Source organism: Haliotis cracherodii, unplaced genomic scaffold (assembly GCF_022045235.1).
Source record: "Haliotis cracherodii isolate W230 unplaced genomic scaffold, xgHalCrac1.p SCAF_10, whole genome shotgun sequence".
In the NCBI taxonomy this organism is placed as follows: Eukaryota; Metazoa; Mollusca; class Gastropoda; order Lepetellida; family Haliotidae; genus Haliotis; species Haliotis cracherodii.
In genome coordinates this window covers 47,736,839-47,808,927 of record NW_027266265.1, presented here as the reverse complement: position 1 = coordinate 47,808,927, position 72,089 = coordinate 47,736,839, and the positions used below count along the sequence as shown (strand labels likewise).

Below are 72,089 nucleotides of genomic sequence, written 5' to 3'. Positions count from 1 at the left end.
GAGGTCATCTCAATTAGTTGTTGATAAAGTAGTTTTTCTTAGGTATTTTAAGATGTACTAATTAACGTGGATTTTCAGTCTTTGAATATCACCTTGAACAGTAGTTGAGGTACAGACTTCAGAGTTCAATACGTTATTAGATCCTGAAAAGTATCCGTCTGTAATCTCAGACCAAAAACATCGTAACATGATTATGAGACTAAAGGGTTGTTAACACTGAAGATAAAGGAAGGTACACGGGAAAATCACTACACAAGTCCTGTTTGTAAACTTGTTATGAGAGATCAGAGAATATTACATACCGAAAATGTACGTTCACTATCCAACGCTGAATAAGTTTCAAAAGCACGTGTCTGGAAATTGTGAAATATTGCAAAAGAAACAATGCAAATAAAAACGCAGATTTATTTGGTATATACATGTATATTTATGTATCATGTAGTCTTTATATAAAAAACCTTCAAACTCCGAGACAAAGCCAGCATTTTCAGATACTGCAGTAATCTAGACTTGCCAAACATTATAGACTTGCATGGGCTGTAGTTGATATATTTGTATCAGGGTCTGTAAGACAGACTAAGACAAAGCCAGCATTTTCAGAAGCTGTGTGTTCTATCGTTCTGAGTGTTCCCCATCAAAACTAAACATGAATGCACGAATATCGGAAAGGTTTAAAATTAGATACGAAAGAACACTGATTTACTAAGCAGTTTCCCTCTGGTTTCCCTCTCGTACCAAGTAATCCTTGGTTAAATACAATGTGAATACCCTTCAACTATCAACAAAACATGCGGTTCAGAGAAAGAAACATAATGTTTTGAGAAATGTCAATTCACAGGGATCAAATACACAGTGGTAACAATCAGAAATCAAAACCTATTTGAGACCTCAAGTAGAAGTGACCATTCAAAGAGGAGATCAAACGTCTTTTTTTCATTCCCCAACTTATATAAACTGTGATTTCATTCAAGCTGTGTGGTGATCAAAAGTAGGATTTTTGTGATGTTGCCTTGTTCAATCATCTATAAAATTCCTTTTTTATTGCTCGACTGTGAATAATCAGAGTAAATAATGCATGAAGCATTAACCCATTATTGAAGTGCTCCTGAATTTCAATAGAACACGACTAAGTTAGTTTATAAAGAGGACCCCCATGAACTACCAACAATGCAATTGACTACCGGTCAAGGAGACTTAGTGGACGGTAAAGCCTCGGACTACATTTGTATGGCCTCGCTGTGATTGACCGCTGGTCATTGTACTTGACCAATGACTATTAGAAATGCACTGGACACCGGTCTTGCGATGTGAAACAAGCGTTAAAATTAGCCAAGCGAGAATAGCAACAAAAAGAGTCACATGGAGTCGGATTGTGGTCACGTGATGGTTGTTAGTTTCACGGCGAGTCTCATGTATCTAGAGACATTGCATGTATGTTCTCTGATGTAATAGATAATGAGTGTGATGTTCTTTTTTCAGCTGAGGAATGTTTTAATCCATAGCTTAATATATAATTCCCTTCGCATGCATGTAAAGTTGTCGTCGAATTTGTTCTTGTCGTGTTTTTGTATTTCATTTGAGTGTGTGAAACATATGTTTTAGCAAAATGTGAACGTAGTTTCTACATAAATATTGTACATTAAACTTCGTTTATAACGAACTGACGGATGTAACGAAATTATTTTTTGGTCCCGGCCATCTGTGTATATATGCTTCTGTATATATGCTCATAACAAACTACGGTTATAACGAACTAAAGTTAGTGGTCTTATTGTGTTCGTTATAACCGTAGTTTACTGTTTATCATAATACAAACAATGGAAACAGATTCATTTTACAAAATTAACCTCGTTAAATCGAACTCGATATTTTGTTTCAGACGATGTCAGTTTGTGGTCAGGACAGTTTGTTTGGTTTATATTGTTTAACGCCGCACTCATTTTTATTCCAGCTATATGATGTTTGTAAATGATCGAGTCTGAACCAGACAATTCAGATGCTGATGACCACGATCATCAATCTAGGCAATTGGGATACGATGACACGCATCGACCAAGTAACCGAGCCTAACCACCCAATCCCGTTTGTCGCCTCTAAGGACAAGCACGGGTTGCTGCTGAAGCCCAGTTGAAACGCACATCTTCACGGGTCGGTCCCGACAGACCCCTCAGCACTACAGTCAAATATCGATATTTCGCATTACACGAAATACGGATAACTCGACATGCATGCAGGCATCCCCAGGAGTCGAGATCATTGGGCTTGACCTTTATTTCCCGAACGGAACCTTATCGAATGGCCCAGCTGCCTTTCCCTATAAATCTTCCGGGGATAGATTTGTTTGTTTGTTTGTTTGTTTGTTTGTTGTTTAACACCGCACTCAGCAATATTTCAGCTGTTTGGCGGCGGTCTGTAAATAATCGAGTCTAGACCAGACGATCCAGTGATTGACATAATGAGCATCAATCCACACATTTGGAATGCGATAACATGCATCAACCAAGTCAGCGAGCCTGACCTCCCGATCCTGTTAGTCGCCTCTTACGGCAAGCGGAAAAGAGGTGAGGCCGTTTTGTGAAATACACATGATATGGCAGACAGGAAGCAAGTCTGGTATGGGTGGTTTCTTGTGTAGATAGCGTCACGTCTGGTATGGAGAGTTTCCTGTTTACGGAGTGTCACACTGAGCTCATCATATCCTCAGAAAGAGATTCTTCTTTTCCAACGTCAACGCTGATCCCTCACAGTAAAAAGATTATTAAAACATATTACAGCATTCACCAAGTCACCATCCACTGAGCGAACCGAGATTTGACGTGACGTGATATGAAATGACATGATTGATGTAACATGACGTGACAAAGAGCGACGTGGAATGACGTGACGTTACAATATATAACGTAACATATACATATACTTATAAACAGTGTAAATATGAATCAACATTCCGAACATATTAGCGGGTAACAACCAGAATGGGCTTCACACATATGTGGGGTTTCGAACTCAGACCGTCTATGTGACATCACTATATCACTCCACTCCATTGCTCATTCCAAGTTTCATCAAATGTGATTTTCATCACGTTTCTCTGCTGTGTAGTGTTTTTAACATATTTAGAGAAAATTCTTTTATAATAATATGACGTATTATATGCCATCACATAAATATAGATCTGCAAGATATAAGAGACAATCATATGAATGCTTGTTCAAAAGGGACACAACAATATGCTAGTGTGTGGAAAGATTTTGTTGGAACGAAAAAATCTTTAAATTTTTTCATTTCAACTCTAATTATAAATTCGAAGTCTGGCTGCTCTACATGAAAAGTTTGTGGTTGTTCCCACTGACCAGACATCAATCGTTACATGTGAGCATCACTACATTGGTCGTTTGATCACAGAACTTGGTATAAGGGACATATCAAATAATGCCACATTTTAGGCCAGTATTTTAACTGAGGAAGAAATCTACCCACACCATACATCAGAACTGTCAACATTTGGCTTGACTCTAAAACCTGAAGACACGTCCATTTCCCTTTTGTAATGAATTCCGATACTCCATAAAATCCGTACAAAGAGAGAGATATTGCTGGGTCCAGCAAATGTACCACCAAATCCCTGTCTCAAAGATATACAGTGATCCTTAATACAATCAAGGAAAGGCTTTCTTTATATTCACAGAATGTATTTGAGACAAATGGAATTAATACCATGTGGATTCTCAAAACTTTCTTGACTTTTAACAATCTCACAAAAGAACTAAGCCCAATTGTGTCAAAACAGTTGACTTTTCAACTTTGCACACCACTATCCCACGTGACATTCCTTGATCCGTGGGGCTTTTGTTTCAAAACGTGGTTACCACAGATACAATTAAATATCTGTTTTCAGAGGTTCGGGGCAAATTGTCAAAAATGAAAGCAGTTACCATCTGACGTTTACTGAGAAAGATACTGAACTTCCTCAGTAATGAGATCTATATGATATTTGGGGGAAAGACATTTAAGCCAGAAGCAGGCATCCAAATGGGCACCAATACTTTTGTGCTCCTATTCTTTCTGATCTGGTTTGTGCATGCATATGAATCGGAATTTCTGCTCGGAAAAGTAAAAAAAGGTAATTTGGCCAAGAAGTTTAACTTAAGCTTCAGGTATATCGATGATCTGAAAGCGTCCAATTACCATCAAATAGCCAATTCCCTTCCACTAGTTTAGCCATCTGAACTGGAAACAAAGGAGACCAGTGTGACCCCTCATCTTTTCGTATTTACATATATGCATAAAGATTCAGAATGACAAAACACTCTCCACAAGACTTTATGACAAGAGGCAGTACTTAAAACTTCCAATAGTCAACTTCCGATATATGTCGAGCAATATTCCTGCAGCTCCAGCCTTTGGTGTCTACATTTCACAACTTTTGAGGTATAATCGAGCATGCTCTTTCTTCCAAGATTTCAAAGAGCGTCATACGACTCTAGCTCAGAAGTTGTTTGATCAAGGTTACAACATTCAAGGTTTCAGTAAAGCTTTCAAAACGTTTTATGGAAGACATGTGGAGGACATTTCCAAATTTGACACATCAGTGACAAAAGTGATGTCCGATGCAATTCTCTATTTTGACTGGTATCATGTGTTCCCATGTCTTTTCAGGTGAACATTTGACCTGCCTGTGCATGTGTTTGTGTAGGGTGTCACCGGTGGGGCAGGATACGCTTACCTTTTCGCGAACACCTGGTAACATCACTATTTGGTAGCGATTCATAAACACATGTTCATGTTTTAGCAGAGTTTTAGCAGAGATTCTTATGAATATGGAAAGGGTTTATTTTTCTCACGTGCCTCAGACATTCCATACAATGTATATGCTTCAGTGCACAAATAAATAATTAGGTACATATAGTTTACACGAAACTCTTCTTGTACAAATGTTGCTACAATCATTCATATAAACTGAAGATGAGTGACGTCACTCACGCGAGCTGAAACTGATATCTCGGCTAGTTATAAATCAAAGCAAATAATAAATTAAAAGATTATTCCTATGCCACATGAAGTTGTTATTTCCGAGATAACAAGGCCCGATGTGTAGGAGCTGAAAGAAATGGATTGTGACGAGACTAATCCGATGTCTTCCGAATGTCCTGACATTCGTAAGATTCTGTTAACAGAGCAGCGAACCAGAAAATGTGCCTAATATCCCAAGCAGTCTGGCGTTTATGGTTAATTTAACAAATTTTCGATTTTCGGCTGATTATGACCAAGAGAGCAACTGAACACAAAGCTCATTGACGGATCAAGAAAGAAGCTGATGCCCACTGTCCCGAAGTCGCTTGCTTATTGCAGCGTTTCTCATGTCAATCCATTAGAGTAAAAGAAAAATACGAAATATGCCGTCGACCCATCAGAGAATGCATAACTGCAGAAATTCTCAAAAGTTAATTTAGCTTTTGTTTGACATTAGTGACATTTGTGTAACCGGCGAAGACCCCGCGTGATGTGTTCGGTCAATCTTTATTACTCACAAAGTCATTTAAAGAAATTGTTTGTATGGAAGCTTCGTGAACAGGATTGGCTGAGAAACAGCCTTTCAATTCCTGTCTATTGGAACCATAGAAAAAGCCGGTTTCGCAGGCTCTTATCAATAACGGGGGTTGCGGGGACCGGCCCGGGCGTCTAAATTGGACCCCATGCTCTCCCTCTTACCTCGTGCATCGATTTTAATTAAGCTAAAATTTGACACACGTTTCGGAGGCCTCTTAGTAATAGACGGGGTAACTTTCTGATGTGGATCAAATTAGCGCGGCGACACAAATATGTCATCACTGAATTAGTGGCGCGAGCGCGGCACGTGAGCGCACGAGATCTTTATTTAGGGTCTTTTTAAACTTATTTTATTTCCTGCAGTAATTATAACGCAAGCCCCCAAAGCCGTCTGTTTCAATTTGGTAGGGAATATGGATATAGGCGTCACGCCAATCCCCCGACACTTACCTAATAAATCTAATTGTCAACTAAACGAGCGGAAAATGGTCCAAAAAATGGGTTTTAATTGATTCCCATAAGAAAGAGTTTAAATTTAATATTTACCAGCGAAGGTAGGGAGGCCCGAAGAGTAAAGTAGGGAGGATTTGATGGAGGGGTCCGGTCGGTTAGAGCCCCGGGGGTGGGTGTGCGTGAACTGGCTTACAAGTAGGGTTGGGTTAGAGATAAGTCGACGGCACTTGCCCTGCGTCAATATGCCACGAGAACGCTTATTAACCGTGTGGGTTTTTTTTAAATTTGAGTTTTAGCAGAGATCTCTTTGAAGGAAGTTAAAATAACGCTTTAAAAACTTGAAATAGACAGTTCAGACTTACTTCCTCTTCGGGAGATAAATTAGATTATAAAATGTAAATTGAATTTTGTGAATTAATGTGATTTTGCACGGATAAGGGGGGCACGAGAGAGCATCTTTCGTGAAAAATGTCTAACATTTTACTGATGTTTTCTCAAGTAATTGAAAACAATCAAGAATCCAATTTGGATTTAACAACATGCCAACATATATAATTGACAAAGTGTTAATTTTTCATTCCGTAGATAATTACATGGAACAGCGCACGTAAATTAAAGTCTATACTGACGTTATTTAAACCATTCACAGGATTTAACTACAGCTTACATTAGATTTCACTTCCGTTGTAACTTGTCACAGAAACTGAACCTACAGAACTGAAAATTTATGCTATATTCTGCTGAAGAATATCGGTCCTGATAAATATTTCAAAATATCTTGTATAATATTACTAAAATTGAAGATGTCATAAAAATGTTCTCCCTGTCTCTATCCGTTGATCTCTCCAAACCCTGTATTGTACATTTCATCGAATCACATTAAACCGTTGCATGGGAACAATAATTGTGAAATAAACAACCGTCATCACTTTCAAGGATTTAATGAATAGCGTTCATGACTGTGGTGTTTTATTGGCAGCTTTTAGCTAAAATGTACGACCGTACCCTATCATCCCTTTATATGTGTTCGAAATACTCACAGGTCAACACCATAAAAAGCCCACATTTCCCATAATGCTTTGCAAGCCATTAACTGTAAAATAAATAACCCAAAGGATATGGAAATAAAACCTTCCCCGAATAATCAACAAATATTTTTCTTTATACCCGACCAACACCATGTTTATTGCAATAATAACAAAATCACAAACATTTTGTCAAAACAGACTCCCATTATAAAAGTGTATATCCCACATTAAGAGTTATGGTCCGAAGCGCCGCTTAATACTAAACACTGTTAGAGCTTAGTGAACTATTAGCATGGTCACATCCATATTTTAGTTCATCTGCTGAATCTACAACTCCCAACAGGAGATCGGACCTGACCTGGCGTGTAGATCCGAGTGCCGTCTAGTTTCGCTAATCAGCTTTAATTGAAACGTGAAAACATTGATCGGAGTGCAATAATTATACTCATATTCGCCAATAAGGAACCGTCTTTATGAGACAGTAACACCGCAGCAACCATTCACTCGCATCCGCTTCGGCTGCGAATGAGCACAACCCATGCCTGGTCAGGATTGATCCCCAATCGTGGGTTTTTAGCGAAATGCGATAAATGCAATTATCTCTAATTGTACTGACTGTTCACAGTCATAATAAGATGAACAATTGGTACTTGCTCCCGCCTAATGCTTGATGGCGTCCCAATCTGAATACATGTCAAAAACTGCACTTCCTAAGGTCCCTTTTATGAAGCAACACACGATTGATAATGTACTTTTCGTGTTCGCCTTTCACAAAGAGAGTGTAACATTTCTACTCCGACAAATACATACTTCGGCTGACGGTTGAAAATCCCCCGTAGTGATCTTCAAATCGCAAGGATGCCATTCGCCCGATCCTTCCGCCATTGTTCCACAAAGGCTGTTCCGGGTTTTTAAATCTTTTTTTCCGAATTTAAAGTTTCACCGTGGGTATTTTTGAAGCAAATGTCACTCGTCCACGAGTAGCTTGTCCCGCGTGAAAGGAAGCCCCGAGTAGATTGATGACTTGTCGATCGCAATTTACATCAATAATGTGTGACTGGGTGTGCGTGAATACATGGATTCTGCATCTTAGATACAAATTTGGCGCCTGTACATCTAAAGAAAAATGTTTACTGTCGGATACGAACTATGAATGGCTTTGTATGAGGAAAAGTGGCGAAACCAAATATATAAATCAATTGATGAGCTTGTAGAGGTCTTAATAAACAGGCATAACTAAGCCGTATATTCGTGCCTACAAAACATCCCCGAGTGCATGCTGATTGGATCATTCGGTAAACCCCGGCTGATCATGTTAAACCTCGGCGGCTCGAAGATATGTCTCGGTTACGATGAGAGGAGATGACATTTCGTGCAATCAAAACCTCCTCCAGCACGAGTTATAGATTCCAGGTTGTCGATATCATGTGTAACATATATGGTACATTTTACATGCATTTTGGCTGCTATTGAAAATCTATACTGTGTTATGAAATCTATAAACGCCCGATTTGTAGAGTGACCCCTTATGATGTAGTTGTTTCTAATCGTCGCGGGTTGCTTGTTACTTCATCGTTAATTTCAATGCGTTCTAAATGTGAGCGTTGGTAAAAGCATGCCTTTGTTTTATAATTAATCATATATGTTTTGTTATAAATAGGGGAGTTAATTCCCAAATGACGTTACGACATATTGTACTTTATTTCTTTGATACTTCATGTGCATTAACACAGCTCATGACACTTAACTGGTATAAAAAGCAAAACAAACTTCAAAACGCCATTGGTTTCGTGTCAATACTGAAAAAACTGCTTTAGAAAAACTGCGGCACAAAAAACACGAACATGGATATTCGTTTTAGTACTGCTCAAATAGTAATGCATTTAAACAAAACCTATCAGTGAGCCTACATACAATTCTCTGGTTTGTGTCCACAATACGGGCCACAACCAAACGTTTACCCGCCCTAACCAAGCATAAACATCACTATTTTGTGTTCCGATGCAATGTTACAATCCATGACCGGGGACACCAGTACCCGTTTATCAGCCCTCATCAAGGCGAAGTACCACCGATTTTGATCAATGTAAATATAAGGACTGTTTCACATAGCCCGCTATCAATTTTACCTTTTAAGATGTAAAATAAGTTGGAATCCTTTGTTTAAATATTTCTCTGTTATCATATCTGTTGATCCCCGAAGGAAGGAGCCATTGTTGCTATCTTCATCTCGTTGCTACCGTGTGGATTTAGAAAAGTCCGTTATAATATATATTAATGCTCGTTTGCTGTTTTCAGTGTTTGCATGCACCGTGTCATTATCAAATAATATCCAACATTGAAATTATATATTTAACGATTTGTGCGGAACGTTCCCACTGACAACTACAACCCTCAACGGCTATGTCTCTCATGTAATGTTGTTTCTGATAATAGTTTAACCCCACGAGCGCGAGATGTTATTTCAACAAAATTCAACTTTTGAAAACATGAGTTACAAACCTTTTAGGTCGTGCTAATGCCAAGCGTTTACATTCTGCCTGTGGCCATGTCCATTGATGATGAAGTATTTGTCAATTACATGAAATGCGATCCCTTGCCAGGTCCGATGTAAATGTCATGCCTTGAACCACTTCCCTCTTATCATAACACATAAAATCACATTACACATCGATGCCGATCACTGATACCACTACCATGAATGTAATCTTGCTGATAATTATGTGCCGTGCTGCATCGCCGATCAAGTATCCAGTAATGTTGACAAGTGAAATGTACATGCTATGAACCGAGACACACGTGAAATACCTTCCATTACTTGTAAAACGACACTTGTTAATTTCGTGTAATTACAACATTGTCACGGAGAAGTAACTTCCATTTCGGTTCCTCAAATATTTTTCTAAACTTATCGGTTTTTCTGCACTGTGATATTTATTTTATTCTATGATCAGAGAAGCAAAAGATTGGTGTTTTATTCCGAAAATGGAATTTGTGATGCTTTTTTGAACAGGAATGACATGCAATTTCATCTCATTGAAATAATTCGTTTTTTATTACAAATACAAATTTTGGGAGATAAAGACTTGCATTTTGAATTAGATCTGGGTTTCGTTGCTATCTGGTTTAACAATCATGTCATTGTACAAGCCATTGGAACTATTCACCTTGTCAAAAACTTTGTTATATTTTTTATAATCCAATCAATTATTCTGAAGAATGATGCAATCACACTGTGATATCAGCCTGAAAGCTATTTAATCATAAAGTGATATTAACAATTAATAACAATCATACATGCAAATATCACATGACTGAGAATGGGATTTAGTGTCGTTGGGTTATTCTACCTTAGTTTTTTTAAAAGCTTTTAAAGGACGGTGACGAAAAATTACGCATTTTTAAAAAATATAATATTCATACAATTGTACAATTTAGATTCAGATCGACACAATCAAATGTTTGAGAGGTACAGTTATTCTTAAATCTCATCCTGCTCCATCCTAAGTGCTGAAAAAGCTTTTTTTGTATTCAGAGCTAGTTAATCCAATTAGGCTATCATGGAAGCACTTGTACTGATCCATCAAACAAATATTTGACAACGAAATGAACGCCGTTGCATTTAACGAGTGTTTCTATATTGAAACATATTCTACCCCTTCTCTTTTGAAACCACGCCTACACTACTAAAACAACTGTTTGAATAGTAAACCTTATTTTCACAAGCGTAACCAGACACCGCAAATTTATTTGATATGTAACAAGATATTTGATCACCTATTGTGATTAACCGTGCGTGTAAGCCGGGTGGCCGATATATGTAAACACACCCGCTCAACAGCGGTGTATGGATGTAAACATCACTTAATATCCTCAATAAACAAACGACCCTTGGGAAAATAGTACAATTTCGCAGTCGCGTCAAATCGTCAGTAAATCAGTCCGATCTCACGTGCAAGTCGCACCTAGGTGTTAATTTCATTTTACCGTTTAGTATCTCCTGTCATGTCGATAAACTCGTTTGCCTGACGGGTTGATGGTCGGGCGTGAAATACATTACAAGTTCGGGTTTGTAATAACATAGCGAGTGTGAAATAGACATGATGTGAAAGAGACATGATGAAAAGGACGGTCGATGACAACTCTCTAATTATCTCGTCAATACAGCAATTTGTTCCTGGTGTATTAATCAAATGTTTTAGTTGAGTGCTTGATTTATAAAAGAAGCAAAGGTGGCACGTGGATTGACCATGCTGCGGAGATCTACTCGAAGACGCGAAGACAGTGAAGACAATAACGATCTTCCTGCACCTCGCTGGTCTTAAAATTGAAACAAACAGACGCTGACACTTGCTAACACTATTTATAACTGATATTAATGCTCATATGTTTATAGTAAATACTAGTGTTGATATATGCGTATTTCAAACCATATGCGTAATAATGAAATAATATGTAAGTGTGATACGATACAAGAAGTACTTATATCACGTTACATGCCCTAACGTTGATTTAATAATTTCCGGACTAAATTATGTACATGCCTAATTAAGAATATTCCTGTTAGGTCTGTTTTATGTTATAAATCATTAAAAGATTAAATCAGTTTCAGATGACTGCGAAGTGGTGAAGCAGATTTCATTTCACTCATTGCGACAGGGTTAATTAATTATTTTTTTTATATAAAATAAACCCAGTGTATACATCGGTTTATAATTCTACGGAAAAACGTTAATTTCATACTGTACAAACAATGACGTGAGAAAGGGCCATTGAGATATAAAAGACCGACGAACCAACACCAAATATTTAGCTATAAATCAATCAACAATTCACGACACCGATTTAAGTCCAAAGTCCATATGATCAACATATTCAGATCAAGATCAAAGGTCTCGTTTATGCTGTTAAAGGCATACGATTCAGCCAGGTTCTCGCCAGACAGGAAAGTGCTTCATCTTCCTTTGATAACCACTACAAAATTCCAACGACACCCGCTGTGCCCCTTGAGGTACCCGTTCACGCCGTTACCTGAATGGATCCACAAACACGCCAACACCCCCACCACCACCCCCGGGGTAAAGTAAGGGCAGGGTGGCAGGTTTTCCCGTCAAGAGGTTAAAGGGGTCTCTATAATCAGTCTCTCGATAAGTGGACACACAAACCTATATATTGTCTCAGAGTATTTTTCAATGGGATTTTCAAGAGCCCGGGCCTAATGGTGTTGGAATTTGCACGTACACACATAATTATGTTGACATGTCTGTTAAATTGTTCTGTGTAGAACATGATGTAGTACATAGGGCAGAGGACGTTGTCGTCGGGGCTGTTGACGAGCATAAACAGCTGTACAACAGCCCTTTACTACTGGTTTTTGAAAACGATAACATATCCAAGCTTTTAGTATTATGCTTTCAAATGCCTTTATAAAAAAATAGTATATGCCTGAATGAATAAACCTGTTTGACAAAGCTTAAATTGTTAAATAAAATTCCGGACAAACGTGTGAGCGAGTATGGTTTTACACCGCTTTTAGCAATGTTCCAGCAATATTACGGCTGGGGACACCAGAAATGGGCTTCACACATTTCACCCATGTCGGGAATCGAACCCGGGTCTTCGGCGTGACGAGCGAACGCTTTAACCACTTGGCTACCCGACCGCCCCCCCCGGGCAATAAAGGTATACTTCCATGTTTAATGGTAGCTAAACGAGAAACAAACAAGACATGGTTATTCGTTGGTATATATCTGATATATTTGTATCATATATATTTGTATATATATTGGGTATCATAGCTGTGAATCGAACCTTAAGTTTGGAGTATTTCGGCAAATATTTCGTATCGTTGTATCGTTTTGATAACATTTGAACTTTATTGGTCAAATCCAATTTTCAAGCGTATGCTTTCCTTTGCCGACAGTTTGTGAGTGGCTGTACACATCGAGAAAAGTTTAACGGGTTTGGTGTTTTTGTTGTGTATTTCAAATTTAAAACTGATCAAATATCGTTCCTTTTTCGTATTTAAAAAGTATGGGATAAAATTTATTGTTTTGCGTTAATATTTAAAATTTTGAAATTTTCCGAACATATCTACTGCAACTCATACAATCTATTGGGACATTTTGTTAGATGCACATGAAATGAACATATGAACTGATCACATGCACTTTAAAATATTCAACATTATACAGGTGTATATTTTCTTGAATTATATAACTTATTCACAGGAATACTTGAGAATAGGATTGTAGGTTGGGTGTTGCATACGTTGAATATTACAAAAGTAGGCTATCAACACCCAACAGTTTGCAGTTTGTATACTCGTGTCTAAAGTAGACCCTTGACATACGATAACCCTCGCTAAACAGTTTACTTAACCCTTTGATTTAATGAGAGACACGCGCTAAACAAGGTAATAAACACTATGTTGGCTTGACACCGAGACTCATTGTTTGGGCTCAGTGTGGCAGCTTGATAATAGTTTGATACTATTTCAGGGAATTGTGATGCTGTAAGCATATTTTTTTTGTAGATCTTAAAGTCACAAGCACAAGATTATATACGTTCTTACGACAGTGGACTGAAGGTGTGTGGAGACAGCAAATATCAGTATATCGTCTCTGTGAGGGGGGTGGGGTGGAATTGGTGTAATAGCCATGTTTGTGCATGCAAGTGTGTGGTTGTCTGGGTTTGTGGTGGATGGGTGGGGTGGGAGAGGTGGAGTGAGAGAGGGTGCAGGTGGCGATAGAGAGGTGTGAGAGAAGAGAGAGAGGGGTTGAAAGATATAATAGAAGGTGAGAGAGAGATATAGAGCATTGACAGAGAGAAGAAAGAGAGAGCAGATACAAATAGAGAGGTGGGAGGGAAGAGAGAGAGGGATTGAGAGATATAATAGAATGTGAGAGAGAGATGGAGCATTGACAGAGAGAAAAAAGAGAGAGCAGATACAAATAGAGAGGTGGGAGGGAAGAGAGAGAGGGATTGAGAGATATAATAGAAGGTGAGAGAGAGATGGAGCATTGACAGAGAGAAGAAAGAGAGAGAGCAGATACAAATAGAGAGGTGGGAGGGAAGAGAGAGAAGGATTTTTGAGAGATATAATAGAAGGTGAGAGAGGGAGATGGAGCATTGACAGAGAGAAAAAAGAGAGAGCAGATACAAATAGAGAGGTGGGAGGGAAGAGAGAGAGGGATTGAGAGATATAATAGAAGGTGAGGGAGAGATGGAGCATTGACAGAGAGAAGAAAGAGAGAGAGCAGATACAAATAGAGAGGTGGGAGGGAAGAGAGAGAAGGATTTTTGAGAGATATAATAGAAGGTGAGAGAGAGAGATGGAGCATTGACAGAGAGAAGAAAGAGAGAGAGCAGATACAAATAGAGAGGTGGGAGAGAAGAGAGAGAAGGATTTTTGAGAGATATAATAGAAGGCGAGAGAGAGAGATGGAGCATTGACAGAGAGAAGAAAGAGAGAGCAGATACAAATAGAGAGGTGGGAGGAAAGAGAGAGAGGGGGGGATTGAGAGATATAATAGAAGGTGAGAGAGAGATGGAGCATTGACAGAGAGAAGAAAGAGAGAGCAGATACAAATAGAGAGGTGGGAGGGAAGAGAGAGAGGGATTGAGAGATATAATAGAAGGTGAGGGAGAGATGGAGCATTGACAGAGAGAAGAAAGAGAGAGCAGATACAAATAGAGAGGTGGGAGGGAAGAGAGAGAGGGATTGAGAGATATAATAGAAGGTGAGAGAGAGAGATGGAGCATTGACAGAGAGAAGAAAGAGAGAGAGCAGATACAAATAGAGAGGTGTAAGAGAAGAGAGAGAAGGAATTTTGAGAGATATAATAGAAGTTGAGAGAGAGAGATGGAGCATTGACAGAGAGAAGTGAGAGAGAGCAGATACAAATAGAGAGGCTGGAGGGAATGGAGAGAGGGACTGAGAGATATAGAAGTGTGTGAGATGGAGATAAGGGGAGAGAGAGAGGGAAAGAGAGAAGGAGAGGGAGGGAGAGAGAGGGGGAAAAAGAGAGAGAGAGCAGATGGAAACTGAGAGGAATAGAAAAGAGAGGGAGAGAGAGAAAATGAAAGAAATAGACATGAATTAGAGCAGATAAAATAAACAGGTGAGAGATATAAACAAAATGGAAAAAGAGAGGGTAGAGCTATGAAAAGGAGACGACAGAGGTCGGGGAGCGATACCTGGAAGTATCTTAAAGAGTTACATTGTTGGGTCCAGCACATTTACCACTAAATTCCTGTCTCAAAGACTAAAGGACTTTCTTTATATGCACAGAACGTTTTTTATACAAGAGGAATTAATACCACGTGGATTCTCAAAACCTCAGAAAAAGAACCACGTTCAAATATGTCAAAACATTTGATTTTTCAACTTTGCACACCACTATCCCGCACGATAAACTGAATGAAAGAACTAATTTCTTGATCTATGGGGCTTTTGTTACAAAACGTGGTGACCTTAGATACAGTTACATATCTATCTTCAGAGGCTCAGGTCAATTTGTCAAATATGAAAGCAAACGCCATCTGAAGTTTACTGTGAAAACAATATGTGAAGTGCTGGACTTCCTCATAGATAACATCTGTGAGAAAATTGGGGATAGGAGATGTATACAAGAAGGAGGCATCCCCATGGGCATTGAGTGTGCTTCCATCCTTGTTGATCTTTTTTTCTCTTATCATGCGAGTGGGAATTCAGCTCGGATTGTCAAAATCAAAACAAGGCAATTTGACCAAGAAGTTTAAGTCGTTGATCTGATATCATTCTGTTTTTAGATGAACAGTTGACCGTTGTTGGTCAGCATGTTTGTGACTGGGGCCACTGGTGGGGTAATATATGCTCCTCTTGTCAAGAACACCTGGTGTGGACAGGAGGTAGAGACTAGAACGAGATGGACAGGAGGTAGAGGCTAGAACGAGATGGACAGGAGGTAGAGGCTAGAACGAGATGGACAGGATGTAGAGGCTAGAACGAGATGGACAGGTTGTAGAGACTAGAGCGAGATGGGCAGGATGTAGAGGCTAGAACGAGATGGACAGATGTGGAGACAAGAGCGAGATGGACAGGATGTAGAGGCTAGAACGAGATGGACAGGATGTAGAGGCTAGAACGAGATGGACAGGATGTAGAGACTAGAACGAGATGGACAGGGTGTAGAGGCTAGAACGAGATGGACAGGTTGTAGAGACTAGAGCGAGATGGGCAGGATGTAGTGGCTAGAACGAGATGGACAGATGTAGAGACAAGAGCGAGATGGACAGGATGTAGAGGCTAGAACGAGATGGACAGGATGTAGAGGCTAGAACGAGATGGACAGGGTGTAGAGACTAGAACGAGATGGACAGGGTGTAGAGGCTAGAACGAGATGGACAGGATGTAGAGGCTAGAACGAGATGGACAGGGTGTAGAGACTAGAACGAGATGGACAGGAGGTATAGACTAGAGCGAGATGAATAGGATGTAGAGGCTAGAACGAGATGGACAGGATGTAGAGGCTAGAACGAGATGGACAGGGTGTAGAGACTAGAACGAGATGGGCAGGATGAAGAGGCTAGAACGAGATGGACAGGAGGTAGAGGCTAGAATGAGATGGACATGATGTAGAGGCTAGAACGAAATGGACAGGAGGTAGAGACTGGAACGAGATGGACAGGAGGTAGAGACTGGACAGGATGTAAAGGCTTGAGTGAGATGGACAGAACACAGAAACAGAGCCAGAACGAGATGGACAGAATGCAGAAACAGCGCCAGAACGAGATGGACAGGCCGCAGAGACAGGACGTGTCAGACAAGACAAGACAGAGACACAGCACGAGATGGACTTGACGCAGACAGAGACACAGAATAAGGCAGACAGGATGACGAGACTAGAACGAGACGACAGGACAGAGACACAGCACGAGATGGACTTGACGCAGACAGAGACACAGAATAAGGCAGACAGGATGACGAGACTAGAACGAGACGACAGGACAGAGGCACTGTCCGACATGGACAGCACAGAGAGACAGAATGAGACAGGTATGACGCAGAGACGCTGAGACACAACGAGGCAGGCATGACAGAGAGACAGAACGAACATACGGAATGAGCAGGGAATGAAAGCGGTGTCCTGATTAGAGCAGAATAGAGAGTTAGTCAGGTTTGGAAAGATTTAATGATAGATGTCAGACAAATATAGCACTCAGACATATCGAAGATGTGACGAGAAGGGGGGGGGGGGGGGAGAGAGAGAGAGAGAGAGAGAGAGAGAGAGAGAGAGAGAGAGAGAGAGAGAGAGAGAGAGAGAGAGAGAGAGACGATATAGAGACGACAGAGACATGTTGGAGAATGGAAGATAAGTTCGTATTACATTGGCGGGTGCTCTTTAGTTTCAAAGTATACAAAGAATCCTAGGAAGAAATCGAACGCTTTCTGCCCACGTCAAATAATCCGGATTAATGCGTTACCGGATTAATGAATTATTGGTTATTTGCTGTATAAATACAGACAATATATGAACCAGACATTTCTAAGAGAGTTTCCAGAAGATGGGTGTCCGGACTTAACGGGACCTGCACTAACGAGATTTCAATGTTCACATTTGAAAAGAAAGACAATTTTAAATTTCAAAAGTTGGTTGTCCATGATCCCAGCCACTTAGACCCAAAGTGTGTTCACGTGCATAGTGTTCATACACTGAATATGTCAATAACAATGTACACGTATTGTTAAGCTATCATACGTATTCTCACGAACCATAAACTATTGGATCCTTAAAGTGTGAAAGATCTGTTTGTTCTTTCACTCAGCACATTTTTTTCTCAGCCAGATGGTATAATCTTTCCCACAATTCAAGTGTCACCGAACCGTATCCGGTTTTCAACGGCAGCCATCTTTGTTTTGAATGAAAGCAGATAACGGCGAGGTGCGCGGCAACATTACAAAGGCCGTTGTTAAATAAATACCTAGTGGATATTGTGTTGCTAAAACCAGAGATTAATGTGTGTTAAACAGTTCGGCTCTTTAGTGAGGAATCTTGAAAAGAAATGCATCTTGTATGTGTCAAACGCGGGTGTATCAGTCATCTACAGGTTTTCAAGGATGTGTCAAATTTTGGTTCAGATGTGGAGATGAATGGCAAGTCGGGGATATCATCAGGATGTGTGATGCGTGTCAGTTATGGGTATTTCTTGTATAATGTAAGAAACTGAGATTTTTGTTCATTTTTTTTAAATTGACGAGTAATGAAAGCTGCGCCCGTGAGTTTGTCTGATCTCAAGGGAATATGGTTATTGTTGATATACAGGCATGAGGAAGGGCGGAAGGAGGGGCGCAATGAGGGGCGATGGCATATGTAATAGTGATATCAGTAGCAGTAGAAGTCATGAAATCAGTAGTAGTAAAAGTCCCGATATCTTTAGTAGAAGGCCTGATATCAGTAGTAGTAGTAAAAGCCCCGGTATCAGTAGTTGAAGTCCTGATATCACTGATAGTAGAAGTCGTGATATCAGTAGTAGAAGTCGTGATATCAGTAGTAGAAGTAGTGATATCAGTAGTAGAAGTAGTGATATCACTAGTAGTAGAAGTCGTGATATCAGTAGTAGAAGTCGTGATATCAGTAGTAGAAGTCGTGATATCAGTAGTAGAAGTAGTGATATCAGTAGTAGAAGTAGTGATATCAGTAGTAGAAGTCGTGATATCAGTAGTAGAAGTAGTGATATCAGTAGTATAAGTCGTGATATCAGTAGTAGTAGTAGTAGAAGTCGTGATATCAGTAGTAGAAGTAGTGATATCAGTAGTAGAAGTCGTGATATCAGTAGTAGAAGAAGTGATATCAGAAGTAGTAGAAGTCCTGATATCATTAATAGTAGAAGTCCTGATATCAGTAGCAGTAGAATTTCTGATATCAGCAGTAGTATAAGTCGTGATATCAGTAGTAGTAGTAGTAGTAGTAGTAGTAGTAGTAGTAGTAGCATCAGTAACCTACAGTTATAACATAGAGTTGCTGTGAACCTCGTGAATTGCAGAAACGAACACTGTGTTTTACAAATCAGTGATCTAAAGTTCACAGCCAGCTATAATTTGTAAGTGCTTCAAGAGCTCATCGTGTTCTCGGGTTTGATACTACGATCAATACGTCATAACAATTTTCACCTGCCCTGTTAAAAGTGTTATTCGTGTTCAAATTAATTTGAAAACATGTGAATGGGTTTCTAATGTGAGGGTGAATATTACTCGATAAAACGTCTCAATTCTTGCTAACAAAGGAAAAGCAGGTTCGCATATTAGGATCATATTATACATTTGTATGGCAAGCGGGACAAAGGGGACGCGCATGCTTTAATCAACAAAAGTAACGTTTTATTCCCAAATTTATTTTCATGTCGTAGACGAAAGATGTTGCACATTAGTCAAATAGGGAAACACGGAAGGCAAAAGAATGCCCCATTGACGGGGTACAGGGGGTAAGGATGAGATATTGTTATTCATATTTTAAACAAACATTTTCATTTATGGTGACAAATTATTCATGAAAACGTGTTTACGCATAAATTAGCCATTCTTTGTTGCGAGTGCGTCGTTGAGAAGAAGTAGAAATTTATTGCACGTGGGATCAATACAACTCCAAAAAGGACTTTCGAAAACGACTTTTACGAGCATTGGGTGAAGAAAAGGGAGATATTTTGCGAAGAATCCAAAAGTCCTACCCAGGTGGCACACGGAATAACATTAAGAAAATTAAGCAGATTAACAATAGGACATGAGCGCCACACAAGTAGGTAGTCTCGCGTGTAAGATGGCGACCAGTTGAGATGATGTTGTGCGCACGCGCCGTAAGTCTCGTGACTCGGGAGCAGTCATTGTGGACAGATGTAGTGTGAATTGTTCCCTTGACCGTGTATACATCATGCTCCCCCGTCCCAGCGTCAGTCGTGGTCTATGGAACGTCTACAGCATCTGAGAAATTTGCCTCGGAGCACATGAACAGATTTCGCCATTACTTGGGTTGTTAAGTGTTATATTTATGCGACAATAACTTTCGTTGGTATGATAAATGTTGCATTGCATTGTTTTGTGTCACTGTGCCATTAATCTAGCTTGTTAGTATTCAGGGTAAACAGGAGATCTGGAAATGACATCAATGTATCTCTTTAATGGCTGCATGGCATGTTGAAGACGAGAAAAAAGTTTGAAACTCTCATAAATGGAAGTATTATTATCCGTTTCCATGAAACTAAATAGTTGTATTCGTTCACCAGGGGTCTTTTGAATTGTGAATGGTATATACTACTACTACGGCTACTACTTACCACCACCACCACTACTACTACTACTACTACTACTACTACTACTACTACTACTACTACTACTACTACCACCACTACCACTACCACTACCACTACCACTACCACTACTACCACCACCACCACCACCACCACTACTACTACTACTACAACCACCACTACTAGTACTACTACTACTACTACTACTACTACTACTACTACTACTACTACTACTACTACTACCGAGTAAGAATTGGTCCGCAGGAAGCTATGGTGGTCGTGTTAGTCGACTCACAGAATCAGGTCATCAGACTGATTAAGACAGCTACGCGATAAATCGCAAAGAACGTTGAAGAACGAAGCGCGGTTTATTTCCCGATAAAACATTGACGTCATGTGGGGAGATTCGAATATGCGCTCGCAACTTGATGACGTCATTTCTTTGACGATGTTATTTTTGAGAAGGAAGTGTCCAGTGAGTTGTTCCCCATAGATGTAGCTTGGCTATGCAGTTAAACGAAGTGGCTGAACGATCGCATCCAAATTTGGGAGAGATGTGTATCGGTATTAGGAGAAAGGGTACAGATGTGAATATTCGTGAAATGCCAAACTTGACGCACCTGTTCGTAAAGTGGATTTGCCCGACATTTCTATCGATGATCGAGTGTGGTATCGATGTCAACTTAACACTGTATAGGGATAATAGCAATGAACTGATTGTTAGAACTAATATTAAATGACGACTATCTGCTGAAGCTGAATATAGGCTATATATAGGCTAAATATATTGTAAATATAGGCTAAATAAAAGCTTTAACGATGGAATGAGAGGACGTTGCAATTCAACACCTCCTTACTATAAATGTCTCATACTCCAAACAAAGTACAGAAACATACATTTTGTTTTTTTACGATATTGAATAACCATTCGATCCTGCACGTTTCCAAACTAATTATTTCTCTAACATCCAAATATGGAATTGTTCCGGTTTAAATCAGCACTCTCTATGAAAAGATGATCAGACGTCACTGCCGCACCTAATGACACGGCCATGGTTGGTTCATAAACCGTATTTAAGTGAACAAGTCCTTTACTAATCAATGTAACTTCCATACATTCCCACAGATCAAAGGGCCGACGCCTATTGACTGGTGTGTATTATACATAGACATGAACCTGTGCACACTAAACAAATCTGTCTATAATTACCACCCGCGTTATATGGAATTATGCATCGTATCAGGCTGTATTGATATGAGCAATTTAATAATAAGAGATTAGATATGTTATCATTAGTATAATCTTAGATATATCATTATAATCTAAGGCTTCTGCATCGACAGTTGCTAAAACTCGCCATTTTTCATTCATTTGTCCAGGGAATCTATATAGTCTTTGTATTGTCTCCCTGATTTGTCTTTTAACATTATTAAAACAAATTTAAATAAAGATTTTAAATATATGTAAATATGTACTATAAAAAAATAATGGTTATTGCAACTTATTCACAAGATAATAATTATTATTTACTACTTAATACTGGTGGGTGAGCTTTAAAGGTAACAATGTTGTAAATACTATAGAGAGCGAACATTTGGGAAAAACTAAAAAGCTAAACAAATCTTACACAAAAAGCAAACAGTTAGCGATTATTTCTCTATTTTGTTGTGTGTGATTATGTTGCATAGAATATGTGACAAGCGATGTGTAGGTTCTACCACCTGTACCGCGTATTAAAATGATAAAGAAGTTGAAAGCAAGTCTGTTGTCATTTATACCACAGCTTCTGAAATGCCACTTAAAGATAGTCCACATGCATCACGAATGCTACGTTTATCTCACGTCGCACCTACCCATGACACATATTATGTTTTACAACATATGTGATTCAAACAAATATTTACTTTTTTGCGTAAATTGCTACCAATTTCGCGAACACCTGGTGTCATCACTGATTTTCAGTGATCCATTCATATAATTTTCACCGCTATTTTGCCTTAAACGCCAAATGGAATCTATTTCGATGATTATCGAGACTGACTATTCTTTAGCGTTGAGATTTTATATATGTATTTGTCTGCTAGAATACTTGCAGTTTATTAATTCGCTTTTCACAAAAGCGAATCGTTGGTTTAAATTAATTAAACAAAGGCGTTCGCCTATCGTGAAAATACCATTTTGTTTTGCACAAGTTCACTACTGTTTTTTTCACAGACGATGTATCGCAAAAGATGTTCAGACCAGAATAGAGCTTTTGGTTTATTTTAGAGATTAAAACCTTATTTCCACTACGCTTGTATCTAGGTTCTGTCGTTTATAGGTAAATGTATATATTGCAACGATCGCATTACAAACATGTTCCATCAATCTTACAATCTGTTTGTCTAATATTATTTTGTACATGAACATTTAGGTGGAATGCTGAAAGCATGGAGCATCAAGTGTTTATTGCACGAAAACTAAGCCTGGTAATGTTCTAATAAAATCTGATATTCTTATAACAGAGTTAAATCTTTTCCACGTCAAATGGATCTTTGGCTCACGGGGGCTTTGTGAGAAGACACTGTCGTTAACAACCATTTCAACAGTCTCTCACGAGTCGCAGATGGGTTTCAAGTAAATGGCGATATCTCGTTCCAGTAATCCCATTGATTGGCATGCGTCATTGTTGATTTCATTGTGGGTCTCGACATCTTGTCAAAAGTCAATAGACTGATGCCATTGATTACTACGAATGTTACGCTAGTGGGGAAGGGATTCATTTCGATCATTGTCGGACATTCTCCGTGTGACAATAAGGACTCGACCTTTACGTTTTCCGTGGCCTTTCAACAACGTCGAACCTGTTCCATACGACCTACCCCCAAAAGTGACCGCTCCACCCCAGCGTCATTCCCCCAACCCACAAAGGTCTCTGTGGTGTTCCCTTCATTCTCCCCACGGGCCATTATCCCGCGCATTACGTTTCAATCACAATATCAATTTAAGTCTCCCTAATAGGCTTACTTTGGTAACTCTATCTACCAAAGACATCTGTTTATAAAGCTTTTATCTCGCGGCCACAAGTGTAACGGCCATGCGACTACGAGGGGCGAACAATACGGCTAGGAATTAGACAACACTGTGGCTCTTCTGTGAAAAGAATTAATTAACTCTCTTTAAGAAAAGCGTAAGGTGAATCCGTGCGATTCCGAATGTGGCCCATTCCACTGTAGACAGGTTCGATTTCATCTGATTGATTGACAGTCCGGGGAAGAGTATTGTGAGAAATGTCCCTTGAGCTTGTTTGACGAGGATTTCATGTGTAAGAGAATGCATCAAGTCTCATAACGTTATACTAAATCGGATGGACGAGAATTTAGAATGTTGTTAATCATTAATTAGTAATTCTGGGATTATTTACACCTTTCTCATGATCGATCCAATGCCTGAGTGGAAAGACACCCTCAGTGCGTATTCCCTTGGAGGCGTTGTCAATTTCATGCCACCACATGTTAATTTCATCATCATTTCTATTTTAGCCCTGGTTCCTTGGAAAGTGACATAACACATAGTCACATGTCAGTATATGCATATGAAGTTCATAGTCCTTTCTGATTAATATTATCATGATATTTTGTCCATATTCACCCCATGGTAGTTTTCGATATGATGGAATGGTTGTTGATCAACTGTGGAGTAATTTAAGGTTAATTATCGAAACGTGAAAATATATTTAATAAAATTATAAGTAGATTATTTTTTAAATTATGACGAAATGGAACTTATTGTGCTATAAATGGGCACAATTTGTGACTTGAAATTAAACAATATCCTTTAAACGGGTGCGAGGAATTTCTTTGACTGATTGTATGTTTGGGACGTGATATGAAATTCAATATTAACGCAGATGATACTTTTCAGATAAATTTAGTCTAGAGTTCTGGTCCTGTTAATCCGAACACCTCTACATTCGGGACAAATTACATGTGGCATTCCATTCCAATTTCTGTAATTTTTCCAAATTAACGAGGTTCACGTGTGTATAGTTTACAGTAAAGTAAGGACAAGACATCTCCGTGTATTAAATTCACATATACCAGTTTACAGACATACCGAGGGAAAATCTTTGTAACACTCAGTCCGTATGAATGTGTAAGACTTAAATCACATATAGAGAGCATCGTGATTCACCAGACGAAAACAATGTGAAATATGTTCGAATCAACTGTCGGTTTCACCTATAAACATTTCCAATTTGTCAGAGTACAAGGTCGTCAACAGCCCCTAGTAAAATATATTGACTGTTTTTAGTATCCATTTTTTTAGTATCTTTCAAAGAATGCATTAATAACTCTTAAATATTACCGGTTTGGAAACGAACACGTGAAAACTTCTTCGGTGAGACGGTCAACTAACGAGCCATCACCCTTAACATTGAAAGACGAACACAACATGACATCTGGGAAATTACGTACTTTTTATTATTTGAAACGGTTGGTCATATAGATACTGGGAATGGTTTCTCCACAAAATCGAAATGCTCATATGACACGGGCGTCTAGATCAATGATTCTTTGAGTGAGTATTGTATTACGCCGCTTCCAGCAATGTTTCAGTAACATCTTGGTACGACACACTATAAATGTATGCATTGTACCCATTGGGGAATCGAGCGCGGGTCTTTGGCGTGACGAGCGAACACTTATACTACAAGGCTACCCTGCCGTCCCAGGAAGCGATTCAGATAACAGTGATATTATGATATCACTAATGTTTAGTGAGTGAGTGAGTGAGTTAACGTCGCGTTTTACAATACTCCAGCCATGCGTAAGACACGCCAAGAATAGGCTTCACCACAAGGGTACACTGCCTTGTCGTTTATTTGTAAATCGAGGAAACGGAATTTACTACGGATAGAACGAACTGTGAGGTTCCATTGCGGGATCAGTTCGTGATATCCGATATTCGATGTCACTATGGACAGAGACAGCTATTCATGGACTTCAGGAATACGTTACCCATTTCAGATATTGTTTTGAACGTGAGTGAGTTGGGTGTCAGCTTAATGTGGGAGGAAAGCCCGAAGTTATGCAGGTCTCAGACGTTTACCACTTCGGTGAAATCCACGGGTATGTGAAACATAATCGGGGTGAACCGGGAATTGAACCCACAATCATAGGTTTCTGGCGTGCCCAAGGGACGCAACTGCACTGCGAATCGCGGCGCCTTAGACCACTGGGCCACCCGTGGCCCCTGTTTGGAAAGTTATTAGATGTGTGCAAATGAATGAGAAATGGGCTTTGTTAATTTCAACATGTGTATGTATTGAATTTTGTTCTCTTCATTATATGTCCTTCGGGGTTGGCTGTTACCTACACAGACCGGAGGCATTGACATAGATTAACTTCAAAATAAGTATATATTAAGTTGTATATAATGATATGAAAACCGACCACTATGTATCAGTGCTACTGACAAACATAATCACATTGATACCCCTTCCTTCAACAACATATACACTCCATCCCATTCTCGTGAAAACTGTGAGTAGAATTAAACAACCTCACACTAGCTGCTTAAAAACCGTCCGTGCAATGTATCCCAATCGTGGTGAAATCCACATCCCTCACAATTTGATATCGGCGTGTGTGTAGTGCTGCAGCCCGGCCCGTGATAGTATATTGATTGCTATTTACAAGCTTATTGCATTCCAGGGATATTGTGGTTTATTTGCCTCTTTGATCTGGCCTGCTCTGCATTGTGTGTAGCATGTAGATAACACAAGACGTAGACCTCATTAGTGAGGAGTCACGTGGCTGCAAATACACGTGTTCATTCCCTTCCCATTTGTTTTGCCCATTTGTTGTCTTGATACTTACACACAAAAAGCGATATTGACAACTTGAAACAAACACGTTGAATGTGGGTGGGTTTGGCTCACGGATGCGGTACAAATTCGCTACATATTTCAACGAATTATAAGGTCAGATAGTACATATGTCGTGTGCTTTACGCCGCGTACACCTGTATGTCCCAAAGCCTCATGTAGTCACTAGGGTGATAGTAATGGAGTGTGTTGTCTATTGCTTGTTGATTTCAGCATGGTTTAAGTACATTTCATTAATCACACCAGCGTATGACAACCGTCTCCGTGTCCGCGATACGAAAAGATACACTTTGTAAATCAGATTGTGTTTATGTATTAAAATTAGCAACACACGCTTTCGTTTTTGTCTCTCGTTAATTTAAAAGCAGACGTTTCGCTATTTGATATATTGCATTTAAACATTATCGTGAAAAGTTGTAAGGGTGTTGTTTAAAGGTTTTCTTGAAAAGAACAGGATTCATTCATCAACACAAGTTCCACACCATCACGTCCCTTTAAGGGTTTATTATTCTCCATGTGAATATTAAATCATATGGGTTCAGGAGTTGACGCGTATTGTGAAATACGTGCATAAACTATTGCGAACTAGGTTGTTTAAATAAATTTAATTGTCCTTAAATAAGCATAATTATGTCCTTAAACCGCCGCAGGGTATTAATTCATTAACATATAACCAGCTCGTGGTAAGCTGTTGTTAAAACAGTTGGCATTCTGTTGAAATAATGCAAAACACTCCAACTGAATATTTGCGCATTTGTTTCCAAGAATACGGATAATGTTTGTCTCCTAGAATAAAGCTCTTTCACAACTTGGACGGTGGAGTTAATATACCTGAAATGGACACGCCGTCCAAGCAGATTGACAGGTGATGACTTGCGTGATTGACAGAGCAAATAATTAATCCATTGAATAAGTGCCGCAGCATCGCGGCTCTGTCTGAATGCTGGAATTGATCAATAAAGGAGAGGGTGTTTAAAGATTGTCCGTTGATGTGACTGACAGGTCTCCTTAATAAATGAAATCAACAACTTTGTGTTTAACAAAGGCTCTGGCCACTTGGAAAGGATTAAATTCGGGGATCGTAAGCACACACATTTTACAGGACATTGAACTGGTCTTTAGCATCACCCCAACAGACGGATAATGAAGTGACTGCATCTCCATGTCGGGGTTTATAGACACCGTCTTCTATGAAGGAACTGTGACGAGACCGTTGAGACTGAAAGCGGATTTGAGGGGAATCTTCTAAACGGTACCGGGGCCATTTTAGGAATTTTATCAGAAGTCAAGAGAAATTTGGTACTACCCTTCTCCGAAATGTCGAATGTAAGACTAAAATGAAGTGGAAAGACAAATTGTTCAGTCTCTTTGGCTGTAACCAAAAACGCGTGCGGGTTTAAGTAACTCGCCCTTCTGAGTTGTGTATGAGTGGGATAAGTGAGGGCATTAACCTTATGGAGTGGTGCCAGAGTGGTGCCAGAGAGGTGCTAGAGCGCCTCATTCTTCTCCGTCTCATGTCGTATGCAAAACATTGCAGTCAATGATCCCTAAAGGACACATTGCTTCTTCATGTTCCGAATTATACCTGCGTACTTGCATTTCAAAGTAGGCAGATAATGGAAAATCTTCACCTGCTCATGGTGCTAATATAAGGCTTTGTTCAGAGAAAATGTGCAAAAATATTTCAAGTAAGATATATCAGTTTAAATAACCTACACATGTGTTTTTTATGTAATTGCTCTACAAATACTATTTGCCGACGCGGTTAACTCGAATGTGTTGAACTTATGATTTATATGTGCATTGAAAACCATGACTTCAATGACATTTTAGACTTCAAAATGACCTAGTTATGTTGTATAGGGCGCACTAATAAGATTGCTCTACAAATACTATTTGCCGACGCGGTTATCATGAATGTGTTGAACTTATGATTTATATGTGCATTTAAAACCATGACTTCAATGATATTTTAGACTTCAAAATGACCTAGTTATGTTGTATAGGGCGCACTAATCAAATCTTGCTGTATATACAGATGTCATGACGTCACTTAGGTTCATGATATATATGCTTCATGAATTGAAGTTAGCATCACTTTTGACCCCCTGTACACATTGATTGAGTCAGTTTGGTTCAACGCCTTTTGGACTGTATTTCGGCCTCATCACGGCGTGGAAGGGAAACCTGAAGTTATGTGAATCTGAAACGTTTACCACTTTGGTGAAACCGACTAGCACAGCTATGGCTGTCAAACCTTGAAACATAATCAGGGTGAACCAGGATTCTAACATTCAGTCGTTAGTTCCTGGCACGCCAACGGGGCGCAACTCTGTGCAGCGAATTGCGGCGTTTTAGGCGACTGGGTCACATTGCCCCCGTAACATGCCCTGAATACGTGAAGACAACACTTATCAAATTTGAATTACCTCAATTTAAATTTGTTTAAAGGCAAATTAAAAAAACAACAGTGAACACAGAAGATAACAAGAAAGGTTTATTTATGTAGCTCTGATTAACATATTGACAGAGCCGAGATAGACTGTGTATATGAAGACGTAACTTGCGATAATAAATGTTCGATAAAGTCCCCCTCATTTCCCCGATGGTACATTAAATACATAGCACTACAGGATGAAATGATCTATATAGAATACCTACAGCCGTCAAATGTACATGAAAAAATTACAAATTTAAATAAATAAATCAAACACTTTTGAAATTGACAAACAGCATGATATTAAGCTGAATTCAAACTACAAATATAAATAGATTCTAACTGTCGAGGTATAGAAATAATGAGAAGTGATTGTTTCACAAGCTTTATTAAGTGGAAATTACGTTTTTTTATTCTTAAATGTGTATTTTTCAGACTTCTGTTAACGCAGACATCTATTTCAGAATTTAAACATGTTTTGTTTCATATAAATGTTGTTACATTATTATGCTAAAATTCAATGTTTATGACGCATTACATAGGAAAATTCAATAAACAATACAGCTCTCATGCCACTTGCGATGCTACAAATCAAAACACGTGTTTTTAACGATGAAGAATTTTTTTTAAGTTTTCTGTTCATATATAGATTAAACTACTATTTTTTATATGATTATGACATTTCACTATGTTAAATATAATTTAACTTATGTCTTACTTGTCAAAATAATTAACCATGTGTCATTTTAAAGACACGTTTCGCTGTTTACTGTAAATGCATCTCATACAAACAGTCATCCAACGTACCCAACTGCATCAGTTAGGCAAATAAAATTACAAAACAAAACGCATTTGCCTTCTACAACTTTCAAAACCACGTTAAAAGCATGGTTGAATCCTACCGTCAACAAGTACACTAAGAAAACATTCACAAATTGTGCAATTGAAACATTTATACACAATGACCATAAAACAGCAATACTGTCAATATTGCAAAGTGTGATGCACACTGATTATCGACCCTGGGTCAAGGGCAATGTAAGTTTATCAACGGTGTCATTGCGATGAAGCTGAATAATTCAAACTATGCTTGGTACAATAAACACAATAACAAGGCTTTTCCTTATGTGGTCATTAAACTTGAAATGAAAACCTGATTGAAGATAAATCTTTTTTTTTTAAATCTGTTGATCAATTATCGGCAACAAACACCTTGTGACGTCTAGCCCTTGAAACTGTTCCTTTAAGTGTGATCCTCGTCAGCTTTCATTCATTCTTTCGTTTCGTTTCGTTACGCCTGTCCAGAATTTAGGTGCAAATAAAGGGAGATAACTCCTCCTAGGTGACTGAGGTACACAGAGTTGCGTAGCGTTGATAAGAAGCACTGAAGAGTGACATAAACTTTCAGTCGAGCGATAATTTGGAATTAGCACAGAATGAAGAAAGTTGTGAGTATGCCAAACCACTAGCGCTCATATTAGCAGAAAGGCCGCCGAGAGAGGGACCCAGACTTGCTGGCCCAGAGTTCTTGTGCCCGCCGAGACTGAGTGAACTTCCGGTGTAGGGGGCGCTGGTGGAGAGAGCGCTCTCCCACGGTTGACTAGCTGAAGGTAGAGGGGCCTTGTCCTCCATTACACGAGAGGATTCTGGGAAGGGACGCATGCCCACCCCGTTAAGATACGAATTGTCCGATGTTGCCACTCGCGCCAAAGACCAAATCTTTGGTCGGAGTCCATTTTGTTCACCATTGTGTCCTACGTCAGCAAAACTGCAGTTGACGTCACTTAAACCTGAATCATTGCTGTTGGAGCAGAGAGAGTCGGGGCGTTTGTGTTCGTGGGGGGAGGGGCCGTTCACTACGTTCATTTGCCCCGGAGGCGAAGCTACCGAGAGATGAGTTGTCTCCCCTAGTGGTCTGTCAATCACAGCCTTATCAGCCTCGCTCTGGAAATGTGGGGTTTGACTGACGTTGTCAAAGCCTGCCAGAGGGTCTTTGCTCATGTCTGGAAAATAAATAAGACAAGTTTTATGTTGGGGGCATGTAAAACACAGACATTAAGTTTATCTAAAAAACACGAGGTATATCTATGTACAGATTTACATATATAACGTTTAAGTTAAACACACATGTAATACCCTTTTAAAACAACGTGTTAGATAAGTAGCTAGTTTTATTCTTCTAAAGTGTAACGAGATGCTTATCAAATTTCTTCATGTCTTGAATTCAGCAAAATATACTAAAAAAAACATGAATACACGCTGGTCGCATATTTGAAAGGAAATTAATATTTAGGGATTGGGGAAACTAATCATAAACAGATAAGCCTATGCAACGCTAACGACCAAATAATCTAAGGGAGTTATTTGTAGAAACAGGTTTCCTGGCTAATTCACATTATCTAAATCTGCTAAAACTCCAGCACACTGCGTTTTGTCCGTATTTCACGCCAATGCACTCAACTCGTTATCAACATCGTATAAATGAGTCTAGTTTAAGGCAAAAAAATGAGTCAAAGAACAGCGTTTTATCAAATTAAATCTTGCGTTGTGTTGCCACATTAACACCTACTGGTGAAACTTTTGCAAATCAATAAACAAAAGTGTAAGCAAATGCGTTATGGATTTCATATCTTGACGGGGAATTCGTTCATTATAGACAAAACGCGATATGAGGTCTGTAGTCCAACGGCATTGCGTACGCTCCTTATCTTCCGATCTCTGTTATCGCAGAGGCCATGCTCGCTGGCTGTCATTCCCAAGCAAAATAGCTGTATTCATTTGCACTTTGACTTTCAGGACGATATTTCCATTGTAAAATTGTCATTCTATGTCAGAAAAGGGAGCTTCGGTTTAATAGTGTGTGAAAATCAGATTTCGAATCTCTCAGAAACAATTACTGCGCAAAACACAGGGGACACACTACTCCTCTTCGTCCATTTAGAGCAGGTCCCAAAGGGATACCCCTTTTCTAACAGAATTGATCCCTCAGCGACTCCCGTTTCCTCCGTTTGCCAGCGCTCTGGCCCCAAGATCCCCTCCCGTTGATAAATCCCGTAAAAAGTGTTGATGAGAAATGACTACACTTTCAAACACGGGATCATAGGCTGGGAATCAATGGTATCACCGAAATGGAGCTTGGACGCTTTATATTGTCAATGTAAATACCCAGTGTCTTAATGACCATGCCTCAAAATAATTGTGATGAGTCGAATGGGTCAACCGTTCGCTCAACACATTAAAAGCTCGTGGAACCGCGAGGTAATGGCTACCTCCTCTATACCATTTCCATACAGATTCATTTTTTAAAAATCTTTTTCAGAAATTTATTACTTTTGACGTGCAAACAAAACTGGCTGGTTTCAGGCGCGTGATTGTCTATGCGTGGTCGACGGTGGATGATCTTCCCGAATGAAAGCTGTTGTGAATTTTACGAGCGATAACATCACTTGAAAAGTGTGGCTTTGAATATTGTTATGGCTCTGGTTGTGTCTCCGGTATCATCATCATCATCATCATCATCATCATCATCATCATCATTCACCCTCAGTATCATAGCTATTATACTGTACATTTTATACAATATAGTTATCGACGTTGAAACGTGGTATGCATCCAAAGATGACTATATATAATCTCTCACAACATGTTTAGTTTTCGGAAATCCACTTTGTCAGTTGTCTCGAACATCGGATAACTCGAACTTTCCTCCACGTCCCCACGAGTTCGAAACAACGACTGTACTATATATACTCTATGTACCATAAGTATTCACTATTTATCTCAGGCTATGGTCAAGACATTAACAACATGTAGCTTGAAACCCGTGTCTTTAATTCACCGTTGTACTTAACTTAAGTATGTTATCCTGAAATACATTCTCCGTTAATTTATTGCTATCTTAACTAATTAGCAAGACTGTAGAAAAAAAACACAAACACCGATGCTTGTTTAATCAAATGAGCAATGGAAAGCCACAAGTCAAAATAATTCCATATTTTACCCTAACAATAACAATCCGATGACAGTGAAATATTGAAAGGAATATCTCATAATATTTCTCGGATTTTCCGCCATATTCCGAATGACAGAGGCGGAGGCATTTATTTGGGGCAGCTCCCCCCGGGGCACTCTGCGGGGTAATTAATGAGGGGGAGGGGATGGGATGACGCCAGCAGCACGGAGATGTATGAGGCGGGGACGGGCCCCTGAATGTTGCTGGCTTATCTCCCACAGGTATTTTACCTGTCAGCGGACTTCCTACGCCAGACTGGCGGCGCACAACATGAGGAAAAGCAGGGTACAAATTATATCTCTTATTTCTACATCTTCATCCTCATCTGCTGTGTTGTCTCAGTGGCTGTGCATCTCACCCGCAGACATTCCATGTCCATTCCACCCAGCCTCTGGTATACCTGTATCCCAACCCAATACTATCAGGATCACCAACTCATATCGAAATCACTCAATTGTCTCTTGAATACCCATACCCACCACCCAAAAAGGAAATGATTAAGAAAATATTAAAAAAAAGAACCCATAAATTCTGAAGTCTCTAAAGTCTCCACATCACCAGAGGATGAAAGGCACCCCCTGTTTAATTCTCTTTCCTTAAAAAATAATTATTTTGAAAGCCTCATCACAGAAATATTTAGTCTACTTTTTTAAAAATGATGAACAAGGTAACATAGAAATAATCTGCTATCATGTATACAACTTAAAATGAATCTGAAGTACTTATTACAGATAACCCGAGGTCATAACGTAATATTTTGTATTGATATTGTTTGTATCCTGGCTTCTTATGTATCTGTTTATATAGTTTATAGAATATGGTCCCTGTTTCTACTTGGAATGTTTGCGCCAAAATATCTTGTATTCGAACCTCCCAATCTCTTGCTTATCCACATTAGAACAACCCCCCCACCCCCCACCCCCCACCCCCAAACACACACACTACCACACATACTTCACGCTCTGACCCAAACTAAACCCTCTCCTCAACCTCTACTTCACCCCGTCGAACCCCTTCCACACCCTTATCTTCAATCCAACAAAGCCCCTCCCATAATTAGGGAGAAGATGAAGATTATCTCCATCATCATCACCAAGTCAACGACCTGCGAGGAATGCGAGCCTTGTATGTTTCGAGTGACATAAGCATTTAAAGTCCCGAATGTCGAGTGGCTTGTTTTATATTATAACCCACATGTTATCATCAATTACACTTCTTCTCACTTTTCGTCAACTGTTAGAGAGACGACCCTAAAATATGAAACGTCAACGCCAGAAAATAACCAGTCTCGATTTCCTACCGAAACAGTTCCAGAGGGCATAAAAAGCAAAGTAGGGGGAAAATAAAATGAATGGATCACTGAAAATCAGTGATGACACCAGGTGTTTGCATGTTCAACCACCGCCTTATTCACTCATATTCTCCCCACTGCCTTATTCACTCATATTCTCCCCACTGCCTTATTCACTCATATTCTCCCCACCGCCATATTCACTCATATTCTCCCCACTGCCTTATTCACTCATATTCTCCCCACTGCCTTATTCACTCATATTCTCCCCACTGCCTTATTCACTCATATTCTCCCCACCGCCATATTCACTCATATTCTTACCACTGCCTTATTCACTCATATTCTCCCCACTGCCTTATTCACTCATATTCTCCCCACTGCCTTATTCACTCATATTCTCCCCACTGCCTTATTCACTCATATTCTCCCCACTGCCTTATTCACTCATATTCTCCCCACTGCCTTATTCACTCATATTCTCCCCACCGCCATATTCACTCATATTCTCCCCACTGCCTTATTCACTCATATTCTCCCCACTGCCTTATTCACTCATATTCTCCCCACTGCCTTATTCACTCATATTCTCCCCACTGCCTTATTCACTCATATTCTCCCCACTGCCTTATTCACTCATATTCTCCCCACCGCCATATTCACTCATATTCTCCCCACTGCCTTATTCACTCATATTTTCCCCACTGCCTTATTCACTCATATTCTCCCCACTGCCTTATTCACTCATATTCTCCCCACCGCCTTATTCACTCATATTCTCCCCACCGCCATATTCACTCATATTCTCCCCACTGCCTTATTCACTCATATTTTCCCCACCGCCATATTTACTCATATTCTCCCCACCGCCATATTCACTCATATTCGTACCACTGCCATATTCACTCATATTCTTCCCACTGCCTTACTCACTCATATTCTCCCCACCGCCATATTTACTCATATTCTCCATACCTACATATTCACTCATATACTCCCCACCGCCATATTCACTCATATTCTCCCCACTGCCTTATTCACTCATATACTCCCCACCGCCATATTCACTCATATTCCCCCCACCGCCATATTCACTCATATTCTCCCCGCCTTCATATTCACTCATATTCTCCCCGCCTTCATATTCACTCATATTCTCCCCGCCTTCATATTCACTCATATTCTTCCCACCTTCATATTCACTCATAACCCACCCACCCCCCACCCCCCAACCCCACACCCCAGCACCCCACCCCCATATTCACACGAATTCCCCTCACAGACAGGTAACATGTTGACTTTGTGCTGTTATAGTGTATTGTGTATTATGAAAGACTGTATTGTACACTGACCGATGGCCTAAAAACCGAAATAAACACGATTTCTATGTCATATTCTCACTTGCACCTGAGCACACACCCCACACCCCTGACCCCTGACCTAACCCATCTCTACTATGTGTCCCCAGCCCACCTTCTCAGCCCGAATTCCTCACCACTACCTGTTACCCTCGCTTCTCAACACGATTTATGCGTGGCGTAATCAAGTAGAATTTTCTACTTCCAGTCGTGTGGAGTCGGCAATAACGACATAATGATGCTATTATACCTGGCACTGCAGGCGAGAATTAAAACTGAAACAGCTCACTGTTATTTATTTAAGTTATATTGAAATTATAATACTGGTATTAACTATTAAGAAAGAAGGAAGTGGCATTATTAGCATTTGTGGCAATATCAACTTTATCATCCAAACAACATTAGCACGTTTATGTATGAGTCAGAATTTAATAATTTTGTAATCATATCGAAATATAATTTAATGTGAACTGCACTCCACCCCCCCTCCAACCCCCTTAACAATTGTACAATAAACAAATATTACATTAGCTAAGCATTAGATTCAGTTTTCAATACACCACTGGCTTCTCGGGCCCGTTTGTGACGACTACATGGCGACATCAACACTATTCGGCCCTTACTTCGAAAGAATAACATTCTATATGGCTTTGAAAATGAAATATATACGTTGGAAATATGGACCTAATGTTAAATTAAAATCAACCCGTCTCTGGCCGATATTACCACACACACAGATCACTTGCATCCACCATGTCCGGTGTCAAAACCAAAATATTCGTTAAATTAAGTAGCATTCTCATAACCTTGCGGGCAAACCAGTGACTGAAAGCATGAACAGAGTCCTATACAGTCGGGGCACCATGACCTGCCATGACCTGAGTCACAGGGCCTTATCGCGGATCCAGTTTAGTCATGATATACTGGCGGCCTACACTGGGAGCCTATACTGGCGGCCTATACTGGGATCCTATACTGGCGGCCTATACTGGCGGCCTATACTGGGATCCTATACTGGCGGCCTATACTGGCGGCCTATACTGGGGGCGTATACTGGCGGCCTAAACTGGCGGCCTATACTGGGGGCCTATACTGGCGGCATATACTGGGAGCCTATACTGGCGGCCTATACTGGCGGCCTATACTGGCGGCCTATACTGGGGGCCTTTACTGGGAGCCTATACTGGCGGCCTATACTGGCGGCCTCTACTGGCGGCCTCTACTGGCGGCCTATACTGGCGGCATATATTGGGAGCCTATACTGGCGGCCTATACTGGCGGCCTATACTGGCGGCCTCTACTGGCGGCCTCTACTGGCGGCCTATACTGGCGGCATATATTGGGAGCCTATACTGGCGGCCTATACTGGCGGCCTATACTGGCGGCCTCTACTGGCGGCCTCTACTGGCGGCCTATACTGGCGGCATATATTGGGAGCCTATACTGGCGGCCTATACTGGCAGCCTATACTGGGAGCCTATACTGGGGGCCTATACTGGGGGCCTATACTGGGAACCTATACTGACGGCCTATATTGTTTATAACAATATACTATAATGTATATCCTATTCTAAAGTCCGTCAGGTGCAAGATGTCAATGAAATATACAGCCATATGTGTTATTTTCAAAACTTGTCAATTTCAGAAAATAGGGAGTCATCAAGTTACAGTAGAAATCTCAAGTTGGCGTCCTATCGATGGCGGTCGTCGTGTATCTTATCTCATACACACCTTCTCTGCGTATGACAACACTCTAAGAATAACAAGACTGTTTTAGTATCACAGTATGAGAACACTGTTTAAGTATGACACTGTTAGAGTATGACAACACTGTTTGAGTATGATAACAGTGTTAAATTATGAAAACACTCGCACCTGAACCGCAGACAATGCAGAAGCATGTCCTTTACAAACATGAATTATTTATGTCAGTTTCATTACATTCTGTGACAAGAGTTGTAGACACATATTACAGAACCGAGACTCTAAAATGTCTACTTGATATGAAACTGACAAATTCGCCATTAAATGTCCTTATAAAGTTTAGTGTAACGAAACCCATGGCACATCATTGTGACAGAGATGAGCCTTAGGCAACCAGACAGTCCGGGGAGCACGAGAATCTCGGACTTCTCGAGAAAAGACAATGCAGCTAGGGCAGATCTGATTACCTCTTTGAACATCCTCGATTATTCAGGGTACGAAACCTCCATGCTATCATGTTAAGTACCCTGGACCCATTCGCTACCTAGCTTTTGAGTCGGATTCAGATATGACGTAAAATAGCAGTCTTATCATTTCAAACTCACTGACGAGTGAAATTTTGTGGAAAATAATTCATAACCGAGTTGGAGAAGATGCTATGACAGCGAATGTGTCCGTGGTATTTATCAGAACACAATGTCGCTGGTGTCCCCACTAAAAAACTGCTCGTTTTGGTCTGCCAGGAGTCAGTCTAGATGTACGCGATTTGTACACCCCAGCAATCAGCTAACTTGTGATTTGAGTTTATGCATAGGATTCCCGCTACGAATAAAGTCCCTATCTTATGTTGTCAACCTCTGGATTGTCTGGTCCACCCTCGCTTGTTTACAAACCGTCGTCATATAATGTGAATTTTGCTGCGTGCGACATTAAACAACGCACCAACAAACACAAATGTATGTTATAAAAATACCTCATTGCCGCCCGCTGACTTGGTTGATGCATGTCATTGATCCCAATTGCGTGGATCGATGCTCATGATATCAATCACTGGATTTGTCTGGTCCAGACTCGATTATTTACAGTCCGCCGTCATATAGCTGGAATTTTGCTGAGCTCGGAGTTAAACAGCAAACAAACAAACAAAAGCTAATTGCCTAAAAGACTATTAATGTTGCCGTGTAAACAAATCCATTTAGTGGTCATTTATAAGACTTAGACAGGGGAACCTAAGGCTATTTTCACACGCCTTTCACCACAAAAAGTCTTTCGGGGTGTTGCGTTAGATTTGTGTTTGAGTATATGATCAATTTTCGAGATTAAGCAACCTTTATCAATCACTGACAGTTTAAGGAAGGTACCACCCGAAGCCATTTTGGCGTGACTTATGTCACGTGCTTTAGATATACATTTCAGCTGTCAATCAATCACGTGACGTATTATAGATTTCCCGCGACACCGTAACATACACTTCGATCGGATAAGCGTCAATTAGTGGACACTAACTTGTCATTGACTAATGAGCGTCACATAAGTGACAGTATACCCTTAACGGGTTCCCACGAGAGTGAGTGAGTTAGTATGGCAATATTCCAGCAATATCACACGGGGGAACACCAGAAATGGGCTTCATACATTGTACCCAGGAAGGAATCGAACCCGGTTCTTAGGAGTGACGAGCGAACGTTTCTACCATTTCACCCAACCGCCCATCCACGATCGACTTAAGTATTCACTTTATATTTACAGATACAGTTGGGTTTTTTAAAATAAATAAATGTGTGGTTTTTTTAGAGCATGTATTCAAATTTCACGGAAAGACATCTTTTGCTTACAACTAAGCTTTTCAATCAAGGTTTCACTATCAAATGCCTGTTTAAATCCTTCAAGAAATTTTATGGTAGACATTCAGATAAATTTACTAAACATGACATGCTTGTCAACATGATGCACGATATTATCTTATGCTATGACCCTTAAATGGAGCTTTCACACCTTCTTACACACTGGCACTTAATGTTTTAGAGAATATCATGTGAGTGGCAGGTGCTACCGGTAGAGCAGGACATATTTTACCCTTTTCGCGAACACCTGGTGCCTCCACTGATTCCCAGTCACCCACTCTGAACATGTTCATCACTTCTTTTAATGGAATATGTTTTAGCAGATTTACATCCAAGTGAATCTGGAAAACCATATGTCTATGCTATAGTTGAGTGACCACCTACCCACGACCCTCACCATCATTGCATCATCGGCATGGGGTGACTTGACACAATGTGTAACAATGTAACCGCGGATCTATTATGTATATTCTATTCGTGCGCACACACACACACACACACACTGTACACACTGTACACACACACACACACACACACACACACACACACACACACACACACAGAGGCCTGGGTCGCTTAGTAGACAGAGCGTTCGCGCGTCACACCGAAGAACAGGGTTCGATCCCCCAACATCAGGATCGACATTTGAAGTCCAATCTTGCTGTACCCAACCTTAATTGGGAGCACGATTGGCCCAGCCGTCTACGGAGTCCCCTTAACGTGCCATGATCATATGGTCGTGGGTTCGAATCCCAGATTCATGATCCATCTTTGGTTTGTCCACGTTCATTGTTATTACAAAATGTGGTAGATAAATAACATCTGCATCAGTCTTTTCCCAAACATTAAGCTGCAAGCTGTGATATAACCCAAATACTGCTTAGAGCGGCGTAAAACAATACTCATTTTCTGACCAATCCGCAATAGGGATGGCATATTGTTAATAACGGCGTCAAAGTTAACTCTGGATATAGAGGGTATCAACCCGAAGGACGTTTTTTATATTTTCAAGCACCTGTTCATCTGACCCAGACCTGATGTTTTACCGGCCGTGACAGAGCTATATCATTGCTGACATTTGAAAAGGGAACAGTCTCTTTCTCGACCAATTGTTTTGCCATTTGACATAAAGTCCTCAAATCCTAACCAAAACCCTTCTAACGATTATTTCCACGTTCAGCTGAACACTATTCCTGAAATGTCTATTGTTATATGGCAGTGTAATATTTTGTTAAAAAATTATTGCAACTGTATTACATTGTTTCTGTTGAGATTCAGTACAAGTTCATTGCATTTTATTTGGACTTTGTTGTTGTCAGGAATGTAGTACTATTTAATGTAAACATTGGTGAGGAAGTTGTTATATTTAGATGGTCGATTATCTGTAAACTTCCGGAATAGCATGGACGGATGTCAAGCGTTATAGAAACATGTGGAATATTCTGTGGTGTTCTAGTGACACTGGACTGGTCAAGCACTGTGTGGAAAGTGTTTGGAAGCTGGTTAGTCTATATACGTAGAGCGGCTGCGCGTCTGTCTCATCTCACATTTCATCTCACTTTACATCAAGACCAGCTTTCTTGTGAAGATCACTTATCAACCCGGATTCTCAGTCCAGGGCTATCTCGGAAACTTTACCACTCTTGCGGTGAGGTGATTGTTATTCTTGTCATTGTCATTTCCACTGCTCTTACATTTTATACTGCCATTGAATATTGTAATACCACTCTATTGTGTACTGCCTTTGTATTTGCTGTGCAATAATTTGAATTGATTTATAAACCTAGTTAATTTTGTAATATAAGTGTTGAGTGAAAACCATTTGTTTGTTGTTTGTTGGTTTCCAGAAAATTCTTTTACGTACATATTTCGGGGTTAGCATATTGTTTCAATTTGGGAATCGATTCGTAACACAATTCACAAACATTAGTCATACCTATAGTTTCTTTAACTTCATCCTTATCATCTTTGTCATTGTCTTCATCTTTGTCTACATCGTCATCATCGCTGTCGTGACATTTGTCATCGTCGTCCCCGTCGCCCGACCTATTCCGGGGAGACCACGTCATTTTATTTTCCTTCTTTAGCCTCCTTCTGGCGTTGGCAAACCACGTGGACACTTGGGTCAAGGTCATCTTTGTGATGATGGCCAACATGATCTTCTCTCCCTTTGTGGGATATGGGTTCTTTTTATGTTCATACAGCCATGCTTTGAGGGTGTTCGTATTTTCCCTTGTTGCGTTTTTGCGCCGTGCTGCACTGTTCAGGTCCATTGTTCCGTATCTGAAAGTAATGTATGAACATTGGCTGATTGTAGTGCAGTGGTAAAATGTTTGAAAAAGTGGCAAATTCAGGATTTTTAAAGTTCAGAGGGATGGTGGATGGGGTGGGGTGTTCAGATCCATTGTTCCGTATCTGAAAGTAATGCATGAATATTGACTGATTGATTGGGGGGACATCGGGGGGGGGGGGCATCAAGTACTTTGAGTTACTAATACTTCAAAAGATCAGACAAGCGTCCATCAGTTCAGCTTCATTTGTCAAGGATGTCATACTCCACTGCATATTTCAACTGATGGTCGTGATTTCATAACTAAACGTCGGAGAAATTAATCAAAACTGCCAAAGAGCAGGTCCATGTTGCACAAAGTAATGTCAGCCCTGAGACAATGTAATTCCTATACGTTAACATAGACTAACAATAGTCCTAGCATTAATGTTGTTTAGTGCAAGTGGGCCCAACTGGAGACTTGCTGGTGGATACGTGTTCTTGCTATAGAGAGATGAGCTGTCCTAAACAGAATATTTAATGTCATGTTCTGTCTACATGCAATGCTATTGCAATGACAGAAATAAAAAATAATGTAAATTAAAATAAGATGGAGTGGGACAAGCGGTAACCAAAATGCTTACATAAAAAAACTAACATTTTGAAAAATGCTAGAAATCTAAGAAATTTAAAAAAAATTACTGAAAAGGCAGAAAAAAATATTTGTTAAACCATCTCGCCCACGCACATGAATATGTTTATTACTTTTATCTATAAGAAGCTATAACGGAATTTGCTTTTAGAGAATGTCACATGTCAATGGCATTTGAAGACCTGTCAATTTCTGTCATTTAAGGCCTCTTCAATCTGTCACGAGGACGTTTAACAAACGCAAGTGTATTAATCATATAGCGCGTAGTTCAGTCACACCTCGGTTGAGTGGAGGTACAGACGGTTTGTTTGAAATCGAATTATCGTGCCACGTATTTCTTATCAGAGAATACCGCTGTACACCTCCGTGTCTGGTCAACCCACTTCCCCCTCAAGCATCGGGTTGGTGAGGCAACAACCTATCCCCGGGGGTGCAGGGTCACCCACGTAACTGAAGTTCCACGCCCTTAGGGTCATTGTATTTTTGCACTTTTTGTATGAAATATACAACTGTATGTTTCATGCCACTGGTATGGTCCGGTTTTTAATCATGTGGCACCATTTGGGTGTTGATCACAACAAGTAATATCTATACCTATGCAATTGGGAAATATATCAAGACTGCGTTCCTATGTAAGTATGGATACGGTGTCAGAGACGAGACAATTTTTGTATCAAACAAATACGATTTAAATGATAATAAATATTCATTTAGAAGAAATATATTCTACTTGAAGACGTCGTATTCTAGAAGCGGTAATACAACAATAGTGCGCACATAGTTTAATATTAAAACAAGGGTTGTCCTTATATACTCATTTAGGGGAAGTTATTAGATTGGTTATTAATATGTGAAATTACCCTGGCAAAAACTCATGAACACCAAATAAGCAACATGTATGCTCTTAATTTCGCATTACATGTAAATCAATGAATGTGCGCTTTCAAATAAGAAATACGCATTATGGATTTTTAAACAAATATACAAGAACGCATTGCCGGAGCAATATATGTCAAACAACTTATAACATATCTAATATTATTAGAACGTAATTTAACCGCCCTACAGAAGACCTTACATCTATATGTCAAAACATTCACGGTATTTACCGATCATATACAATAGATATAAACAGCCGGGGAAAGAAAGTATACACTTGAAAATTGTATATCAAAACGTTCCTTCGGCTGAACACGCCCCACAACACTGCAAATTTAAGGTCCAAAACACAACTTTGATACCCGTATCAAATACATCACCATCGAGTAACCATTTCTTTTTGTTTCATGTTCAGACACCACCAAACATGGATGTATACCTTCTTTTATGTAATTAGCATCAGGAAAATTATTTGTTCTAATTTTAGAGAGGAGAAAAGTGTATGTGTATTATGTAGTATAAGATTTCAAAGACTATATGTTAGTCTAACTTTCTTGTCCTCGGCAGTTTATATTCCATATACGTTGTGGGGGAACGAATAGCTTGTATACTTTTTGATAGAAGCAGGCAATAATTAAAAGTTTAAAAGCTAGCTTGTTAATGTTCCTTTGCAAATGCACTTACGCGTTGCCATAAGGGTAGGCGGACACTGTGGGGTCATACGGATAGCAGGCAGTGGGCTGGCTTATCCCACGCCAGGTCTCGCCAGGTTCTTTGATGTCGTAATGAGTATTCTGTAAACATAAACAATCACAATAAGGTCTCAGTAAACATCAACAAACATGATAACAACATGTGATGCAGACAGAGGGATGTACACGGCGAAATGAAGACAGCATGTGGGGGATTAGACTTCAAAGACGCAACACTGAATCTGAGAAGATTTCATGTCTGTTTGATTGTATTACTTATCTCTGATCTATTTAACTTTAAAATGAAAATTACCAATTATCCATTTTGAAAGGGTGATACATGTTATAAAGACAGAAAACGGTTATTGGCTGTGATGGTAGAAATGTTCATCATTTCTAACAATGTCCATTGCTCTCCCTGTGTCTACAGGCTATATTACACCGTGTTCTTTGTAAAATGTGACAATGACATGCTTATATGCTTAATCATAATTTTCTGATATGTTTCAAACTACAAAATGGTTCATTTTCAAAGGTGTAGTTCATACGTAAATTATACATCTGATGATATATTTTCATCGATTACCTTTTGCTTTGTATTAACACGTGAATTCGAAATTGATTGAAATAGACATAATGTATTCGTTCCATAATTACCCAAATGTAAACAATAGACCATTCATCATGTGATTAGTTCGAAACACAATTAATCACGAGTTCAGTATTATATATTTTGTAATACATCATGCAAACAAAACATCATATATCACGTTTCTCTCCATGTCTCTAATCCCTTTTTTGAAATTAACATCTTGTGAAAGATGAAAGACGCCGCATGTAACTATCAATCAAACAATTGATATCGGACAGGAGATACGAACGGTCACTTTTCATTATTTGTTCTTCTGTCCATCCACCTATCTGTCACTCCCCCTCAGCGTCTCGGTGAGATCAAAAGAAAGAGGAAATTTCATCCGTAAAGTGAAATTAATCACATGAAATCGACAAGCGTTTATTACAATCAATCAAGTTTCTTCTATTGTCATTTCGTAAACCGTCATGCAGTTTCATTTCGGTCTGTATGCGGAAACAACAAAGAAATAATTGTTTATTCGTTTGAATTTATCTTTAAAAGATATCAGTTTCATATAAGACATCGTTATTCCCCCATGTCGCCGTTATTTCTCTGACCCTCGTTTTGTTAAACATAAATGTATTTGTCGTAGTATTGACTGGTTAGTCGCATTTGACAATAGCTTTCTATTTCACAGTAATCTGTTTCATATTATCAAACAGCATACACCTCCTTAATCGGGACACTGAATGTAAACGTCAACGCCAGAGAATAACTTGTCTCGAGTATCCGACGAAACGGTTCATTGCGAGTAAAACGCAAAATAGCGGTGAAAAGTATATGAGTGGATTACTATAAATCAGTGAACACCAGGTGTTCGCGAAAAAGGTGAAAACGTGCACCCTATTAAACAAATTATTTATTCTAACATTCTATTACCGCTGAATATCCAGATATATATTACGAAATAAGTATCCTTTCTTATCGTCATGAAATATGCATGGTAGTTTCCGACATGAAAATACACCCTTTCCGAGTTCTAGATATATAATAGAAATATTGCGACACTATAGTCACATAATATTTGGATTCACTTTCAAGCGGAGTTTGGTTAATGACGTATCCGTCTGTACGAAACATGATCAATCACACAAGAAACTCACCACCAAATCCCTTGTGTAGTCGTACCAGTAACGACAAGACACGGAAACTATATACGTGAATTAATACGGAGTTATATTTGACAGTGACATCAAGAATCTAGACACATACATTCTAACAAGTACTTGCATTATAGCTGATTAACTTCAACAGAAACGTACTCAAACACGCATTAATACTCAAATCTATCACGAAAGCGAAAAAAATATTATGAAAAACTCACAATGTTTCAAACTCCTAAAGTTCAAGTTTCAAATAACGTTCACACAAAATACTTCTTCACTCCCAATAAACGTAAATATATTTCTGAAATCCCCATTTTCAAAACAAGCCCTCTTAGACACGAGCCAGCCCATGGCATATATGTAATAGACTGAAGCAGTTATTTCTATTATCTTCTCGTAGCCGTCTCATTCAAACCAGAAGGCGACAATTAAGAAGCTGTTACCTTTAATTACTGGGATACCCCCCTACTGTGTTCAATTTGAATAACATTAAATCACTTAACCGGCCTGGGCGGTGAGTGGTGCTGTACTGAAAGAGGAATCCTTTGGCTAGTGATGGCCATAAGATGAATTACTTTGTTAACCAATTCCGTCAGCTATTTTGGATTTTTAACATTTTGTTCGCGAAGCGCGACGCGTGTATCACGCGCCGATAGATGCATGCTGCACCGAGTTGTGAAATGAAAAGTTTGAGTTAAAAATGTGTACTTCAAAGTTTCCTTTTAAATTATTTTAAAATTATTTTAACTAATATATTTTGAAGACCCTGATTTTGATATTATAAATAGGAAATATTCCGCAGAGCGATTTACACAAAACTTCTATTATTGTAAAAGTGAAAATGTTAAAATATAATCAGTATTATCACCCATGGGTCAGCTAACACACGTCCATCAAGATAAAAAAAAAGATATGTTATCAGTAATAGCTATGGTAGAATTATTATTTATTAAATTATTTATCAAATAGGGTATAATATTCAAACATCGTCATGCTAGTGATATAAAAGTGTTCTCTAATCTTCATACAATTATGATAGAATTACGTTTCTTATAACGTATGTGTAGGATTAAATAACATCTAAAAATTAATAACATGATGCAAATGCTACAACAAAGTTTCAGACTGTGAATTAAGGAACATCAAATCGTTTTCTGCAATGGATAACCAGAACAACTGACCCTGATTTGAGGGATGCTTAAATTATAACGGAAGGCACCATATCCTATTTATGCAACGTGTTGATAACAGAATAATTCAGTTGTGAGGTTTGGCAAAGGAATCCAATTTTATGAAATCACCTGATAAGGATGCTATTATATTTCATCGTTTGATGCGCGGGATCATTAATCTACAACGGTTAGATTCACGTTCGGAAGAAGTATGCTTGTGAGAAGTGATGTTATACAAGTTCATTATTATCTTGACTTGATCAAATTGTGTTTAAACTATAGATTGAATATTTTGCATTAATCAGAAGCCCTGAACGCCGATTTAGGCGCCGTCGCGGCTTTCTTATCTCCCCTTAATTATTTCAAGAAGAGGCTCTCGGCTTAATTTCGTTTAAATAGCCATCTGAAGAAATTCTGAGAACCCAATTTAAAAGTGGCATGTCGTTCTGGGATATTTCATAAGAACTGATCTCGCTTAATTATACACACACGCCGCAATTTATTGTGGCAGTTTGAGAAATTAAGAGGAATTTTCTTTAAGGGCATCGGATGATGAATAAATTCATTTCATTTACAGATAGATACATTAATTAATTTTATTGGAAGCAGATGCGGTCAAGATTGCGTTAATTTACAAATTGTTTTTTTCCAGATATAAACATGCATGATATAGACAAGAGACAACCGCCGCCTGCTTGTCGCTTGCAGTTACGCTTTTCACATCTGTTACATATCATACACCATTAACAAAATTGAAGAATTACATTTTGTAAATTTGAAAAGGGATCGAAATATGTTCTTGTATCACTGATGTGCATCAACGCTGGTTCGATTATTAATGATAGCATCTTATATGTTCTGATTGTAACGTGATTCATACTCAAAGTGCGTCACGTCATATGAACTGCCCGGCAAAAGAAAGTAAACACTTGAAAACTGGATTTGACCAAACACTTAATCAAAAACGTTACCAGGCTGAAAACAGTGGCCGAAAAGCTGCAAAAGACAACTATGATATCCGTATCAAATACATTTCGTGTTTGTTTCATTTTACAGCCACTTTTAAACATGCGTCTATAGTTTCTTTTCTTCGGCCGTTTAAATGTTTTACATATGTACATTTGTAATAAACATGCACAACACAACAAAAACTATAAACACGTTAAATTTATGTGTATTTATTTCACAGTTCTTGGTGGTTATAGTGATTTCGATCGTGAGATTCATTTGTACATTTACTTTTTAATATATATTAGTCACTGTAAATGTTTGAGGAGAAAAAAATAATACAGGAAACATGTCCTGACAGGAAAAACAGGCTAGATACTTGGAGGCCGGATACAGGACTCCGTGATATGGAACACATGGAGCCTGTCCCTCCAATATCTTCACCCCTCCTCCTGCTGCTGCTGCTGATATGGGGATGTTATTTGCTGCTGCTGCTACTACTACTACTACTACTACTACTACTACTACTACTACTACTACTACTACTACTACTACTACTACTGCTGTCTCTTCAGCTAATACAAATGTTGCTTTTATTGCCATTATGTTAATGTAGTTGCTGTTGCTACTACTACCATTACTGCCGCTGCTGATGGTACTACTACTACTACAACTACAACAACTACTACTACTACTGTTACAAATGCTGCTACAACTGCTATCACTGCTACTACTACTTGTACTGATCCTACTGCAACTACTACTACTAGTGTTGCTGCTGCTGCCGCTGCTGCTACTACTACTACTACTACTTCTACATACAGCTACTCCAACAAATGCTGATATTCTTGCTATCACTGCTGCTACTGCTGCTAATGGTCAGTCATGCTTGTCGCAAGAGGCGACTAACGGGATCGGGTGGTCGGGCTCGCTGACTTGGTTGATGCATGTCATCGTATTCAAATTGTGTGGATCGATGCTCATGATGTCAATCACTGGATTGTCTTGTCCAGACTAGATTATTTACAGGCCGCCGTCAAGTAGCTGGAATATTGCTGAGTGCGGCGTTAAACAATAAACAAAACAAAAAACTACTAATGGTACCGCTTTATTGTTGTTTCTATTTCTACTTCTATTACGGCTGTTTGCTGTCCTGCTACTACCCCTCCGACTACTACGTCATTGTTCTACTCGCCAATGCCATTTCCGTGCTGCTACTGCGGGTCTACTGTATCAACCCTACATTGTCAACAATTACTACTACTGTTGCTGCAAACTGCACCTAACTATTATTGCGACTGCCACTACTACTACTACTACTACTACTACTACTACTACTACTACTACTACTACTACTACTACTACCTCTTCTACTATATCTTCATTAGAATTATCATATGAACATTTTGTCACTATTTTTACTGATGCAGAAACGGTTGGCTCGCTACAAATATTTTGAGTCATCACAGTGTTTGCAAACAAACCATTGAAAACATCAGGCACAGCGGCCCAATCTCAATATATTATATAACTGTTTCAATACAGTCATAGTGTCCGTCCAAAAATACAACCCCGTGAAGAAACTTTCACAATAAATATTACTAATGGTACCTAATGATCCGTATAGAATTGGTTTTCAGCAACCCATGCTTATCGTAAAAAGCGACTATGCTTGTCGTAAAAGGCGACTAACGGAATCGGGTGGTCCGTCTCGCTGACTTGGTTGATGCATATCATCGTATCCCAATTGCGTGGATCGATACTCATGATGTCAGTGACTTGATTGTCTGATTCAGACTTGATTATTTACAGACTGCCATCATACAGCTGAAATACTGTTGAGTGCGGCGTTAAACAAACAAACAGAAAACAAATAAACCAACACGATTTGACAAAGACTGACACAGTACATGATAAGGTAGACGAACACAGAATTCACGAAGTCACAAACAGCTAAGCGCTGCAGGTACCAGAGATGTGTGTATGTCTGACTATCTGGTTCCTAACACTCTACATTAATCGACTCTCGTTATACACCGGCAGCGTGTGAACTTCACCAGGAGCAATGGCGGCTATTGACTCAATCAATCAAGTGCGCCCGTCAATCATCGTCGATATTGACACGCGCAACAGTTAACACTCCGGGCCAGGAACGCACAGTGACCACAGATGACCACTCGAGTGGACATCCATCATTCTGTCGGCATATTTACCTGAGAGAGGAGACGCAGGTAGATCTCCTCGTTCACCGCTAGCGATGAGCTAGGACTTATACTTAATCCCGTTAACTGCGTTCTTGACGTGCGATATTTGCTCTGCTTTCTGTATGTGATAATTCAATTACTATCACAGCAGTACAAAATGTGGTTTGATCCTTCTTTCAACCAGTGATGCAGTTTTATCCAAACAAGTTCCAACTGTACGGCAGATTTCATTATTTATTAAATCATGATTAAATTATGTAAAACATCAAAAACGTAAAGGATAAAAACGTTTATTTGTCTGTCGATCGTCTACATTGTATCTATCTAAATTGCATCCATCTGTTTATGCATGCACCCATCCTTTCATCCATCACCTATCTTTCTTAGTTGTATCTATCTATTCGTCTAGTCTGTCTTACAGACCCTGATACAAATATATATCAAATACAACCAATGCAAGTCTATAATGTTTGGCAAGCCTACATTACTGCAGTATCGGTATCTGAAAATGAAGAGAGTAATCGGGCTCCCTTTTTATATATTTTTATTAAGATAACTGAACAACTGTTTTTTCTGTACGATATGTTCATTTCAGAGACTAGATGTTAGTGTACTATTCGTCAATCGTATCCATAACCTTTACAACCACCATCAGATTCAAGTAACAAATGTTATATTTGGGATAACACTTTCTTAATAAAGTAAACCTAAACGCCAGCACACAAAGTCAGCGATCTAACCCACTCAGCTACCGAGGCTTTCTACTAAGAAAGTGTTATCCAAAAAAAATCATTTGTTACATTTGACCACTTTCTAAATGGCATTCGAGTGTTCAGATTCCGGTAAGTTGAGGTTTAATTGTTGCAACTTTTGTATGTGTTTATTAAAATACTAAGTTTTATTATTCTATTGCGTTACATATACACATACACCTATATATTCCATACTGTGCATTCATCTACTTGGCCCACTGACATACATGCTCGTGTCACTACGAGAAACAACGAACATACATTACAAGCCCGACACTAGCTTCCAGAGAGCGCATCGATATACCGACACCAATCCTGCTCTATGCGCTTCTACTGTCAAATCATCGATTTCAGAACTCTTTCGGTTTGCCTGCTGCGACAGAAAAGCGAATTTCAACGTCTATGGTGTATTTCATAATGTAATCGATTTCAACACAGAATAGAGGAAGAAACGGGTATCGATCAAGCAGTCTTGCTTATTTCACTTACCTAAAAGTTTTTCATGAAATTGACGGATTGAAAACCGTTGTATATTTCAACATGTGCACGTCAGTGATGCCGGTAGCATAGGAATAATTTAATCACAAGGTTTATGAAAACACCTGTTAGCGCCCTCTTTCCCAGCAATACATTACCTTGTGGCGTGACAAAGAGGCTGATTCTATTTATAATATGGGAGACAGTTGGATTGAAATTAAACCTGATTGTTAATAACAATCGATGTTTTCGCAGTATGTAAAATGCTCTAAAGATTCGAGTTTAAACGCTATAGACGTGACTGTGGTGTGAAATTGATTTGTCATTACCACTGGGTGAAACTGGCTTGGGAATGACAATAGAAGGATAGCATCTGTGCCGATATTAAAATATGTTGTCTTGGGTTATTGAGTGAAATTGACACCTTTATAGCTCTATGATTGACATGTCATAGCATTTGCTTGGAAAAAGACGGAGACAGCACTCACAGGTTAAAATGCACGATACAGGGTTATCAAGTGTACAGACTGTTTCACTTGGCTGGAAACTTACCATTCTTCAACGAAGCCATACATATCCCTCAGATCAGAAGGTGTAGAAAAAAAATCCCCTACACTTAATGAAAACAAAGTTTCTGAGACATATTATATAAAGCCGATTCGTATTGCTTCCTAAATTTAATAAATGTGTCCATTCTTACAAATTGTACCACTATTTAGCCTTATACATCCAATGGAACTGTTTCGGCACATAATCGAGACTGGTTATTCTCTGGCGTTGACGTTTTATATTTACTGAACCACTCTCCGTACAGTGTAAATTCCGAAGTCGCCATTTCATGTAGTTTGTTACAATAAACATGTTTCAAAGTTGTGAAGAATTTCACGGAATGGTCTCATGAATTATAAAGGCGTTCAGCAAAGATTCATTTTTCATTTATAAGGGGGAATAGACGTAGATTTAATGTGTTAAATCGATTAGCAATTGTTATACAGTAAACCACGGTTATAATGAACTCGAAGAGTAATGACCGTAGTTCGTTATAAGCATATATACGACATTAATACAACATATGGTCGGGACTGAAAAATAACTTCGTTATATCAGTCAGTTCGTTGTATGCGTGTTCGTTCTAACCGTAGTTTACTGTAAATAGGAAGTGTGAGCTGGTTCCGATTAAGAATTAGGATAAAAGGTAACGTACGTTGATAAATTGAACACTTATTATACGTTTACGGCTTCAGTGGGGTTGGAGAACTCTTCACGGATGTTGAAAGATGTTTTAAGGCGTTTGTGTCTCGTTAAAAGGTAAAAATATAACAACAGGTTTTTCGTCCATAATTTATACTGATTACGCCACCACGAACAGTTATGGCAACTTCTTTATGCAAATTTACCTTAATGTCCCTGCCACTTGATATTTGCATGAAACTAACATGACGTTTTAAAGCATTAGCACGTATAAACTGCACGCCGGACAACAACCGGCTGAAAATTGTCACCACATGGGTCACCGACCTTCCAAGTTGTCGGTTGTCTGTTTCGTGTCTGTAGTCTATTTTGTGCTATCTGGGTCATGTCTTTAGGTCTGTAGTCTAATGTTAAGACTGTAATCAGGTCAATCCCCGATCGAATTTTAAAATAATAATTCCAGTTTTCAAGTATATCCACTATGGTGCTACATTAGTCATGTGAATGAAGAACAAACAGATATAGGGTGGACTAGGCACGCGAACTATCCGTCTTTGGGGATGGAGCACACATGTTGATTGTCCCTGAAGATTTGGGGCACAAAAAATAATTTATAATGACAGGGCATGATGAGTATCACGTGATCTAGAGGTGGGGCGCAACGACTGAGTCTTGTCGACATAGGGCCATCTATTTTACTTTCACTTTTGGCACGAGAGCAGTATCTCCGAATACCCGACACGAATTGGTATTGGCCATGGGCAAATTATTTCTCTTATTAACAAACAGTCTGTATGAATGAGTGTCCCTGCTTACGAGACATTCAGTATCTGAGAAATCGTTAATTATTTGATTGAAACACAAAAGTTAAACATTCGTGTTTTAAAACGTCCCCGTTGATGTCAGCTATGGTCGAGGCTCTGGGGCACGGGGTAGGCTAGTACTCACCAAAGGAGGGTAGAACGCGGATGGGTCGGTGCCCAAGGGCACATATCCCTGGGTAGCGTATGGCGTGGTGGGGTAGACGCTGTCCGCGAGGCCCGCCACCCGGGAGTAGGAGAGGAGAGAGGGGGTGTATTGGCAGGAACACACGCTCTGACCAGTGTGGGGGTTGGTCACTAGGGTCCGGCCATTCTCGCAGCACGAGTTGGACGTTGTGGTGGGCGGACTGCTGGACATCAGGATCTGCTAAAAGTAAACACGATTTAGTGACGTAATTCACATATACCGAGGGGCAAAAGAAAGTATACCGAAGTTTATTAAGACACTGAAAATTGAAAGAACTGTCAAGAAAACGTACAATAACACCTGGTGTTGTCATCTATAAAGTTGTACGTTTTCTTATATACTTACCACCTTCTAAACAAAACAGTTTGAAAGAACTTTTGTTAAATTGTGTTATGTGTTTTTATTTAACCAGCACGGTTTGTAAAGCGTAATCTGTGTAAAAAGTAAATTTGTCTAAAAACAAATTGGCTCAATGAAGAATGGGGTAAGAAAGGAACTTGTGACCACAAGGCCCAACCATGTTTATAATATATAAATTTGAGCCGAAAAAAGCCCAATTTAATTGCTTTTCAAAGATAAAACGTCTCGGGTATCCATTACCAGTTGTGTATTATGCGATTCTTCTTTTAATTTTAAACGTTTTGAATCAAATTAATTTTTTGATAATAAAACCATGTAGAAGTATTCTTTGAGGGCTGACTAAGCGCCAGTACAGTTCATTGTTTGGATATAGTAGACTACGGTTATAACGAACTCGAGGGGACCACTAATTTCAGTTCGTAATAACCGTAGTTCATTATAAGCAAACATACAGCATATATACAACAAATGGTCGGGACTAAAAATAAGTTCGTTATATCCGTCAGTTCTTAATAAGCGTGTTCGTTATAAACGTAGTTTACTGTAATATCGATAACTTAAGATGTTTCAATTGAAAATTAAACATATGACAAAATCAATTGAGAGGTATAGTTTCTCAGTTTACATGGAGTACTTTGGACGTTTGGCATATCTTTTATTACCCTACATATTTAGAAGCCGCATGAACTCCTCCTTGATATCAGTGTAAAGTCACAAGTTTGCGTAGTACAAGATCTTGTATATAAAAGTTAATCAGAAATTTCTTCTAAAACATGCGCAATGTTGTCAATGTGTCATATTTATGTGGTTTTATTACTTTGGCTTTGTCGATATTTTCCCGGACCACCCCCCTGGTCTAGTGGATAGGGCGTCTGCCCGGAGAGCAGGTCAGTGGTTCCATCCCCTGCCCGCGTCAGACCAAAAGACGTCGAAAGAATGCACATCTTGGTGCTCGGAATTAGTGCGATAAAACAAGGACTGGTCGTATACTGTGTCTGAGTAGGGCATTCATGTTAAACTGTTTCTTAGTGGGCACACACGCATGCACGCACGCACGCACGCACGCACGCACGCACGCACGCACGCACGCACACACACACACACATACTGACACTAAAACGCATGCATGATCTTCACGTCACCTCACCCATTTCCCTACTCTATGTATCTTTTGTTTGTTTGTTTGTTTGTTTGTTTGTTTGTAGTTTAACGCCAAACTTAGCAATTCCAGCTATATGTCAGCGGTCAGCAAATAATCGAGTCTGGACCAGACAATCCCGTGATCTATGTGTCTATCTTTACAGACAATACATTCACGTATGCTCATATCAAAGGTACACACATTTCAAGATAAGTTGAGGGTGAAAGCCTCGGCGTTTAATATCGCCTGCTACAGACATCTTTCTATAATATAGTTTTTACTGTCAATTTCATATCTACGTCATTTTACTTCTATTTCAACCTTCCTTCAATCAACACTGACTGAATACATAAAACATAAACTACAGTGTTTTTAACGAACCACATGTATGATATATGATCATCTTACTATGGTTTGTGTTTTTGTTTATGCTAATACCATTTTTACTTCAATGTTGTTAAGATGTTTATTTCTATGTTGTTAACATCATCAATTCGAAGTCAGAAACATCGCTACACTTAAGCTGTTGAACAGTATTCCAGTTATATCACGGCGTATCAGCTTGATGTCGAAGGTAAACCCGATGTGATGCAGGTCTCAGACATTTACCACTTTGTGGAACCGACGAGCATGGGTACGGAGCTGACAAACGTAGAAACATAATCAGGACGAACCGGGATTCGAAGCCACGATCATAGGATTCTTGCACGCATAAGGGACGCAACTCTGCACAGCGAATGACGTCTTAGACGACTGACAAACCGGTAACAGTGCTGACTGCAGTGCTGTCTAAGTTTAAGGAATACTGGTAAGGTGAAATATGGTTTAACGTCGCGTCCAAGATTACTGCACTTATATAGCGACGTTTAAGGAATACTAGTAACTAGTACGCTATACACTGAAAACGCAATCAATTACTTCCATCCACTGGTAACCATGGCAACAGACCACCCTCGTTTAATGTTGTTTCTTATTTTCGATGCTGATGACATATTAATGCCCAAATATATCAGATATATGTAAGTGTTATCAACGTATTTAAATGTAATCATCGCCGGAGTGTTTATGCTTCCCACCACACGAAGTGTCACGCAGTTCGCGAACCCAGACAAGCCTGGATGTATAACCCTATAGAGAACTACTGAAAATACAGAGTGTGCGTGTGAGTGAGTGAGTTGAGTTAACGCCATTATCAGCAACAGTCCAGCAATATCAGGATGATGGACAGCAACAAAAGCTTTCACAAATTGTCCTTGTTTATTGCTTGATATACTCAGCAAAATTCCAGCTATATGACGGCAGTCTGTAAACAATCGAATCTGGACCAGACAATCCAGTGATTGACGTCATGAGCATCGATCACGCAACTGAGATACGATGACAAGCATCAGCCAAGTCAGCGAGCCTGACCCTGATCCCGTTAGTCGCCTCTCTCGACATACATTGGTTGCTGAAGACCTTTTCTAACCCGGATCTTCCCGGGTTGTTTTCTGACTGACTCTATGATTGTGTACTGAAATGGTTATAACATACTGAGATTGCGTCACTTTGCTTGATGTTTTTAATGGTAAGCAATTCTAACGCGGACCTTTACGGGGGTCACACGTTGCCCATGTAGGGGTCGAATCAAGGTTTCCGGTGTGGCGAGCGAATTCCTTTTCTTGAAGTGTTCCACTTATTTACTTCGAGATAAGACATCGACATAACACATTTTCAGAAAAAGACATTCGCTCAAATCCATGGTAAAGTTCCCGTTATTCTTTTGAAAATATGGACATTGTATGTCCTGGAAGTTTTTGTCTCAAACATACCAAACTAAGCTTCCAATATCAGCATCATGTTGCATGGATGGGTACCTAAGCAATAATACAGCCCCAGCCAAATTGCTTGATGGAAGGTCGCCTTTAAGATTATATTAAATTAGTACCGTTACTTCTTCATTACACCTTTTGGTGTACGTCTATTTATGACACTGTTTATTGTTTGTTTTAAAGACACACAATCCAGTGATTGACACCACGAGCATCGATCCACGCAATTGGGATACGATGACATGCATCAACCGTGTCAGCGAGCCTGACCACCCGAACACGTTAATCGTTTCGTATGACAAGCATAGGTTGCTGAAGACCAATTCTGAATCGTATCTTCAAGGGGATGGAAGTCTTCATATGCAACATGTCACCTATGAATTGTCCCAACAGTATATAAACCATAAATAACATTTACAGCGACATCAACATTAACAATGACGCTTCATTAATCTGTCGTATTGCCAGGCATTTGTAGTGGGGTTCATAGTATTCCTCCCTCACTCGACACTACATGTCTGTCATAGTAATTACATGCATACGTGTCTGTAATGTCGACAAGGCCATAGTGCCTGGTCCGTATCTAGCCCTGAAATCATTCAGGCATTCGTTAAGTCGAACATATCGAAATAGCTTTTACCGGGAAGACTCCCGGATGTATCTTACAGTCATTTGAGTCCGATGTCTCGAAATATTGTTTACCTCGAAGTCGCCTAACAGACCCAGTGATCAGGTTGTCACTCGACTCGACTGATGGAATGTTATCGTGCCCGCGATGACGCACGTCGTTGTTCATGTTTCAGCCATTGGTCTGTCTGTCTAGACATGATAATTCCAGGCCGCTATGACAAAGCTGGAGTATTATTGCTAACCGCGGCGTAAAAAAGCATTCACTCACCCATTGAACTGGATTTCAGCCTAATCCTGACAAAACATCGATTCTTTATAGTGTAGTATGCAAAAAGTATGTATTAAAATATTAATTTTGTGGTCCAAAGTTCATCCTATGATAATTATTTCATGAATTTTTTTTTACCTTGGCCGTATTTTGTCATATTACTTATGGCATTGTTTTCGTTAAATATGATCCGTAATGGTAAACGTCATTAATGTGATAACTTAAAACCCTTTATTTACATAATAACATTTAATTTTTATTATTTTAATTATTCAGATGCGATGTAAATGTTGCAGCCGAAACCCCCCAGAATGGATGTTGAAAATGTTAGTGTCGTAAAATACACACAAAGAAGAGGGAGCGCTAAAAGCGGACATGTGCACCTTCAAGGCAGTGGGCAGAGTATATGAAACCGTAAGAGTCTGACATGTGAAAGACATGTTGACACTCTAGGAAGATCAAAGCGCTCGTGTTTTGAACAAGGGTGGTTGGTACTTAAAACTTTACTCTTTAAAATTATGCACAAGAGATATAAAAACCTATGGCTGAGACGAGGCTGTATATTTTGCCAAAGTGGTCGTCGTGTTGTCTCCATCACTTCTTGCCTACTTACCTATATGTACCTACTACCATCGCTGTAAATATACTTGCTAAGATTCGCCTCTGTAGTCAAACCCGTTAGCCCAGATCCCGTTAGTTTGAAACCACCGTTACAGCGAAGATCACTGAACGCCCATATATAAGGGGGGGGAAAGTCAACGTCGTTAATCCGGAAATTTGATAATCACTCAGATACATCGTCCAGAATAACAGGGTTCTACTGTATCTATCCATCAGTACACCTCCTCGATCCATACTTAAATTTCCACTTTCCATCGATCTTCTATTTATTCAATATCTGCAACCATAGACATTTCACGCGTGCTCTATTTACCTTGAATATCCTTTCTTCGATCTACCCGTCTGTGATCTAACTATATCCCAATCGTTCACTCACTCACTCGCATTAAGCTGCAAGCATATATATAAATTTAAATTAGCTTCAGCGTACCGGTACACACACACGCGCACACACACGCACGCACGCACGCACGCACGCACGCACGCACACACGCACGCACGCACGCACGCACACACACACACACACAAACACACACACTGATCTACTGTCGTGCTCAGTATTCTATTCCCATACCAACCTAGGCTCCCAGTTCTTCTGTCCATGCATACTAGTTTGGTGTGTTGCATGTGTTTGTGAATGGTGCCACCGGTGGGGCAAGATAGGCTCACCCTTCATCGAACACCTGGTGTCCAAACTATTTGATGGGGATTCATAAACACATTCATGATACAGTCGGTTATGTACAATGGACTCTGCTTTTAGCAGAGTTTTCTGCTGAATATGGAAAGGGTTTTGCCGTTTTTATTTATTATTATTAATGTCGGCAGAGATGGCGACTCCATACTTAGGGGAGGGAGGTTGGGGTGGGGTTGGGTGAAGGGTAGGTACTCTACAGGTTTGTTCACAGATACATTTATCCCGTTGCAGCTTTTTCAAGGTCGAAATGACCCAAAGAACTTCGGATATTCGTGAGCTAGGTATTTTTTTATCAACACAGAAAGTTTGTGGTCGTGTTCTTGAAAAGCCAAACAGGATAGTTTGTCAGGAAATTAGTGTTTGTTATTTCGATAAAAAAAAACAATTCAACAGCTAAGTGCGGATAATCTAGAGATACCGTCTTAAATGAAGAGTTACCAATATATCCCCAGTCGTCGTGATAGACCGTAATAATGAAGCTTATATGTGTGTGGAGACATTATGTGATATTTGTATACATCTCGTTGTATAAATCTTGTTGTATAAATAAGGTGAAAGCTAAAGTCAAATATTGAATCGTCATACTAATAGGACAAGCTCAGAGCATTGAGATTTGAACACACACACACACACACACACACACACACACACACACACACACACACACACACACACACACACACACACACACACACGTGTATATAGTCTGAACAGTCTGGCTGATGTTCCCCCAATAATCTATTATATTCTTTAAGCTTAAACACAGCATAACCCATCTTTGTCCATCTACAACGCACCCCACAAATCTAAGATCTAAGATTTACCTTTGTGGATTCTAAGTATTACAAAACACATCTGCAAAATATGAGTAAACTATCCAATGGCATATCGAAACGGGCTTATAAGTAACTTGATACAATCTAGACTAAACACTACATAATACAAACATTAATAAACGTATGAAAAACTGCAGTACTCGATTGATAGAGGCTTTTGAATATAACATTTAAGCTAACGTAACGACAAATCAGTCGTAATTGTAAAACTATATACCAGAAAGATTACTTACTCCAGACCGAGCGCTTCGACTAACAGCGGCACAGTGTACGTCGACAAGGTTATAAGAAGAACCCATATTTTTCAATATATCTGGCTCAGGACTAATGGCGCATAAATCATAATTTAATCCGCGTAAATGCGAAACGTTTAAACGTTATCTAAAAGCGAAAGTATCTGCCTTTTCACCGACTGCGATAGATTAGCCCATTGACATGAACACGAAGTCAAGCCACCATTAGGACTCGGGAATTAATGCTTAATTACGATGCTTGCCTTCGTTTTTAGTTTCAACTTTTGAAAGATATATTTCAGCAGGTGTGAAGGTCCGTATGGTAAAGGCATCCCCACTTTTTCAGCTTCCCGAAATATTCTGGGCTGTGGCTAAAAATCGGGATTTTTTTCAGGGAGTGGAATGTTGAATACTGATTCAGAATTCTTTTTTTTAATTGTTTTTATATTCCCTAAATTTACAAAGCATGTGACCTTTTTTATTCTATTATTGGTATTTTATAATTACCATTTTGTTTTCCTCTCCAGTGTCTCAGAGTTTTGAAATTGACATCGACATGCTGTTACGTCATTTGAAATCGACACGCTATTTGCAACACATGTAAAAGTGCTTACTTTACTTATGATTTAAACGTCAACCCCTTGTCAAAGTTGGCGAAATGATGTATGTGAAAGGAGGTTGCACTTATATCTCAGAATATGGATATCCATAAATAGTACAGTCAATTCACATCGTCAGAGTTAATGCACAAAATGAAATACTCAACAATTAATATAAGATAATTTTAATCTTCATAAATACATATCCTATCCGGTTCATCTTACTGGATATTGCCAGCTGGTCATACTACATTAAAATACATAAACACACACTAAAGAACGTGTACAACACAAATAGAAATATGTTTTTCGAATGATTTATTCGTTGCTAAAAAAAATTTTTTAAAGTTTAAACATCTGATTAATTAACATGCTCGAGTCATAAATGTTAGGTCAACAAGAATGTTTTGCAAAATATTTAAACTGATTGTTGTAAAAACATGTTTTTCTACGGTTTGACTATTTCTATCTAGGTCAGCGCTGTTTATTTTCCAAATCAACCTTTTAAAAAAATATTTAAATTTAACCTCGGCAAGGAGTAAAGAAGCTCAAATGGGTTTCCGGTAATTTCACTGACAGCCTTTGAAAACGGCTAATTTTCCTAATCGCTATCAGATGTTAGCAATGGTCACGTGACACCAGCGTTCAATATTGATTAGCAATATGAAATTGACTCGTCTTGCTGTCAATCATCTGCAGTGATAACGACATTGGGGTAAAGATTGAATTAACCTGCACGGGTCTTTCAATTAACACCGATAACTGGGCCGACAAAAACAATCCACGGACACCAAATTAATTTAATCAAGAGAATAAAGGGTACAATTGATCACATCGCGACGAGTTACTTCAACGCGGGAGTTTTTATTGTGTGTAGATGAGGTTAACATGTTCCTCTGAAGACACAACAACCCCAATTCGTGGGTTAGGACGATTTGACTAATTGTTAAGGAGGAACCGTTTCATATTTCTTTTGATTTTATCTGCATCTTGTGAGCTGTCAAAACGAATTTCATTTTAAGCAATGACAGTGGCTGTTATCACAGCACTTATTGCAGAATCTAATTTTGTAGTGTTAGAATATTTCGTTTATTTGGTTATTTTTCTGTTAACATTTCAAACACTCCATCTTAAACTGAATTATAAAAAGCAATGACATTTGTTTAAAGGATGAAGTTTATCATCTTCAAACAACATGTTTTTGCAAAATCGATTTTTATGAACTCGTATTCCATACATACAAAAGAACATATAATTTGAATTTCATATTTTGAGTGATTTAGGAAATGATGAGTAGGCATTTAATACTATGTATGTCATTAATATATTAAATAATATTTTCCGTTACGGATCAGTTGGAATGAAAAGTCTTACTCGAACTCAGTTTAAATTCATTGTTCACTAGCCATTGTTCACTTGCGTTACATACTCAAAAAATTAATATTAAGTCAGAAGATGTCTATTTCATTTCATATTTCCTTGAAATTAATTACACCATGAATTTGAATTCATTCGTTTATGTAGTGCAAGTATGTTGTATTATAACGTAAAGTTGCTGATTTCAATGTTTGACATCTTCTTGCATGTCTATTTCAGTGTAACGTTCAATGTCTGTCCCAGATTCTCATCGAGCTGCGATGTGCATTTCAGTCTCTCTCCACTTGCTTGTCTATTGCAGTGAGAGTACTTGCTTGGAATGGTGGTGTTATGGCTAACTTTAGGCGAAGATCGATAACATATCGGATTTCACAATGTCAATTTCATTTCTGTTAAGCTACGCCATTCACCAGGCATGGAGAACGTATTACAGAATTTGAAATTGACAAGGTCGGGAAATCAGTATTGATTAAATGAACACGTTGTCATTTGGGAATGTTCCGTTTCTCTACATATTGTACACACTGGCTTTTTGGCGAGTTAGAAATATTATATTTTTTAACGTATTCATGATGTAATATGCTTAACTATTGATATATCGATGTTGAATGTTTTTGCGATTAAAAAAGCCCTGGGGTAAAAACATTTCTTCATGAAACTGACAAACATGTATACACTTAGAAATGTCAATTTGACAAGAATATTTGAATATGCACAACAATGACCAGACATAAGATCAAACGTATTCGTGTTAGGTAACGGAATCCGTACATTTTATACACGTCGAGTTACCAACCCTAACAATATCATCATTGCTAGAAAACACAAGACAGTTGTGTCATTCAAAGATAACTAAACCAAACGGGATCACATATGACGAAAACACGATGACATGTAATCCCACTACCGCGACTTTCCTTCTTCCTAGCATCTAGACTTACAAGCTTTTCTTATGACCAAAAGTAGGGAAAAGGGAAAAAATACAAAAAAGACGAAATCAAAGCCAAGGGCAGCCCGACTAGTGATATGTCAATGTCAGGAGAACGATTTTGACACTTTGAAGATACCTTACATCTGTAAGGCAGTACGGAGAGGAGAGCTTGTTGTTTCCACCGCCGAGATTATTACCAGGAGATGCAGACCAGGGCTGATATCATTTGATCCGAGTTTCCCCATTCCTTGGATACTTCCCTAAATAGCGACACGGCTCGGCATCGTAATTCTACCTCCAACTATGAATGGTTTATCCATTTGTTCGGTTCCGTTCTGTTTATTAGGCTCTTTCATAAACGCTTCTGTCTCACGTAATCCGAGAGTACGTTTATTCGGATCATCGTTAAATAATTATCCATCCCTGTACATGTAAGCACCTTAGCATCTATCTATATCTTTCTCTGTATCTACATATCTTTGTATGTCTATCGATCTTACTCTCCATCTTTGATTCAGTTCATGTCTTCTATCTTCCCTCCATTTTCCCATCTATTTACGTAACAGTTTAAACTCATATATAGTGTCCTCAGTATACAACCTGCCAAGCCCTGTGTATACAGACATCGTGTGTATAATACACTATGTGTATATTAAGATATGCTTACGAGCAAACCGGCTGTTCAACAAACTGTTCCTCTAGTTGGTCGTTCATTCGTTCTTCTCTCTATCCAGTTACACATATACACATATATTTGTTTTCACACTCAAACAGTGCGAACAGATTGTGTAGATATCTTTATCCACGGTTTAATGCTAATGTGTATGTTTAACAGATCATATTTATGTACACACGTGCTTTTTTATTAAGACCACATGGGCGTTATTTGCTTGAGTTGCAAGGGTGTTAATTTCATATACAATCAATAGGCAATTATCATTAGAATAATTTAATTTGATTGTTTGTGATTTGTATTTTGGATTCGCGTTCCTGTACAGCAACTTCACAACAATCAACAGATTTATGATGGGACTTTGTGTAGTACATGAAAAGCACACCCTATCTGTTGAAATGTACATCACGTATCAGTTGATTCTATGTTCAGCATCCTGACGTATTTATTTGCTATTGATGCTATCTACGCGCTGGTCATGTTAAGACACGTGTACGTTTCACCAATCATGAAATCGACTCATGTTTATTCAGATGTCATTCCGATAGCGCCATAATAAATAAAGCAAACAAAGCTTGTCGATTTCAGCTGAAATCTAAAGGAAATCAGCATGCAATGAGCAAATTAAATGCTTAATTGTTACAGTTATTAATCAGTGATGTGACTGAGTATATCGAACAGGTGCTCGCCTCATCAAAGCTTCTGAAGCTCATTTCTGACTTAATTATCAGATGGGTAAACACATGCTATGTCCAATGTTTATTATGCAATTGACAAGGTAAATATCACTTTTTGATGTAGTTACAATTGGATGTATGTACCGCTTCTTGTTGTCGTTTTCATGCTGAATGAGATTGATTAATGTAATTAAGGTACAATGTGAATGAAGAAATCAATAATAATACTGTTGCCAAGTAAATTTGAACAAAAACATGAAATTTACACAATGAAATATAGTTTAGAATCAAATACCTTTTCAGAATAAACATTTTGGAAACGTATGAGCATGTTCTGATTGCCATGTAATATACATTTCTAATACCATTTATCAAATGAAATAGGCATCCTGATTATTATTTTAAGATAAATGTAACAAAGATGAAAGTTATTAAAAACAAATCGGATTACATAAATCAAGGTAATAATTATGTCTTGAGTGAAACCTAAGAAGAAATATTGGCAATCAAAACGTCGTAAGCAACCGTTTTAATGAACTATATATTTCAGACCCGTGTTTGTCAGGCGTAGACAGTTTCAAAAGAATTATTTCCAAATGTCCAGGTGTCAAAACTGAAGCCGTTAATCATATTTCATACGCACTCGTGTATACAGAAAAACAAGTATATCATTCTGGTCATATGCTCTCGAGGCTAGACAAACAAGGAACGCACACCTTACCATTGTACACCGCCCTGATACCCTTATGAACACGTATAGTAGCAAAATAACTCCAATTATACATTAATTATATATATATACTCGTTGAAAAGTTAAGTTGGTTTAGATTATTATGCATAATGATATTAAGTTATGATTCATATACTTTCATGTTTATACATAAATGGATATATATGTCAAACAGTATAAATATGTAATTATATGCTGAATTATACTGAAAAAAAATGCTTTTAACATGCCGTGCAGGACGCAGACTGACTGAATGAAATTGACAAGACATGTGAGGAAATAAACACCAGTTACTCTACAGGAATGCACTGATATCTACTGTATATATGCGCATATTTACCTGTGATGATGATAACGATGAAGCTGTCGATGGGTAGCTATAACCGAACTGAGGTAAGGACATTGTCAAGAGTCAACGAGGTTCGCAGCTTACTGATAAACAGTCCACATAAATAAACAATCCTTTTCCAAGCTGCTCTTGAATCACAGGTGTGTGATTGTCTTAGAATCTCAGGTAAGTCATTTACCACCTGCCGTGCTCATCAGCTGACCACTGGCTATCTCGGGGTGGACCCCTATGGTCACTCCGTCCGTTCACTGTCCAGTTTGAGACCTTTGGTTTTGAGGCCAAGAGCGGATAATTCTTATCATGCGTTCGCTATACGGTAGGACAAGCCATAACAGTTTCCCGTGTTTAGTGACCAGCTAGGCTGTCATCATGTCTCTTGCTTGTCTAAGCTGCGGATAGTACAAGCCCCCGGATTGGCTACACTCGGAATCCCCCGAAGCTTTGGGTGAAAACGAGCGTCTAACTTGGACGAGAATAGCTCAACGCGTAGGGAGACTAAGCTCCGCCCCCTACGTTTGATTGACAGCCGCGATAGTCATTTCATCTCATCTCCCGTGCGATCTTCTAACTCATTACTTAATGAAATAATTTCCTTTGCGTTTTACAGCTAAAACGGAGAGTACTTAGGAACGGCAATTTTTACACATTTATTTTGTGCGTTGGGTACAGGTAGTTCACTCGCGTTTGGAAAAGTAAATTGAATTTTCAGGACATTTTAAGGATAAATATTCATCTGCGTTGAATCGCCCGTTGTTTCATTATCTCGTCTAAGTAGACAAACTCTTCGGTCTCATTTCCCTCAAGTAGTTATCAAACATGCGAATAGATTTTTCTCTCCACACGAAAAATTAACCGTCCGCGGAGCAAGAATGCAGACTAGAAAATCATTGCACTGCGGCGAGCGTGTTGACTTTCGCCTTCCACTGAAGTCCCAGCAAAAGAAATCCCATCGTTTCACGCAATGCCCACGCTCATTTGAACAAACTAGCCGTCGTTGATGAAATTACCTGTAAAAATATTGCATTGTCGCTCGGTTAAGTGCCTTCAATCGATTTTTAGTATTGACTTTGTATTTCTGGCCCGTGTGTGAATGTAATGTCTAGATTCAGTAAACACAAGGTGTGTAACACTCGTTTTAGCTAACTTAATCGTTCTCTAGGTGTGTAGGGATTGCAATTCAAGCCTAATCCATTTCACAAAGGCATTGTCATTGCAGCCTAACAGTGTCCAAACAATAGTGGTCATTTTCAATAATATTTAGATACAGAGAAATGAAATATGAGTACTGGCGTCATATTTTCATCGAGGTTGTTTAATGCATAGACAGCCCCCAACTGATTTATATTCACATGGCAAAGTAGAAACGAGTTATTGTTAAATATTACAAGTCTCCCGGGTATTGTCGAAAATAATTGGGATCGACTTTTTTATCACAGCGATTCAATTGTTATAAAGCGACTTTGCTCTCCGAGTGATCAAGCAATGTTCCTGTGTTCAATTTGGTAGGAACATTTGTTGTGAATACCACTCACAATAGTCGCAATCGCAGAAAATAAAGTCTTTTATCTGCAAGTTTCATTATTTTCTGTATCAACGAAACTATAGACATAAAACGGCTTTGTGACGCTCTTGACTGGGAATCAGGGTAAACAGTAAGCACAGCAAGCAATTATATCTCTAACAACTGGACAAATTTACTTTTAATTAAACAGTTGTAAGTCGCTTGCCTATTTCAATATATGACAGTAAACTACTCGCAATGGTATTGTTGTTGAATCAGCGAGTTCATTGTTCATAGTATGTACTAAGCAGTACATTTTCAGTTCTGAAACAGTGGATGATTTTAATACGATGTTGATTACAGTCGCATACAGTTCTGGAACAAACAGTCAAATGCATTTTATTGGAGCGTTTTTCCTATTCAAACAAAACGTTTGTAAAAACGAATTGGTTGTGTAATTATTGTAAACATTTCAATACTCTAATCTTTTATGTTTGATGTTTGACTTATTTTCTGTTGTAAACGAACGAGCATGAAATGTCTCAGTTAATATTTACTTAATAAATCGATAAGAATGTTTTCGAAAATAGACAATGGTGATTCGAAATTTAATTAAGTAATTTATATAGTATGAAATATTCACTTGCATAGTACATGGCAAAGATATCAGGAAGGATTAAATGAATGTTCAAAGTTATCAAAAATACATTTTGGAATAACTTAGCATTTTGTTTTGTAGCGACTCTTTTCTAAGTTCAACCATTTCACATACATAGAAACAGACTCCATTCAATTCATCTTAACATTTCACCTGACATTTCAGTATAATAGTTTCCATGGAGAACAATGACACAACGACACCAGTGTGTCACATCAATAGGTCAATGTTGTACTAGATATAATAATGTATCACCGCAATACATATGTGATGTGTAACACATCAATAGGTCAATGTTGTACTAGATATAATAATGTATCACCGCAATACATATGTGTAGTGTAACACATCAATAGGTCAATGTTGTACTAGATATAATAATGTATCACCGCAATACATATGTGATGTGTAACACATCAATAGGTCAATGTTGTACTAGATATAATAATGTATCACCGCAATACATATGTGATGTGTAACATATCAATAGGTCAATGTTGTACTAGATATAATAATGTATCACCGCAATACATTTGTTATGTGTAACACATCAATAGGTCAATGTTGTATTAGATATAATAATGTATCACCGCAATACATATGTGTAGTGTAACACATCAATAGTCAATGCTGTACTAGATATAATAATGTATCACCGCAATACATATGTGATGTGTAACATACCCCAACCCATGGTGTGTACATATCATTTCTTTATACAATCAAGTTGTAATGGTTGAACTATTCGACAGATTTTATCATTCGCCGTGGGAAAATTAACAAAGACTGACTCGTTGAAATATTTGTTGACAGTTTAGTATTTGCAGTATAAAATGTTCAGCTTATACCGAACTAGCATGGACTGAATATATTACTCTCGGAAGAAGTCAGGAATATTTGAAGAAAGATACATCCTAACATTCATCCCTCGCCACACCACAGCCACCCAATACACCTGTCGTCAGTCCCATATTCAAGAACCTCATTTGCTATAGGTTTTTATAAGGGATTAAATGTGCCTTCGCCTTACATTTCGCGAACACCTGGTACCATCATTATTTGATAGTGATTCATAAACACATGCTCATGATACAGTCGGAATCGTACATCGACTTAGCTTTTTGCATAGATTTCTATTGAAAGTGGAAAGGGTTTTGTTCTTTCATTTTTTGTACATAGGAAATTATATCATGCGAAATACGCGCATTTAACAATGACGAGCAACCACTTGAATGTGTTAATGGTGCTTTGTCGTGTATTTCAAATAAACAAACAAACGCTGCGAAAATACTAAACAATTGTCATTGTCGGATGTCGTTACAGCATGTCATTACCGCATGTCATTTCAAACATCACAAAGGTCATTGAGAGTAAACTTCCTTTCTGTGCAATCGACCGTTGGCTCTTCGATTGCTACTGGTTACAAAGTAATGTTCTGCGAGACACCACAATCCCTTACCTACTATTAACAAGTATTGATGTACATGTTACTGCAATACATATACACGGAATGTACATGAATATGCAAATTGAAAACTTTCTGAGGTTGTCATTTACAGTCCCATGTTAACATTTTAATATTTTAAAATCAAAACAATAAAACAGGTATATCGTATTCTCTGAATGACGTGAGTTTGATAACTCTCCGACAATTACCACTTGATAGATCGTGGTGTCAATTTCGCTTTACCGATTGTACATTTCACATCAAGATAACGCCGAAGTTATCATTCTGTGGACGTGTTCTTGATTATGAACATTAAAATCCATGTCAATTCTCACAGAATCCCTCTCAAAATATGCCGCTGAGATGCATTTGTAAATATGAAGCATGTAAATTCAAACATTTAATGACATTTATTTTGAAGGAATATTCTAGGCATTTCAAGAAATGTATTTAGGTTTCATTGAAATGACCGATAGTCGTGTATAATGCTACATTAACCGGAGTTCACACCGTGTGACCATATATTCACTAATGATATGTACAAGAGAAATGTACATCAACATTGAAATGTACAAGTACTCCACGTTTGGTATGATAAATCATTTCAGAGAAGGACAATGATTGTCGTGTTATTCCTCCATAATTTCTAGTCAAATACGACTACACGAATGCGATGATTTACACCCCAAAGTTAGCTGAACAGCTGTTTTGTAAAGATATATAGTAAATTGTAAATATGAAACACGTTTAAGAAAAATTCACATGTAGTTTAAGACAATAGAAATGAAAAACCTTAGGATTTAGTTTTTATGTCCCATCGCTTTATGTACATGTGTAGCAATCGGAGCTCAATATTACTCATTTTAATCTATAATTCAGGAAAATAAATGCAAATACCTACATAAAATGGGCATCGTGCTATAAACAAGGGTTTGTCCGATCACCTTCACCTTAAAACCTCAATATCAACTCTAGGGCAACAGAAATATACACTCTTGTTTTAAACAAACAAGTAAGGGTTTATTCGATTGTGATGTGGTTGATAGGGGTATCGTCGTTGTGCTGACCTTACGTTTGCCGTGTTTCGGCGACTGTTTACATCCTAGTATCGTTTTTTTAATAACGTTTGTAATGTTTTGGTCATCAAATTATCAGGTGTACACTTCCTTTTGCTCGGAAATTTACCTGGTTGTGGCAATCAGAGCATAGTATTACTTATTTTAATCTATAATTGGGACTATAATTGATGAGAAAATATATACACACTTGAATAACCTACATAATGCACAGCGCGTTATGAACAAGACTTTATCCGATCGATCGTCTTCAGTTCAAAAGCATAACATATTGCTATGGTCTCTTCTCCGTGTATTGTTGGAATAATTGCACGAGTGATGTTCAACCCACCCCATACACGTCATCACTGGATGCGAGGAAACATGAAATATTCTCCTCAAAATGAAGTTAAAGAACACCAGACTTTTCCATATGACTATAGGTAATCTGTCATGCAAGAAGAGATTAACTATAGTCAAATGAAAACAATCCAGAGTTCTTTAACTCCTTTTGAGTAGTACATGTATATATAAATCTATGAACATATTAATCGCGTGATAATCGTGAAAATACGTAGTACTTACACACAGGTATTCATATTCTTGCATAGAACATGAACGAACACACGCCAAGTCGGATCAAATTCACGACAAATTCAAATCCGTACAATCCCAAATTGTTTAGATCAATTTGATGACATTTTTATCAATTATTCTGACAATTGCTCCTTAAAAAATGATATTTTAGACTTTCGTACCAGAATATGTAATTTGTTCTGTATTTGTTTCAAATACACAGACTTTGGAGACTGGCTGTCTCGAAGATGTGCTAGTTAAATAGTTTGGTTAGTTCAATAGAAAAGTGAAGACGATTTTTTCAAATGAACTTTACGTTTTAGTCAACATTTTTTCATTGCACGTGACGTAAATAAGGGAAGCATTTGGCGTTGCGACGATCCTGGTGTCACACTCTTGTAAACATGCATTGGCATGTGTTCTTCCTGTTATCTGAAGTCTATTCCACATGCTCATGATATAGTCGGAATCGTACAATCGACATCAGAGATTTCATATCAATATGGAAAGGGTTTTGTCGCTTTTATTTCAATTATTCACTGACATACATTTTAGTTTTGATAAGCAGAACATTCCGATTATATGAGCTGTGATGATTACGTTTAGTGGTCTTAACCGGAAGTTTTTAAAACAAGATTTATCGTTAAGTGTGCAGTTTGACTCTGCGTTGTTAATTTGCCTCAGTTACAGGCGCTTTTGAAGTAGGTTGCTATTGTGATCATTTATAGAGTGAATGATACATCAATACCAGTGTATCTCTCACATTTTATCTCCAGTGTCAGGTCTGTCCTTCATCTGCAGCCACACCGAGCTTTTCCCGGGCGTCATCCACTTAACTGATGAAAGTAAATAAACTGTCCTGATTCGGCTTTTTGGATAATTCCAAAAGATAATTGATTTTTTTATATTTCGAAATAATCTTTAACTGCTATTGTCCTGGGAGCACTGCAGGTGAAATTGTGCCAGGTGAAGTTTGTCAAATTTGAAATAAAATTCAAGACGTGTTTTCAGTATTTTTGAATGTTTCTTTTTTTAATGTCAAACTTTTATAGTTGATACATGGCCTCAACTGCACTTTCCTTATTCAGCCTCCATAAACTGCGTTTCGAATCATATTGCATGAAACATGTTTATGACAAGCTGTGACGAAAAAATGAATATTCATATCTACCATCTGACGCCCTCATTTGTAGAACAAAGTTATAAGGATCAAGGTACGATCCCCTAGCCGTCTCCCCCCTCACAACCCCTCCCCTTCAGGGGGTAGCCATACATCATCGTCAGGATCCATGTTACCTGCATACCGGTTGATATGACATAGCAATGGCAGGTGCCAACAGAGCCCTCTAGCGGCGATCAATTACATTAACGAGGACACCTTGGGAATGCCGAGACGCAGACCTGTCGTGAGACAATGTCGGAAACAGCCGAATGTATATTCGCATATTTCCGGAATGTTTCGGGATTATTCGAGTCATTGTTCAAACTGCTTATGGTTCCGTACATAATCTTGGGATAGACGAGGAAAGGCGAATAACTCCGTCAACACCTCGGGACACATCGGGTACGTTCGGTCGAAGTCGGAAAAGGGTGACAAATTAGCAAGATCTTGGTCATTAATTATCTCATTTCCATTCTTGGGAACGCCTTGGTTTGTCCTGGGAATATCACTTCGTTGAAAAATTACCTCGATCATACATGATCGTAATAAGTTCCTAATGCCGACAACACAGAACCAATAGTTTCAAAGACATGTACGATCTACATCACATAGTAGCTTATGGCAATATACGTCACTCGTCAGTTTAATAAACAGATATCAGAGAAAAAAGTCACAGAGGAAAAATGAATCATTCCAAACAAAGACTCTGAAAGGAACTCGTATTGGCACTTTAATGCGTATAATGTAGGCAGGGCATTTTTACGCATCTATGAAAATGTCGAAAACGAGGCTGAGCAACTGAGAATTGCCTAAAATTAAATTTATGTTTTTCTGGCTGCCAATTTCCTTTTTTCAATGTCTTGAAACTTTGCCAAAGAGTCAGGTTCTTGGAAGGTAGATCGTGTCTTCTTAACTATGACTCACGTTTATTATTATTATTAT

General features: G+C 38.8%; 1 protein-coding gene across 2 annotated transcripts; it reads right to left on the bottom strand.

Moving 5' to 3' along the window:
- Positions 1–28,669: 28,669 nt before the first annotated feature.
- On the bottom strand, positions 28,670–65,187 carry LOC139451683 (Iroquois homeobox protein 6a-like). Of its 2 annotated transcripts, none has more exons than XM_071233004.1 (5): positions 64,740–65,187; positions 52,756–52,995; positions 43,316–43,425; positions 40,768–41,114; positions 28,670–30,625 (listed from the first exon to the last, which is right to left on the bottom strand). In XM_071233004.1, exons 1-5 carry the CDS (start codon positions 64,800–64,802, stop codon positions 30,027–30,029), a joined length of 1,359 nt encoding a protein of 452 aa, XP_071089105.1. In that variant the 5' UTR covers positions 64,803–65,187; the 3' UTR covers positions 28,670–30,026. The 2 variants fall into 2 exon arrangements, with proteins under 2 accessions (XP_071089105.1, XP_071089113.1); XM_071233012.1 differs by having other exon boundaries at positions 52,756–52,992.
- Positions 65,188–72,089: the final 6,902 nt, after the last annotated feature.

Bases quoted from the DNA above. Each gene is read 5' to 3' on its own strand.
- LOC139451683 (XM_071233004.1), bottom strand. From the start codon at position 64,802: ATGTCCTTACCTCAGTTCGGTTATAGCTACCCATCGACAGCTTCATCG. The intron at 43,426-52,755 runs GTGAGTACTAGC...TTATGTTTACAG, and splicing joins CCGCGTTCTACCCTCCTTTG to AATACTCATTACGACATCAA. The intron at 41,115-43,315 runs GTAAGTGCATTT...CATTACTTTCAG, and splicing joins GCCTACCCTTATGGCAACGC to ATACGGAACAATGGACCTGA.